At 38.0% G+C, this 72,089-nt stretch overlaps 5 protein-coding genes and 3 non-coding genes across 8 annotated transcripts; 5 read left to right on the top strand and 3 right to left on the bottom strand.

Moving 5' to 3' along the window:
- The first annotated feature begins 3,116 nt into the window (after positions 1–3,116).
- On the top strand, positions 3,117–5,164 carry LOC145103962 (uncharacterized). Its single transcript, XM_079041247.1, has 2 exons — positions 3,117–3,509; positions 4,236–5,164. Exons 1-2 carry the CDS (start codon positions 3,353–3,355, stop codon positions 5,054–5,056), a joined length of 978 nt encoding a protein of 325 aa, XP_078897373.1. The 5' UTR covers positions 3,117–3,352; the 3' UTR covers positions 5,057–5,164.
- Positions 5,165–40,434: 35,270 nt separating this feature from the next.
- LOC145158416 (Ubiquitin carboxyl-terminal hydrolase family protein) lies at positions 40,435–42,345 on the top strand. The gene has a single exon (XM_079077483.1). It carries the CDS (start codon positions 40,484–40,486, stop codon positions 42,200–42,202), a length of 1,719 nt encoding a protein of 572 aa, XP_078933609.1. The 5' UTR covers positions 40,435–40,483; the 3' UTR covers positions 42,203–42,345.
- Positions 42,346–43,257: 912 nt separating this feature from the next.
- On the top strand, positions 43,258–43,779 carry LOC145111913 (basic blue protein-like). The gene is made up of 2 exons (XM_079048148.1): positions 43,258–43,450; positions 43,580–43,779. Exons 1-2 carry the CDS (start codon positions 43,258–43,260, stop codon positions 43,777–43,779), a joined length of 393 nt encoding a protein of 130 aa, XP_078904274.1.
- A 143-nt stretch (positions 43,780–43,922) lies between these two features.
- Positions 43,923–44,007, top strand: TRNAY-GUA (transfer RNA tyrosine (anticodon GUA)). The gene is given in 2 exon segments: positions 43,923–43,959; positions 43,972–44,007. It is a non-coding gene; the product is annotated as a tRNA-Tyr (tRNA).
- Positions 44,008–44,695: 688 nt separating this feature from the next.
- LOC145111903 (uncharacterized) lies at positions 44,696–45,709 on the top strand. Its single transcript, XM_079048143.1, has one exon. The coding sequence runs from the start codon at positions 44,696–44,698 to the stop codon at positions 45,707–45,709; it is 1,014 nt and encodes a 337-aa protein (XP_078904269.1).
- Positions 45,710–46,360: 651 nt separating this feature from the next.
- PBG1 (20S proteasome beta subunit G1) lies at positions 46,361–49,482 on the bottom strand. Its single transcript, XM_079076987.1, has 8 exons — positions 49,379–49,482; positions 48,934–48,981; positions 47,780–47,826; positions 47,596–47,672; positions 47,339–47,468; positions 47,074–47,233; positions 46,798–46,983; positions 46,361–46,702 (listed from the first exon to the last, which is right to left on the bottom strand). The coding sequence occupies exons 3-8, from the start codon at positions 47,821–47,823 to the stop codon at positions 46,589–46,591; spliced, it is 711 nt and encodes a 236-aa protein (XP_078933113.1). The 5' UTR covers positions 47,824–47,826; positions 48,934–48,981; positions 49,379–49,482; the 3' UTR covers positions 46,361–46,588.
- A 15,063-nt stretch (positions 49,483–64,545) lies between these two features.
- Positions 64,546–64,652, bottom strand: LOC145151624 (small nucleolar RNA R71). The gene has a single exon (XR_013732189.1). It is a non-coding gene; the product is annotated as a small nucleolar RNA R71 (small nucleolar RNA).
- Positions 64,653–71,744: 7,092 nt separating this feature from the next.
- On the bottom strand, positions 71,745–71,851 carry LOC145151623 (small nucleolar RNA R71). The gene has a single exon (XR_013732188.1). It is a non-coding gene; the product is annotated as a small nucleolar RNA R71 (small nucleolar RNA).
- Positions 71,852–72,089: the final 238 nt, after the last annotated feature.

Below are 72,089 nucleotides of genomic sequence, written 5' to 3'. Positions count from 1 at the left end.
ATCCATGGTTTTTGTCGTCGTACTGGCGCGTCTTCTCAATCGCCGCCCCAACGTTGCACATTTCATCCGTACGTACTCTGTTCTCTCTTCTCGATCATCTCTATTTTCTGCTATGTCGATATCAGTTCTCGGTTTGCTGTTAAGTGATGTTTCTTTTGATGCTTGTTGTTGAATGGTGGGTTTATGTTTCTCTTAGACGTGGTTCAAACATAAGTTGTTTGATAATCTAGGGGGAATATGAGATGCTCAAATTGCTTAAAATTGGGGGCTAATTTAATTTTTTCGGGTATAACAACTCATTTACATTCTGATTATGTTGTATGGGAAAGAATGAAACAATGCTTCGCTGAAGGTTTTGTGAGATGCTCATATTGCAGTTTTATTTCTTCATTCTAACATCAGTTTAAGATGGAAGGGTAAAATAGTCAGATTCAGTTTAAGATGGAAGGTTTTGTGAGATGCTCAAATTGCAGTTTTACATTCTGATATGGAATTGACTGGCTTCACTTGTGGTAATAGTGTGATGAAGATACAAAAGAGGAAGAAGGCGAGGGCAAAGGAGGTCTCGGTGTGGATGAAGGTTTTCATTAGACCTAGTGGATGCATGGACGAGGTGTGGGGTCAGCCGCCTCAATGGAGCCATCGACCGTAGGTGGGCTGCTTGTTTCCAGCAGAATGCATACCGTAACTGAATCTTGAATTCCAATTCTATCAGAATGGAATCACGAATTCCATTTCTGTTGGAAGGGAATATTGATATTTTCTCACAGAAGCAGCTGATGCTTGAAGAATGGACCATGAAATTGATGTTAATTTTAGCAACATTAGTCTTTTAGAATGTATTAGTGTCTTTGTTAGATTTTGATGTTTTTTTTTCCGATTTGAAAGTTTTTTTAGTTTTATTCTTTAACAATAAATGTAATTCTTAGCAATTGTTACCCGTATTCTATAAGAATTAATGTAATGTTTGTTTTTATTATTCAATTGATGGTTCAAGAATTTATTATTCTCCAAGAAGTTTTTAAAATTATGATCAAGAAATAGGTTCAAAAATATTTCTATTATTTTATGGTTCAAGAATATTTTTATTTTTGATAAATATATTCTGTCAGAATATCCGAAAATTATCATCACTACAATCAGATTTTTAAAAGTAATAGAATTTATTATCCCTTAAAATATGCAATTTTCCTTTTTTTAAATTTATGTTAATTGACTAAAATACCCTTAAAATGGAATTAGATGGTATTTTCTAATTATCTTTAATTTAATAATATGTATTATTCACTTTCTTAAAATAAGTGAAATTGATTGGCCCATATTTATGCATACAATAACACAATAATTACTTTGAATAGAATAACCTAGGCGTATATATATATATATATATATATATATATATATATATATATATATATATACACACACACACATTGACATGAGACTTAGGTTTTTTCTTGTAGTATTTTGTGTATTACATGAAAATCTGAATGCAATTTTATATTTAAAAACTATAAAGTTAAATAGCAATGTATTAGCGACGACCATTTGTCCGAAATTAATCTGTCACTCAACCCAACCTACACTCGTACTAACTATTTCATATCCAATTTGTCTCAAAATATTTTCATCACTAACCAACCTTCGTCAATCCGTAGCAAATATGTTGTTACGGTTATTTAAACTTTGGCTTCGTTGTTCGTGGAAAAAAATGTTATGTATTATCAACGGAACAGAGTGCTTGCATTGTTGACTCGGAAGTGTCCGTTGATATTAGCTACCACAGCATACATGAAAACTTGTTGCCTATCGTTATTTTGTTCCAATTGGCTTCACCCACGTATTAGCGACGAATTTTCATGTGTGAAAGTCTATTTTATTGTAGTGATATATAGCAACGTCGGGTGGAGGTATTTACCTTTTCTATATTATCAATAATTCATGAGTTCAATAACAAATCCTAGGTTATAAACATTCTTTTAGATCTTTGAACTTGCCCATCCATAACACGATCGAGAGCATTTTCAAGATTTATTGAGGGATTGTCCGAAGACAAAGAATGTTGCAGATTCTTTCCTTAGACGGTGGCAAGCTACGGTTTTACCCATCCATAACACGATCGAGAGCCTGTTCCAGATTTCACCAAGTACCATTGTTGATTCGAACAGATGTAACATCATAAACGTTATCACTCTTTTCAGAATATGGGTGATTTGGAGCTACCGAAATGACGTTTTTACAAATAAGGTCAAGAGCACTCATTATTGCAATTGTGAGGTGCAATTTTTAGCTTTCTTTTGGTTGAAAAATAGGGCCATGAGATGTGATAGTTTATGTTGGTCTACATGGTGTAATGGCCCTACAGCTTGCTAACTTTTCATTTTATTGAATTTTTTTGTTTGTTGTTCAAAAATAAAAATAAATAAATATGTGAACTTGCATATCAATAAGTATATTGTAACAAGCTGATTCTATATCAGTGTGTTGTAACCAGTTGATTTTATATATATCGCCACCCAAAGTGTGGAGAGAAGGTAAACATCTCACTTTAAAAAGTGGACATGCAATTTATGTAGATCTTTACACATTTAATTCGATAAACTAACTATTCTACAGATTTCTCTTCTACTTACGTACGTTTATGTGTCGTCTGTTTAGTTATTATTTCTACATATTTATACACATGAATGTTTTTTTTTTTTGTATTTCTGCAAATTATCAGGTGATTTTTTTTCGCGCACTATACAATTATAAACTATGTTCACCTATTCAAAGTATTACTTTTACGTTTTTGAATTGACCATCGAGAAATCACAAACTTGTTTTGGTTTTAGATTCATATTTATAACCAAAAAGGTACAAATACGGAAATGTGTCTGTAGATCTCTTGACTTTAGAATACTCGATATCGACATAACATGTAACCATATTTTGGTTGCGGTATTCTTGCAATAAAGTTTAATAGTTGTAGTTGAGAAAGAGAATGAAAGATAGTTAGGAACTGAATTGATTGGAGAAATAGAAAGTAAAGACCGAAATAAAACAAGAGAGGGGTTAGTGTATACTTATATACGTAATTCTCTCTATATATGATCCCATAAAAACAGCTGAGAGACAGTGTCGTGCAAAACCAACAAAAGTGACTTCCCATCCACAACCCTAAACCAACCTACTTTATTTTCATCTTAACACTTCTCTTTTTTCCTCTTATAAAATCCTCATCTACATCTTCTTCAGTTTGCGTAAATATTGTTCATGGTGATTATTAAAAACCAGTAAAACTACCACTTCAATCCTTATTAGAGCTCAATTACAGTTTTTATCTTTTATCGAAGATTTTAGTTATTAATTTATGGAGGAAACTGGGGGTGGTGGCTGTAGCGATGATGCAAGGACGTGTCCTAGAGGACACTGGAGACCAGCCGAAGATGAAAAACTCCGGCAGCTTGTTGAACGGTATGGTCCACAGAACTGGAACTCGATTGCTGAGAAGCTTCAAGGACGATCAGGTGTTGTATAGATATATGTTTGTGGGAACATCTTCTTATTCTTCTTTCTTTATTTGTTTATCAATCAAAGAAGATCGGATATATATGTGATTGATTTCCAGGGAACTTCTGATCGATCAGCGGATTATGTTATTTCATTTTCAACAATTTATTTATAAATTAATTTTACAAGAATTGTAATTTTCTTGGGAGGGGATAGAAAGGTATTTTGGTAATAAAAATGAGTGTCTTTAATTAGTTAAAATTTGTTTTACTTTTAAGGTATTGATATTCACAAGGCATGATTTTTTTTGCATAGTTTTTTCAAAACCTAATTTATTTTTATCATTTCTATACTAGGTTATATATTTTAAAGAAGAGATGATCTATTTTATCGATTTCTTATCTGAATTCGCTTATGCAAAACTGATTCAATCCTTTCCCAAAGTACACGTATAAAATAGATGACCCATGATCAATCCACTAGAAATGGTCGTCTTCATACGAATTTTTTCTTATGACTACTATACAAACAAATTTTTATTTATCTAAATTAAAAAAAAAAAAAAAACAAAACAAAACAAGGGTTATATATATTCTGAACCGGATGAATATTACTATCAGTAACAATGTTTTCATTCAAGAGTAAATAAAGGAATCACCAATCATATATGCCAATTCATTTGTATACTTATCATGTCTGATTTTGAAATTAATCAATTTCATCTATATATTGGTGTTGTGTAGGAAAGAGTTGCAGACTAAGGTGGTTCAATCAACTTGACCCCAGAATTAACAGAAGGCCATTTACAGAAGAAGAAGAAGAAAGGCTTTTGGCAGCTCATCGTGTACATGGAAACCGATGGGCTCTCATATCAAGGTTATTTCCTGGGAGAACTGATAATGCTGTCAAGAATCATTGGCATGTTATCATGGCAAGAAAGCAAAGGGAAAAATCGAAAATTTGCGAAAAGGAAGGGTGCCACGATGATTTACATAGTCGTAATCTAAATACTACTGAGAAAGGAGTACATCAAAGAGACGCAAACTCGACAAAGTATTCTGCTTCGATCTCTTTCTCTACTAGCTATAGTCAGTTTAAGCAATTCCAGAATTTAAACAAAGAGAGGAATTCTTCATGGAGTTTTACGAGTCCTACGTCCACCATGATAGCCACCCATAATAGATCTTTGTCTTCAATAGATTTAAGTTTAACTGCACGACGAGAGGATACAGATTTTTGCAGTTCTAGATTACATCATCATAGCTTATCAGACCAGCATACTGCTTTCCAAAACTATTTATCATGTTCTAATGGAGGCCATAGGGACACTCGTGCATACGGGCAGCAATGTCACCATAGGGTTATATTTTCGAGTCCCTTTCAAAGCACTACTCATGATGCTGTGCTTAAGAGGGAGTTATTGGTAAGTTCCAAGAACAACATGCAGACACAGGTTAAGGCGATAACGACTTTGGAGAAACATAAAGAAGAAGACGAAACAACCGAATACAAGGATGATCATGTACCCTTCATAGATTTTCTTGGCGTGGGTATTTCGTCTTGATTATCAACATTTTTATAATTAATATATAGGGTTTCTTGTATATGTGCACCATATATATCTATATGTGTGTATATATAAATATATGGTTAGAACTTTCTTTTAACTTAATTGATGGTTTTCATTTCTATATATATCTTTGCTTTAATTACACTGCGCAGACTAAACTAATCTAAAAAGATCTTTCACCATAGCATGATCACAGTATGGTCCCTGGTAAGAAATCCCACAAAAATGAGTTATATATCGGATCTCCTTTCTTCATGATTGAGTGGTCAACAAGCCGATATATTAATGTTTCATAAATCATCGCTAATATGATTTTCCGAACAGTCCATTTATAGGTTCCTACCATACACTATTATTTGGATATCTCATATCATTATACCTAGATAGGTAGCTAGTTAGAATGTAACTGCCTTGAAGAGGACATCACTCTGAAAAATGTCAGTGGTACTTATTGTTTATTAAGGAAAATAAACTGTCATTGGCATGATGCTGAAAGTTGAACAGAACATGCTTTTATGAGATACATGGGAGTTCAATGCGCAAGTCAATAGGTTTAAACTAACCTTGAAAACCAACTAATTATGTTATCAATTATTTATTATTTATTTCGTAAGTAATCTCATCTAGCCTCTTGAAGTTTGATCTTTTTGCCGAAAGCTTTCTGATAGAAAGGCTCGTGAAACTGAACTTGAAGGGTAAAACGTCGGCCGTCCATTCATTGACACTTTCGCTGGATATGCGAAGAGCTGGATTTAATGAGCTCTAGATTACTATAAGCAAATGATGAGAAAGCATGACATCTGACCACTTTTTACCAATTTACCTAAGCAAATGAGTAGTAAATTTGTATCTCACTGCATCATCAAAATGGTATTTTGAACAAGTCTTACTCTTCTTTTATGGACAACTTTATTCATACCATTTTCATTCATATTTTACATGTGTTGATATATACTCACATGAGTAAATTACACAAATGTTCTATTTGGTTTGGGTAGTTAGCGTGTTTGCTTTCTAACTTTTTTTTTTAAAATCAAATGGTCTCTATGGTTTGGTTTTGTTTCAGTTGTAGTCCATACCAGACCTCTAATGAATGTTATACCCTTGTATTTTGTTTTTAACATTTCATTTAACATTTTTTAATATTATCATAATTATAAATCAAAATTAGGCCCACACTCACCCAACCCACCCCTTTCTCTCTCTAACTTACAACCTCAGATTAGCGAATTTCGAACCTAAATTATTGGCGTTAATCCAAACTGAGTCAAAATCACGTGATTGTCTTAGGGGTAGTTTATTCATTTTGTTTCTTTTAATTGATCAGGTCAAAACCATGTTGGTCGTAGGTTGCACGAGTTTAGGAGTTTTGTTACTTTCCCCTGTTTTCTTGGCTAGTTCTCCTTTATATGCTAGGTTTAGGAGTCGATTCTTGTGTGTGTAATTTCCATTTTCAAGCAGAGAATAAGATGTGAAAGTTGCACCATCTTCTTGTACCTTTTCTTTTCTGTTCTCCTTCCAGCAGATCATGCAACAAAGTGTTGCTTTACTTTGTTTGTTATATTCTTCTTTATGTAGTGGGTTTGTTCACAAAGGCTGGTTCCAACACTTGGTATCAGAACTAACCAGGGTGGTTCTCGGCTGTTGTGTTTCAGTTATGTTGTTACATTAATGGTTCACAGTGGTGTTGACAGATGAAGGTCTGAATGTGGTAGTTCGATGCCGAAGATGGCAACATACAACTGTTGAGGAAGAAAACAAGCAAGTAGGGTGAGAGGGAGAAAGCAAGCAGCAAGAATGAATGCAATTAGAAAGGTTGGTCACGTATGTTGATCAGAAGAAAGAAGCAGGAGCAGAAGGTTGTTCTATGTTAGCAATAAAGAAAGAAGAAGAAAGCAACAAGAGTGATCACTTTTGATCGAGGAAGAAAGAAAAGTAGCAAGAAGTAGTAGACAAATCAGCAAGATATCAAGCAAGTAGTATGTAGCAAGTAGTAGACAAGAAAGAAAGCAAGAAAAAAAGCAAGCAAGAAGGGTTATCAAGACCGAAGGAGAGTGTTGTATCAAAAGACCGACACAACAATAGAAGATCGAAGACCGAAGGAGGTAAACAAGATCGGTGGTTTGCGTGAGAAAGAGATACTGTAACATCCATAAAATCATGAAAAATTTAAACTTTCAAAAACCAACCCAAAATCATAAATTGTTTACAACATAGTTTTCAAAACATGTTCTATATAAGAGTTTCCCAAAATCATAAGTCCAAAACATGAGGATGTGTACGGTGACGCCTCCACCTTCCCGCGATCCTCTGAAGTACCTGAAACATAACCAAAAACTGTAAGCCAGTGCTTAGTGAGTTCCCCCAAAGTACCAACACAACACATAATCATAATAACAACATCAAACATACAGCATGTATACAGAGCCTTCAGTCTGAGTGGAATGCCCCGCCGGCCTACAGTCTCTCTGGTACGCTCACAGGACCTTCAGCATGACTGGTACGCCTCACCGGCCTTCCGCCTATCTAGAACGTCCTTCGGGCCTTAGGCCTGACCGATACGCCCCTCGGCTTGCAGTCCATCTGGGACGTCTTGAGTCTCTCGACCTTCAGCGCACAACAGGACCGCCTCAACCCAACACACCATCACATATCAACATATACCATATAAAACCCTAGCTAGCATATACAGACAATCATAAAGATCTAACAGATCACTAAGCATAGCATCATCCTATATACCAGGATACAGATCTAACAGATCACTACATCATACAATCATGCGATAAACCAGGATAATAATCCAAAGGGACCGGCATTGGTGCCTTCGACCCAAAAGTACAGTGAGGAGCACTCACCTTGTAAATCCGAATGGGTAGCAAAAAAAGAATATTGCTCCACGAGTCAACTCTACATGCGACCTATACACATGGAGAGACCCAGACCTTAGGCTTCATAATAAAAAGACCCAAAATGCCCCTAAGGTCAAACTAGGTCAAAAGTCAACGGTCAACTAAAAAGTCAACCCAGCTGAGTACGTCCAGCGTACTCAGCTCCTACGCCCCGCGTACTCAGTCCTTGACCAAAAAAGGGCAGTTGACCAACTACGCCCAGTGTACGCCATCGTACGCCCAACGTACGCAGCGGCCATGCAAAACTCCCATTAAATGCTTAATCCAACAAGTCCAAATGTCCAAATCCATATCCAAGCCTAAAAAGGTGTTCCAAACCATAAAGTTTCCCACTTTATGGTTATGCATGCCTTAATAAGTCCAAAAACCAAAACCCTAGTTTGTCTTAACCACTTAAGACTTCTATAACTTGCATGCAAGCACCAAATGAGTCAAGATAGCATTTTTATGACTTAATGCACCACAAATCTTCTGAAAGGACAACTCTTTTGGTCTTAGAGTAGCTCATACTCATTAAGTCTAGGAAAAGGGACTAAAAACTCATAAAACTTCACATGGCAATATCTTAAGGAAATACAAGTCGATATCAAAACTTTATACCTTCTGAAGTTTCCCAAGGAAGCAAAGATCCCAGATCTTCAAGCTTGCTTCCACACCATGGATCCTCAATGTATCTTCTTTCTTCCTCCAACACACCAAGAACATACACACTCAATGGATTAGGGTTTGCAAAAACATCACAAGGGGAGTGGAGGCTGGAGATGTGAGGGAAATGAGCTTATAAGGATGGTTATATAGGGGCTCAACCCTAAAATTTAGGGTTTCCAAACCTAAAGAGTACGCCCCGCGTACGCTGATGTACGCCCAACATACTAGGGCGCGCCCTATTACGCTAAGCGTACGCACGTACGCATGGCGTACTCCCATTCCTCCCAAATTACAGTTTTGCCACTAGGGCTTCCAATGGACACTTCCTTCTACTTAGGGACCAAAACGCAATATAATAAGATTATAGGATTGAATTTAGAAATACCTGAACACCAGGATGTTATAGATACCGAGAGAAAGAAAGAAGTTTGGCAGGAATAGTTTGGATTAAGGGGGAGAATGTTGGTGGTAATGCAAATTGAGTCAAAATAACGTGATTGTCTTAGGGGTAGTTTAGTCATTTTGTTTCTTTTAATTGGTCAGGTCAAAACCATGTTGGTTGTAAGTTGCACGAGTTTAGTATTCTTTGTTGCTTTCCCATGTTTTTTTGGCTAGTTCTCCCTTTATATGCTAGGTTTAGGAGTCGATTCTTGTATGTGTAATTTCCATTTTCAAGTAGAGAATAAGATGTGATGCACCATCTTCTTGTACCTTTTCTTTTCTGTTCTCCGTCCAGTAGATCACGCAACAAAGTGCAGCTTTAATTTGTTTGTTATATTCTTCTTTCTGTAGTGGGTTTGTTCACAAAGGCTGGTTCCAACATAAACTACCATCCTATCTTGTGTTCTAAACTCATACACAAAATTCACTTAAAAACCCACTAGTAAACCTATTATTGCCACCCAAAGTAGAACAATTCATATCAATTTTGTCACTATAAATTTGGTTGTGAAATCGGACATAAAAGACGATGGAAGACGGGTGATCAACGTCTATGTTGCCATATGCAATCAATAAAACTTGATGTGGCCCGTCCCCTCCAACTAGGTGCAATCAATGAAAACCTATGTTAAATCAGACATGGAAATCGGCCAACTAAAGCCATTTAAAAGAAACCCTTGTCTTCTTCAATTTGTTGTTTGTTAGTAGTGGTGGTGGTGAGGATGCCCTCATAGCAGCTATAGAGTTTGAATCAAGCGATGAAGGGGCAAATCATGAGGGCTGTGGTGATGGAGGGCTTATGTTGTTTCAAAACCCTTGTGTTATAGCAGCAAAGATCAAGGGGTGTAACGACGACATCAATATGAAGGTTGTGTATGGAGGGTTGTTGGACTGAAGAGAATAACGGGAGATGTAAAGGGGGTAAACTTTAGGTTTGACAAGAAATAAAGAAAGAAGTGAAAGTTGTACGAAGGGTTGAGAATGATATGGTGTTTCCTGATGAGAGTAGTTGGTGATGGTGCTTTTCGGTAAGAGAGAGAGAGAGAGAGAGAGAGAGAGAGAGAGAGAGTAAATAGAGAGAGATCGGGATATTAGGTCGAACGAGAGAGAGAGAGATAGAGAGAAAGAAAGAAAGAAAGAAAGATAAAGGTGGGACGTTGAAGACTAAATAGGGTCTAGTTTGGGCAACTAAGGGTAAATGAGATAAGCATTAAGGGGGTGGGTGGGACCCACATACTTTCTATTTTTTAATAAAATACAAAAAATATATATTAACGGTACGTAATTTTGACATTTTTAAGTCACCTAGGGACTAAACTCAAAACAAAATCAAATCATAGGGATGGTCTGAATTAAAAAGATAAGTTAGGGATAAAACACACAAACTATTCTAAACCATAGGGACCATTCATGTAATTTACTCCTAGAGTTTTAGAACCGTCATTCAACATGCTTTTGAACTAGGTAGGTGAGGTCAACAGAACGCAACAGAGCCATATTATACCCATACAATACAAGTGTTACTTATTCTAACAAAAAATTTGCATATTAAGAAACGTTTTTTTCAATATGATCGGCCTTATTGTCATTGCCACATCATCAAACCAAAAGACTTAACAAACATCCAAAATAAGATAGTTTTTCAAAAAACAATTATTTATGGATCCTATCGATAGCAATTAGTAAGTAGATGATTAAAATAATACTAAAAAATATGAATATATATATATATATATATATATATATATATATATATATATTAAGCTTGTATATTTACAAGCAATGTGAAAAAGATTTGGAACCAAAGTGCTTACATAATAGATTTATTTTGGCTATCCATAATTTATTTGGCTAACTTGTTGAGAAACGTTTTATAGTGGATGCTCTTATATCAAACTACATACACGATAGTGTAACATTCGGTTTTGAGAAGTTTCCTATTTCAGGAATTATGGACATTAAATGGATCAAGTTAGGGCCCTGGACTTCAAAGGGTTTGGGTTTTAGACCCAATTGGGTGTGGATTATATAGGTTATATGATCCAAGTTTTCGGTTTGTGTTTTGGAGTCCAAGGGTATAATGGTAAAAGTGATGCTTCAGACCTTTTCATGAATTCAGGATTCTAGTTCGGAAGGTTTTAAGTCAAAGGAGATTAGATAGGATAGTAGAGCTTTTCATTACCTTTCCGAGCATATGAAGAACGTCGAAAACGGAGTTGGGACGCTTAATTTTTTACCATTGGAAATTAGGGTGGGAATGAGTTTGGCTTGTATGTTGGGCGTACATGGCATGTACCTTGGGCGTACTTCGCTTAAGTTGGTCACGGTGATTCTCTCTAGTATGTTGGGCGTATTCGTGGCTGGGTCAAACCCTAATTTTTGGGTCTTGGATCCTATTTAAAGACCTTAACCTCTTGGAAACCCTTCTTATCTTAAGCCTTCATCCTCTAAAGTAGTTCCCTCGAAACCCTAGCCCCATTGTGAGATTATTGAGCCCTTTGAGTGTTTTGGAGTGTTCTTGGTGCATATTGGATAAGAAGGATCTCATTGGAGAAGTGTGGGTTGGCTTGGATCTTGAAAATCCAGACCTTGTTCATCTTGATCTTTCTTCTGGAGGTATAAAGCTTCAAACTTTATGGCTCTTTAGTGTATATGTAGTTTTAGGTTATGTTATGAGCATGTTTTGGTCTCATGGCTTGGATCTTGTGAGTAGAAGTTACTCTGGAACCTTTAAGCATCATTTCTAGCCATTCATGAGGTCATTAAGTCATAAAAATCGAATCTTGGTGGGTATATCTCTTCCATGCATGAGTTAGTGTTCCTTTGGTGAATATATGAATCTAGGGCTTTGGTTTAGACTCCATTAAGCCATGAAAAGTCATAAAGTCAGGAACTTTATGACTTAAGATGTCCCTTAGAATCAATTCTGGGAGTTGGACGTTAGGTCTTAAGGTTTCAGTTCGTTACCTTTTCTTCAAGCAAGCATTACGTTGGGCGTACCCTCCAAGTACGCTGTGCGTAACGGGTTTCAGTTCGTTACCTTTTCTTCAAGCAAGCATTACGTTGGGCGTAAAGGGGTTGTATGTGGTGCATACTCACCAGAAGTCTTTATGGGCCATTTATGGGCCTCGGGTAATTTTGGGTTTGGACCTTGATTAGTTGGGTCAAGTATGGGAAGGGTAAAATGGTCTTTTACCCTTAGTGTGATGGAATATGATTTAGACCTTTGATTATGGTTTATTATGTAACGTCCCAAAATTTAAGACTAAAACTTTCGATTTTTAAATTAATAAAACCATTATCCAAGACAACATCATCAAAACCATAGTGAATCAAAGTGTATCAATAACATCCAAATATATCAGAGTAATATAAAATGCGGAACGATGTGGTGTGTGCACTGCAATCATCCCGGGCTCTTCCCCTTCGAACCAGAAGTAGCTGAAACATAAACTGAGAACCGTAAGCACAATGCTTAGTGAGTTCCCCAAGATACCACATACCATACAAACATACAGCCAAACATATATGGGTGCTTACAATCCCCTTCGGTCTATTTCAACCGGATAATGTCATGTATATATGGGTGCTTGCAATCCCCTTCGGTCTATTTCAACCGGATACTGTTAAACATATATGGGTCCTTCCAATCCCCTTCGGTATATTTCAATTGGATATTGTCGAGCATATATGGGTGCTTGCAATCCCCTTAGGTCTATTTCAACCGGATACTAGGTCTATTTCACCCCTACCACTACAATATAGTATCATAACAAAGAATCACAGAGTCATCAAGCAAATACAGGCATAACTGACAGTTGTCACGAAGACAATCATCATACTACATCATGAACTAGTGGGCCGGCATTGGTGCCTTCGACCCACAGATATAGTGAAGGAAACTCACCTCGCTGACAAAATCCACAGCTAACAGCTCACACGGCCAACGAACGGGTGCCATACACCTCCTAACAAACCATACAAGGTAAACCCTTATTCCACCTTCTAAAACTAGCAATTTAACCAAAAGTCAACTCCACAAAAAGTTAACACTCAAAGTCAAAGTCAACAGTCAACATTTCCATCAGTTGACACTCACGTCGTGACCAGTCCTTGGTCACGTCGTGAGAACGCACTCGGCAGATTCCAACTCAACTCGCTTCAACTCGGTCTCGGATGACCCACTCAATAGACCTCACGACGTGAACCTTCCTTGGTCACGTCGTGAGCTCAGTCAGCCGAAACAATCGCGTAAAAACCACTCTCACGTCGTGACACTCCCTGTGTCACATCGTGAGCCACGTCTGATGCTAAATCCTAAAGTCTTGAGTCCTTAATCCGTTAAGTCATCCATTCCAACTTTCCAGAGGGATTTCTGTTGGATTAGGTGTCTAAGCCCATAACTATTTTTGGTGTGTACTTGACTTGATTATGAGCATGGTCCTTTCGGGTTGCCTTCACTCATGCAACTTGATAGGATGATAAGTGGAGAGAGAGAGAGAGTAGGACTTAAAATGTGAATAATAAATTGGTACTTAGAATGATTTTATTAATATATTATATGATTAATATATTATTTGGAAATCATATTATTAATTAGTAATTAATCAAAAATTAATCTAGTATTAATTTTGGGATTAAAGGAACTGATTAATAATTGAGGGACTGATTATGTAAATCAGTAATAATTATGGTTTGGACTAATGGACCATATTGATATGGGGTGGATGAAAATCTATGGGGAGCCCATAGAATTTCCGTCCAAGGGCCTGTCATATGGGGGTTCATGGACTGCTTAAGGCCTAAGCAATGAAATTAGGGTTTCCACCTGAAAACCCTAATGGCCCCAACTATATAAAGTCCCTTACCCTATGAATTTCGTCCCTATGCTTTAGAAAACCCGAGAGTGGTCGAAATTTCTTCTCTCTCCCAGTCTTCCTTTGCAAGAGTGTTTGTGACTCCGTTAGAGGTGCAACACTTGGGGCACTAAGCTTTCAAAGGTCAAGGAGTTTTTGTTATTGCTACATAACAAGTAAGGTAATGCTCTTAACCCTTTCATACACTTGAATTTCGAAATTATGTATGCTAGACTTAGGGTTTATGCTTTGGATGATTATTTGCATGTATAACTTGAGAAAAACCTAGATCCAAAGCATTAGGGTTGCATGTACACCATATGAATGTTGTAGTGCTCAAAAACACATCAGTGGTTTCGGAGCCTAGGTCATTTTTCTGTTGTATATGATGTCATGGTTAATTGTTCAAAGTTCAAAAAGTCAAAATCTGGATTCTGGCAGCAGGACTCGACGAGTCCATAAGCCTACTCGACGAGTCCACAGAGAACTCGACGAGTCCAAGCCTAACTCGACGAGTTTACGGGTCTGTTGGCAGATTTTTCGGATTTTTAGCCTAAATTAGATCTAGATAATTACCATAAACTATTTTGACTGATAAAATTCGATTTTTATATTATGGTAATGATTATCTTCATCTAATAAAAGGATAATTGTCAAATTTTAAGATAATTACTAGATTTTATGATAAATTAATTATTTGTATTATTTTATTTGAATTATCTTGCCATAAAAGTGGATTAGGTCAAATTATGTGATAAAGATAAATTATATGATTAATTTAATTGTTTTCAAATTTGATCTAAAAGGTTTTGAAAAAGTTTCAAAATTTGCCCTCAAGTTTTGGAATTTAAAATTTGATTAAAAGTTTTAATTTTGAAATATTAAATTCTTAAACCCTAGTAATTTGAAAAGTTTCAAAAGTGCACTTCATGGTTTTGTAATTTGAAATTTAATTAAAATAGCTTTAATTTTGAAATCCTAAATTTGGAACTTTGATATTTTGAATAGTTCAAATGACGCCCTTTTGGCTTTATTAAATTAATTAAGTGTTTAATTAAAAGAGAGAATTAATAAATCCATAATGACATGGTTTAAGTTTAATTAAATTAAAAGTCTAATTTATTAATAGATTAAACCACTTACTATTTTAAATGTTTAAAATACACCCTTATACTATATAAAATTAAAAGTCTAATATATTGTATATGTATAAGTAAAAGTCAGTCTTACCGTTAGTAGGCCTCATTCACGAAGCTGGTTTATAAGGGGTGTTTAAGGAAGCGGCCTATAAAATGACCGTCATTGGGTATCCACTCTTACCCACTGCACCCTTGACTAGTGGAGGGTCGTTAGCCGAACGGTTAGGATAGGACACAAACTTCCATTAAAAGTATAATAAAAATACAAAGTAACTAAACGCTTTTATAAAATTCCCAAATATTAGTTACTTTAGGGAAAATGTGAATTTTGTGCTAATCCATGAAATTGCACATCGCACCTTGTTGGTCGTTAGTGGAGCGTGTGTGGTTAACCGGCACACTAATATGGGACTAATGAAGGATGGAAATGGGTAGCTCGTAGATTATCATAGATTGATGGAGCGTGTGTGGTTAACCGGCACATTGATTAGGTGATAGATGTCTTCGAGAGTACCAAGCTAATTTGCATGGTTATTCACACCTTGTTTGTGATCCTCGGTATCCCAGTCACAAACTTAAAGGGAATAATCGAGATTAAACATGTCATTGAAAAGTTCAATGAATCTCAAAAGATCTAGGAGTTTCATTTAAAACCTAATTCGTTTAAAATTTCGTTTCCATGGTGGAATTGGTAAATCGTCATTTACCTACCGACAAATAATTTGCAATTGGATTACAGCATCCCTCTTCCGAATTGTGAATTATTGTGTTGGGTCCTAGCCTTGATATTTAATTTGGGTGTTATATTAATGATTGAATCAATTGACTTGAATTTCTCCCTTTTGTAGATGTCTAGTTCTGACAACTATGGTCTTCCCAAATCTTTTGGAAAAAGCTTTCCTGATGAAGATGATTTTCCACGAATTAATCAAGGAACTAGAAACCATGCTTCACTTCCTCCACCTCCTCCAATAGTTCTCCCTAACCCACGTGTTCGAAGACTTGAAAAGTTCAAGGTCATTGAAGCCCTATTTGCTAGCAAACACGAAGATGGAAAGTCTGTATGTGCTCACGTCTTGGAGATGAAGTTGCATATTGACGGGCTGGGAATGTTGGGTGTCGAAGTCTCGAGGAAGATGGATGTTGACTTGGTTCTTCAATCACTTCCTGAGTCATATAGTGGGTTCATTAAGGACTACTATATGGGAGACAACGACGTGACCCTCATTGATCTAACCTATTTGATTATTGTTGCTGAATGAGCAATGATTTGGCGCACTGGTAAAGCAAATGTGATTGGAAGATCTACTTCCCAAACTTCCATGGACATTGATCGGATGGTAAAGAGAAAGGCTAAATCTGAGATAGCCACATGTGTCATTCCGAAAGAATTTTTTTGTTTCTATTGCCAAGAGAAGGGGCATTGGATGCGAAGCTGCGTATCTACCTGAAGGATCGCAAGGATGGTAATGTCAAAATGTATGACTCTACTTCAGGTAAGTCCACTATCTAACTCTATTAAGTTCCTATTTATAGATTCTTAATACATGATGTGATAATATTGCATTCTGATGTTTTGTAGGATCAAAGAAAAGAAAGGAAGCTTAAAGGAAGAGTAAGCTGAGTCTGATCGCGAAGAGATGGATTTCGATCGCATGGTTCGATGATCGGATTTTTGAGTTGCTGCTAGGAGTTATGATAGATTGCTTAGGAATATTTAGTAACATAGTTTTCATTTGGATACGCATTGTAAGGACAAGTTTTCCGCAATTATATAAATAAAGAAAAATTTGATTTTATATTATTTTATGTTTCCTTGCAATGGCATTTGTGTAAATTGTTGTTCATATGTTTCTATAAATAGCAATATTGAAAATGATTGATTCTTGGTTATGTCAATTGTGGTAGTGTCGTAATTTTCTAAGTAATGAAAGATTCTCATCGCCCAAGTTTCAATTGGACAGAAACTTGGAATCATATGATTTGAATCATGTGATGTATGAAAATATTGGTACTTGGGAAATTAAGACTAATTCCTTGTTTACATATGTATGTAAGTCAAGTGAAAGATGAAAGGATCTAGTACACATTGATGTGCACTGGTCAGATCCACCACAAAAGAACGATAAGACTATTCGTCATGATTTACTAAAAGTTTAGTAAATATGGTTATGCTTACAAGATTAAGTGTAATTCTGAATCATTGGAAAAGTTTCAATGGATAGCAGAACGAATAAGAAGAATCAATTAGGCAGAAAGATAAAAGTTTCTCAAATATGAAAGGAAAGGAGAGTACTTTAGTATCGTGTTTTATGATCATCGTAGTGATTATAAAACCATATCACAATTGATCCTCTAAGGACACCTTGGTGCATTTGTATGGCTAAGAAGAGGAATCGGGAATTGTTGAAATGGTTAAATCAAAAAGGTGAGTCATACTTCGTTCCAAAATCGAGTCTTATAGTCATAATCCAAGATTGCGCCTTGAGTGATATATCTTAAGTAGGTTTATAACACCTCATGAAATGTGGAGTAGAAATGTTTCTTACTCTTGCACATTTGAAATTGGTAGTTGTGATGTTTTTGATAAAACAAAGAGCAACTAAGACCAATTATATGAAGTGTTTTTTCTTGATAAGAATCTGCAATAACTTTTGAATATTTGTTTGTCAAGAAATGTTCCTTGACAGAGAATCTTATATGTCAAGAGGTCGGTGGGAGTCTTAAAGATCTTGAAAAGATTCAAGAATTGATCAAGAATAAACCTATTGTTTATCACTAGCACACGACTTGAGGTTTACAACCTATCGTGTTGACATATTCTTGTTTCTGTGCTCATTCCAGTTAAGTTAATTGTGCATATGAGTTCTATGAGTTCTCATTTGTTTGCATAAGGCAAAGCACCTTGATTAATGAAATTTCATTGATCTGTAAGGGTGAGCTGCTGAACAATCTGGAAGCAATGGTAGGCCCTTGTGCTACTAAATGGCAGGAAATTAAGATTGAACAAATTCAGTCCATATGAGTTTGTTTTTTGTCACAAACCTTGTCTTTTGATAGTGGTTGGAAATGACAAAACTCAAATGGATAGGAACACATACACCATAAAATCTAAGTGGCAAAGGTTTCTTTCCGTTTCATGAAAATGATTGTGAGGAAACGCTTTCACTAAGTATATTTTAAAGAGTTAGCAGTTGTGTTAATTGCGTTCTCAAAATTCGAGTATGATTACGGTATCCCTCTTCATAGTTCGAATTGTGAGAAATGGAAAATAGTTTAAACATTCGGGACTTATTGTTGTAAGTTCTTGAGTAGTTTAGACACACATATGAGCTTTCTAAAAGGTGCATGAGATTAGATAAAGGCTTATCGAAGCATCTCATGTCAGAAATATGAACTTTGGAAAGAAAGTCAATAAGTATTGATTTCTAGAAGTCCAACTAATTTTTGGGTACATGTCAAAGCTAGTGGGAGCATAAGTGTTATGCTAGTAAAAATGTAATTATTATGCTAGTGGGAGCATAATTATTACGTTAAGTGTTACGAGTTAGCAATACTAATTATAGGAAACAAGGTTACGATTTTCCAAAGTTTTATAGTTTGAAAAGTTGTTTCGCTATAATTAAATCTAAGGGAGAGGATACTTATACTTTATTTCGAATCTATAAGTTTAGATTGAAGTATTAATCATACTTAGTCATGGACATATATGATTACCATGTGGAAATGTTTCAACATTGGAAATTCTATATATGGAAATATTATAGCGAGAGACTGGTAAAGTATCATGTCTTTATGTAAGACATTATGAATCGTATCCCATATGCTTCAGATATAGGATTGATTGCATATGCTGTAATATTTACTTGTTCTGAATTTTCCGAAGGCCAAGGGCATTAAGAGGGAAATAGGACCAGAACAAGATATGACTAAAGTTGTTAAACAACTGTTAGAGGACAATCTAAGGTTCGCTAAGGATTGGTTCGTGTGGGCAGTTGGAAGTATAATAATGGATGGACCATATTGACATAATTATGAATAGATAGGATTCTATTAAGAATAAATTGTCATATGGCAAATATGGAAATGTTTCAGTAATGGGAGTTGGATATTAAGAATTTATGTGTAGGTTAGAAACTTTTATGCAAGAAGGATGTTCAAAGGAATGTACTTTGAATATGATACTTCATTTCTAAGGAATTGTCTTGTAACAAACTCCAAAGGAATGCTTTGTAATATCATTGGCAAAGTCTCTGTGACTATGGTGTCTTGACGTTACAAAAATGATCATTGCATGATAGTTTAGAATCTAACACATTCTAATATTGGCAAGAATTTGGTATTCTTACACTTGTGATAGGGATTTGGAATTGTGAAATGAGCATCATTGGAAATGTTTTCAACAGATCTATTTCACAAAGAAAGGACCATAGGTAAACATAGTGTGCATGCTTGGAGCATAGGATGACTATTGTTTTAATTCAAGTGTTAAGTTGATTAGTCGAAACATTATACAATGAATAATGTGTAATCAATATGATGATTAAATAAAAAGTGTTTTATTTATATTCAGAAGTTTTAAGACCATATTGGATTCGATTATTCTTGTGTTTCATTTCGCATGTTTTACTTCCCGAATAACTAGGTTATTCAAACATCCACAGTTGTCATGAATCTGACTGTAGATTGTCTAAGTGCTTAGACATAGCACAAGTTTGCTGTAATGTTCATGAGTACTCCTGAAATAAGATTTGAGTATTGGATTAAATCCACGCTCATCTGAATCACTTCATGGATTTTATCACGAGTGATTGTGAGACGATAATATCTTATATTCTTGAAACAGAGACATATGAGTTGTAGTTTACAAGTCGGTTGCACTTTGATAATATCTAAACGCACTAGTAACTTGGTGTTATAAAACGTATTGTTGTGTGTGATTTGATGAGTAAATTGATCTAGCATATGAGTCGAAGTTTATCCGTTCCTTTTACCCTAAGAGGGATAAAAGCAATATCTGTGGGCCCCTAGATGATTTAGTGATGACACCCTAAGCGCTTGGCCAAGCCTAGACTAAGTTGATGTGTTCAATTGTAGTCTATAGTCAGTCGTCATAAATCGAAAATCGGGAAACAACACATGAACAGAGAGAATAATTATAATCCATGTCTCAGTTCATACGATATCTTGTAGAATGGAGGAATATATGATCCCTTATCTAAAGGACGCGTTACTGATAAGATCAGAGTTCGACAACGGATTTTGAATGCTACGATTGCTAATCAGATTCTGAAGTCATACTTGCAATAATAGTTATTAGACTTATACAAGTGGGATATTGTTGGATTAGTTGTCTAAGCCCATAACTATTTTTTGTGTACTTGACTTGACTATGAGCATGGTCCTTTTAGGTTGCCTTCACTCATGCAACTTGATAGGATGACAAGTGGAGAGAGAGAGAGAGTAGGATTTATTATGTGAATAATAAATTGGTACTCAGAATCATTTTGTTAATATATTATATGATTAATATATTATTTGGAAATCATATTATTAATTAGTAATTAATCAGAAATTAATATATTGGTATGCCTCCCTTCGAGTTGTTGTATGGGAGGAGGTGTCGGACTCCTATTTGCTGGGGAGAGGTAGGACAGCGCGTGATGGGCAGCACTGAGATAGTGCTTCAGACGACCGAGCAGATACAGCAGGTTAGACAGAGGTTGTTGACAGCTCAGAGCCGCCAGAAGAGTTATGCGGATAGACGACGATCCGAGCTGGAGTTCCAGGTGGGAGACTTCGTACTCCTGAAGGTGTCTCCTTGGAAAGGAGTGATTCGATTCAGGAAGAGGGGCAAGCTGGGGCCCCGGTACATTGGGTCGTTCAGGGTGACCGCGAGGGTGGGCAAGGTAGCGTATCGGTTGGAGCTACCTGCGGAGTTGAGCCAGATTCATGATACCTTCCACGTGTCTCGGTTGAGGAAGTGTATAGCCGACAAGTCGGCGGTGGTGCCGCTGGAGGATATTCAGGTGGATGCGAGCCTGAATTATGCTGAGAGGCCAATCGCGATCCGGGATCGAAAGATCAAGGTTCTGAGGAACAAGGAGGTGTCCCTGGTTCAGGTTCAGTGGCAACATCGGAAAGGGTCCGAGCTGACCTGGGAGCCGGAGTTGGAGATGCGGGAGCAGCATCCAGGGTTGTTTGAGGAGCAAGACTTCGAGGGCGAAGTCTGATTATAGTAGGGGAGAATTGTAACATCCGGATTTCCAGGTATTATGTTTGATCATTTATTTTGAGTATAAGAGAGGGACTCGACGAGTTGAGGCGTGAACTCGTCGAGTAGGACCGCGAATGCTGACTGGATTAATGAACGGACTCGACGAGTCGGAAGGGGTGGACTCGACGAGTCCGCGATGTGGGTTGAAACCCTAAATCCCCGGGCATGTGCCCTATTTAAAGGACCTTATGGCCCTTAATTGCGGCTACCTTTGTCCTTGAGAGTACCAGAGCATCTGTGAGCCTTGTGAGTGAGAAAGGAGGCCATTGTTCACCATTTCTTGTGGATTTTAGCAAGAAGGAAAGAGGAAGGTCAAGCTAGGCGAGTTGGGGAGCTTGAATCTACTTCCATTTGATCAAAGGAAGCTGTTGGAGGTATCAATCTATGCTTATTCTCGTATTTTTGTTGATTTGGTTGAACCTAGGGTTTCTTTATGCCTTATCTAGCTTAAATCTGGAAAGTGTGAGGTCCCAAGGTGAAATGGTTATTAGATCTGGACCTTAAGGGGTCCAGAGAGTCCCTATCATTATGCTTTATGCCACCCCTTTGGAGTGATGAGCCTAAGAAGCCATTTTAGTAGTTATTTCACCAAAAGAAGCATTGGGTGCCTTGCATGTGGGTCAAGTTTCGACCTTTACGTGGTTATTGATCTTGGGGAGGTCAGATCTATAGTTTAGAAAAGCAGATCTGACCTCAGAAGGTCATTTGAGAGATGTTATGGGAGCAACTCGCCGAGTCCATAAGGGGGCTCGACGAGTCGAGTCGGGGTTGCCCCGCGATTCGTGACAGGAGGAACCCGTCGAGTGGAAGGATGACTCGACGAGCCAAGAGAGGCCAGAAGGAGTCAGAGAACCCGCATGAACTCGCCGAGTCGCCCATGTGCACTCGACGAGTCGGGTCAAAGTTTGACCGTTGACTTTCGTTGACTTTTAGGGTTTTGGTCAACATTTGGACTTTTGGGTCAAAGAGGGGTAAAATGGTCTTTTACCCTTCTGAGGGATTGTAGAAGGGGATTTAATCTAGCCTTTGAGAGCCATTATTTATTTGAGGATATTATGTATGCGATTAGGTGGGGGCTAGATCAGTATATTCGTGTGAGAGATCATCTGAGATACCCGAGGTGAGTCTTCTCACTATACATTACCTAGAGTGGTATTTATGTGTAGACCGGAGGGTCTTGTATGCTATGTGTATATATGATATTATGTGCATTGTGTTATATGTATGCTAAGTGTTGTATAGACCGGACCGGAGGGTCCAACGATACAGACCGGACCGAAGGGTCCAACGATACAGACCAGGCCGAAGGGTCCAACGAGCTACGGGACTGGAGGGTTCCGCTGAGACACATCGACCGGAGGGTCGTACTGTAGCCTCGAGTGGCGTATGTGTTGTTTGTGGTATTTTGGGGAACTCACTAAGCATTTGTGTTTACCGTGTTGTGTGTTATGTGTTTCAGGTACCAGTGAGGATCGCGGGAAGGCGACGGCATGATCAGTACACACTCATAGAGATTATGTTGAGATTCTGGGAATTGTTTTGTGATGATGACATTAAATACATTATGTTTTGATGTTGTTTTATGATTAAAAGTACGATTTAAAAATGAAAAATTGTTTTGGAAATTTACGTTGTTACAAGTTGGTATCAGAGCCTTGGTTTGCGGGATTCGGACGCACCTTCGGGCGTATCTGAACCCAAACTGAGGATTTGAGGAATTTTTCGCAATAAAACCACTTTTCTAAAAAGAGTAAAAGGTTTTGAGACGAGCAGAACAGAGCAGTGTGTACGGTCAGCCAGCGCCCGAACGGTGATTTACCAAATACCCTTACATTATGTGTTATGAGATATGATATGATATGTTATGCAAGCTAGAATAGGCTAGGTATTCATATTAGGACTAGAGTGGCCTGATCTGTGATGCCTTAGCCTAGGAGATTACTGCTACTATGAGATGCTTGAGAGTGAGTAGGTAGCAGCGAGGAGCTGATAAGGGGTCTACCGAATGGTAGCCTATGCTAGCGAGATGTAGAGTACTTGAGATCTGGGATCCAAGGAGGAGGACTTGGAGTGAATACTGATGCGGTGTGGACGATAGTATAGGGCCCGTACTACTGAAAACATCGGATCAGTGCGCAGTCCAAGTAAGAATCTTTTGGGTACTAGGGAACAAGTAGGGTTGAGTTATCGAGTGCGAGTATACTCGAGCGGGTCTCTGATATTTTATGTTGTATTTCAGAGAGACATCATGGTTGGGACACGCCAGACACCTGAGAGCAGCAGTGCCAGTGATGAGGAGATCCGCCGATTAATTCATGAGGGGGTGGCTGCGGCCATCCGAGCTGAGATACCGGAGATGTTCGGGTCTATCAAGACCACGTTGATCGAGACTTTTGATGAGCGGTACGCCGCTCTTACTGATGCTGCTGTTGCTGCGGCCACCGCAGCCGTCGCTGCTGCCAGGCCACAGGGAGGTGACTCGTTGCTGTACCGAGAGTTCAGCAACACGAAGCCACCAGAGTTTGATGGGACGCAGGATCTGATCGCTGCGATGAGATGGATTGCTGATATTGAGGGGTGTTTCTATACCTGCTCGTGTCCAGAGCATTTGAGAGTACGGTTCGCGCTGAACCAGCTTCGCTTGGGGGCGAAGGACTGGTGGAAGTTTGTATCGGTAGATTTCACCCCCGCTGAGCTTACTGCGGTGACCTGGGAGAGGTTCACCACTATGTTTCGTGATGAGTACGTTCCCCCTGTGGAGAGGGAACGACTGGCTCATGAGTTTTTGACCCTCAAGCAGGGTACTGATTATGTTACTGTGGTTACCAGGAAGTTTCATGAGAGGGTGATGTTCTGCCCTGAGCAGGTGTCTACCGAGCAGGCACGCATGAGCCGGTATTTTAGCATTTTGAGGAGGGATATTCGGGAGTTCGTGTCGAACTCGACTTACCGGACCTTTGCTGAGCTCCAGGCAAATGCTCGGAAGAGGGAGATCGAGCTAGAGACTCAGGCCAGGGAGGAGACGGAGTCGCAGGGGAGGGATCGGCGGCCGGCACAGTCTCAGCCGGCAGCCAAGCGGGCAAAGCCCGCTGATTCGAGATCTGGGGGTCCGAAGGGCCGCACTTGTGGGAAGTGCGGCAAGGGCCACGAGGGAGTGTGCAGAGCTGGGGTGTGTTACAAGTGCGGGAAGGAGGGGCATTATGCGAGGGATTGCCCCAAGGGGTTCACGGTTTGCTTTCATTGCAACCAGACCGGCCATCGGAAGGCCGAGTGCCCACAGCTACTGCAATGATCAGCACAGGGATCTGCACCTACTACTCGAGCTACTGAGATCCGGCCAGCGAAGGCCGAGGCACCAAAGGCTCGCGGGAGAGCCTTCCAGTTGACAGCGGAGGAGGTCCGCGCAGCGCCCGATGTTGTGGCTGGTATGTATTCTTTCATTTATTTATGCTGAGTATGAGATATTGTGCTTATATTATGATATGTGTAGGTACTTTTCTAGTGAGTTCTTTACCTGCTTTGGTGTTATTTGACTCGGGTGCGAGTCGGTCATTTGTGTCGTTAGCGTTTAGTCAGCACCTCAGTAACCAGCGAGAGGCGTTGAGTCGACCTCTATGAGTTTCCATAGCTGACGAGAGAGCGGTGTATGCCACTGATGTGATTCGAGGATGTGTACTCGAGATCTTTGGCGTTGAGTTTCCGATTGATTTTGTCCCGATTGCGATGGGAGAGGTGTGTGTCATAGTGGGCATGGATTGGTTGAGCCGTTTTGGGGCTGTTATAGACTGCGAGCGACAGTTGGTGACGATACGAGACCCTAGTAGGGGAATTCTTACGGTGTACGGTGAGGGTACCCGTTCAGGGTCAGCATTCTGTTCGGTTGCTAGAGCGAGGCAGAGTCTACGCAGGGCTGTAGTGGGTTTGTGGCCTACGTGATGGACACACGAGTAGCAGCGGAGAGGCCTAGTTCTGTTGATGATGAGCCGATAGTGCGAGAGTTCCCGGACGTTTTCCCTGAGGAGTTGTCGGGTGTGCCTCCCGAGAGGCAGGTGGAGTTTTGCATCGATTTGGTTCCGGGAGCGGCGCCTATCGCCAAGGCGCCCTATCGCCTTGCGCCACCAGAGATGCAGGAGTTATCCTCACAGCTTCAGGAGCTGTTGGGGAAAGGATTTATCAGACCGAGTAGCTCACCTTGGGGAGCGCCGATCCTTTTTGTGAAGAAAAAGGATGGTTCACACCGAATGTGTATTGATTACCGGGAGTTGAACAAGCTAACGGTTAAGAACCGTTACCCCTTACCGAGGATCGATGATTTGTTCGATCAGTTGCAGGGAGCGTCTTGGTTTTCCAAGATTGATCTGAGGTCGGGATATCATCAGATGAGAGTGCGGGATGAGGATATCCAGAAGACGGCGTTCAGGACTCGTTATGGGCATTATGAGTTCGTGGTGATGCCTTTCGGGCTCACCAATGCATCGGCGGCGTTCATGGATCTCATGAACAGGGTGTGCAGACCGATGTTGGATCGTTCGGTGATCGTGTTCATTGATGATATATTGGTGTATTCGAGATCCAGAGAGCAGCATGAGATTTGAGGGAGGTCCTCGGAGTTCTGAGATCGGAGAGGCTTTACGCCAAATTCTCCAAGTGTGATTTCTGGTTACGAGAGGTCCAGTTCCTGGGGCATCTCGTTAACCAGAATGGGATATTGGTCGATCCGGCCAAGATTGAGGCAGTGATGAGCTGGGAGGTGCCGAGGTCCCCCACCGAGATCATGAGTTTTCTGGGGTTGGCCGGCTATTATAGGAGATTTATTAAAGATTTCTCCAAGATTGCTGTTCCTCTCACCAGGTTGACTCGGAAGGGCGTGGCTTTCAGTTGGGGCCCGGAGCAGCAGGCCTCATTCGAGACACTTCGCCAGAGATTATGCGAAGCCCCGGTGTTAGCCCTTCCGGAGGGGATGGAGGATTTTGTGGTGTATTGTGACGCATCGATATCGGGGTTGGGTGCAGTACTTATGCAAAGGGGTCATGTGATAGCATATGCATCGAGGCAGCTGAAGCCTCATGAGACGAGGTATCCCACCCACGATCTAGAGTTGGGGGCGGTAGTATTCGCCCTCAAGATCTGGCGTCACTATCTGTATGGGGTTCGGTGTACCATATACACGAACCACAAGAGCTTGAAGTATTTGATGGATCAGCCCAACCTGAATATGCGCCAGAGGAGATGGTTGGATGTGGTAAAGGATTACGATTGTGAGATCTTGTACCACCAGGGCAAAGATAATGTTGTAGCTGATGCTCTGAGCCGTAGGGCGGAGAGTGCCCCGATTCGAGACATTTGTATGCGGTTGACGGTGATGACTCCGGTGTTGGACACCATTCGGGAGGCCCAGGAAGAGGCTGTGAGACCGGACAACCGCAAGAGAGAGCGGGTGATTGGGCAGGTATCTGAGTTCGTCACCGATAGCCGAGGGCTTATGACCTTTTAGGGTCAGATTTGGGTGCCATATGCAGGCGGGACACGTACCACCTTGATGGAGGAGGCGCACAGATCGAGGTTCTCGATTCATCCCGGGGCCACTAAGATGTATTTGGACCTGAAGAAAGATTATTGGTGGCCCTGTATGAAGAGGGATGTTGCATGGTTTGTTGAGAGGTGCTTGACCTGTCGCAGGGTTAAGGCCGAGCACCAGTGTCCGCACGGCAAGTTGCAGCCACTTGAGGTTCCCCAGTGGAAGTGTGAACATATTTCCATGGATTTTATCACCAAGTTGCCAAGGACCGCAAGAGGTGTCGATGCTATTTGGGTGATTGTCGACCGGCTGACGAAGAGCGTGCATTTTCTTGCTATCAGTGAGAGCTCTTCTGCTGAGAGGCTGGCAGAGTTGTATGTGAGGGAGGTGGTATCGCGGCATGGAGTGTCGATCTCGATTGTGTCAGATCGGGATGTACGTTTCACTTCCAGATTCTGGAAGAAGTTCCATGAGGAGTTAGGCACGAGGCTGCATTTCAGTACCGCTTACCACCCACAGACGGACGGACAGAGTGAGCGGACGATTCAGACGCTCGAGGACATGCTTCGAGCATGTGTGTTGGACTTCGGAGGAAGCTGGGACACATACCTACCATTGGCTGAGTTTTCCTATAACAACAGCCACCATTCGAGTATTGGTATGCCTCCCTTCGAGTTGTTGTATGGGAGGAGGTGTCGGACTCCCATTTGCTGGGGAGAGGTAGGACAGCGCGTGATGGGCAGCACTGAGATAGTGCTTCAGACGACCGAGCAGATACAGCAGGTTAGACAGAGGTTGTTGACAGCTCAGAGCCGCCAGAAGAGTTATGCGGATAGACGACGATCCGAGCTGGAGTTCCAGGTGGGAGACTTCGTACTCCTGAAGGTGTCTCCTTGGAAAGGAGTGATTCGATTCAGGAAGAGGGGCAAGCTGGGGCCCCGGTACATTGGGTCGTTCAGGGTGACCGCGAGGGTGGGCAGGGTAGCGTATCGGTTGGAGCTACCTGCGGAGTTGAGCCAGATTCATGATACCTTCCACGTGTCTCAGTTGAGGAAGTGTATAGCCGACAAGTCGGCGGTGGTGCCGCTGGAGGATATTCAGGTGGATGCGAGCCTGAATTATGCTGAGAGGCCAATCGCGATCCGGGATCGAAAGATCAAGGTTCTGAGGAACAAGGAGGTGTCCCTGGTTCAGGTCCAGTGGCAACATCGGAAAGGGTCCGAGCTGACCTGGGAGCCGGAGTTGGAGATGCGGGAGCAGCATCCAGGGTTGTTTGAGGAGCAAGACTTCGAGGGCGAAGTCTGATTCTAGTGGGGGAGAATTGTAACATCCGGATTTCCAGGTATTATGTTTGATCATTTATTTTGAGTATAAGAGAGGGACTCGACGAGTTGAGGCGTGAACTCGTCGAGTAGGACCGCGAATGCTGACTGGATTAATGAACGGACTCGACGAGTCGGAAGGGGTGGACTCGACGAGTCCGCGCTGTGGGTTGAAACCCTAAATCCCCGGGCCTGTGCCCTATTTAAAGGACCTTATGGCCCTTAATTGCGGCTACCTTTGTCCTTGAGAGTACCAGAGCATCTGTGAGCCTTGTGAGTGAGAAAGGAGGCCATTGTTCACCATTTCTTGTGGATTTTAGCAAGAAGGAAAGAGGAAGGTCAAGCTAGGCGAGTTGGGGAGCTTGAATCTACTTCCATTTGATCAGAGGAAGCTGTTGGAGGTATCAATCTATGCTTATTCTCGTATTTTTGTTGATTTGGTTGAACCTAGGGTTTCTTTATGCCTTATCTAGCTTAAATCTGGAAAGTGTGAGGTCCCAAGGTGAAATGGTTATTAGATCTGGACCTTAAGGGGTCCAGAGAGTCCCTATCATTATGCTTTATGCCACCCCTTTGGAGTGATGAGCCTAAGAAGCCATTTTAGTAGTTATTTCACCAAAAGAAGCATTGGGTGCCTTGCATGTGGGTCAAGTTTCGACCTTTACGTGGTTATTGATCTTGGGGAGGTCAGATCTATAGTTTAGAAAAGCATATCTGACCTCAGAAGGTCATTTGAGAGATGTTATGGGAGCAACTCGCCGAGTCCATAAGGGGGCTCGACGAGTCGAGTCGGGGTTGCCCCGCGATTCGTGACAGGAGGAACCCGTCGAGTGGAAGGATGACTCGACGAGCCAAGAGAGGCCAGAAGGAGTCAGAGAACCCGCATGAACTCGCCGAGTCGCCCATGTGCACTCGACGAGTCGGGTCAAAGTTTGACTGTTGACTTTCGTTGACTTTTAGGGTTTTGGTCAACATTTGGACTTTTGGGTCAAAGAAGGGTAAAATGGTCTTTTACCCTTCTGAGGGATTGTAGAAGGGGATTTAATCTAGCATTTGAAAGCCATTATTTATTTGAGGATATTATGTATGTGATTAGGCGGGGGCTAGATCAGTATATTCGTGTGAGAGATCATCTGAGATACCCGAGGTGAGTCTTCTCACTATACATTACCTAGAGTGGTATTTATGTGTAGATCGGAGGGTCTTGTATGCTATGTGTATATATGAGATTATGTGCATTGTGTTATATGTATGCTAAGTGTTGTATAGACCGGACCGGAGGGTCCAACGATACAGACCGGACCGAAGGGTCCAACGATACAGATCGGACCGAAGGGTCCAACGATACAGACCGGGCCGAAGGGTCCAACGAGCTACGGGACTGGAGGGTTCCGCTGAGACACATCGACCGGAGGGTCGTACTGTAGCCTCGAGTGGCGTATGTGTTGTTTGTGGTATTTTGGGGAACTCACTAAGCATTTGTGCTTACCGTGTTGTGTGTTATGTGTTTCAGGTACCAGTGAGGATCGCGGGAAGGCGCCGGCATGATCAGTACACACTCATAGAGATTATGTTGAGATTCTGGGAATTGTTTTGTGATGATGACATTGGATACATTATGTTTTGATGTTGTTTTATGATTAAAAGTACGATTTAAAAATGAAAATTTGTTTTGGAAATTTACGTTGTTACATAAAGTCCCTTACCCTATGAATTTCGTCCCTATGCTTTAGAAAACCCGAGAGTGGTCGAAATTTCTTCTCTCTCCAAGTCTTCCTTTGCCAGAGTGTTTGTGACGCCGTTAGAGGTGCAACACTTGGGGAACTAAGCTTTCAAAGGTCAAGGAATTTTTCTTATTGCTACATAACAAGTAAGGTAATATTCTAAACCCTTTCATAAACTTGAATTTTGAAATTATGTATGCTAGACTTAGGTTTTATGCTTTGGATGATTATTTGCATGTATAACTTGAGAAAAATCTAGATCCAAAACATTAGGGTTGCATGTACACCATAGGAATGTTGTATTGCTCAAAAACCCATCAATTTCATACACCAAAAGCAACAGAAAAATATTTGCTTTATGGACATGAATGTCTAATGCATGTCTTGAACTTGATTAGGTCAAAATGGTGAAAATGAGATCCAAATCTCATGTTTGGGACCATAACTCAACCAAACTATAGATCTAGCACACCAAACCTCAAAGGGACCTCATGGATTGCAAACATTATGGAATCCAACCACTCAAACCACCTCCAACATGAAGAAAAAGGCATAAAAGTCTAGATCTAGAAGAATAACACATAAAGGTTGCAACTTGAGGACTAACCATGGTCCAAGGTATGATCTTTAAGGTGGTGAGGGAACTTGCTTGCTGGATCTAAGCACCAAGAACATCTTCTTCTTCTTCAAAGCACCAAAATCTTCATAAATGGATGGAAGAGGAGATGGGAGGCTCAAAATGATGAAAGGGAGGCTAGGTTTTCTCTCAAGATGATCTAGATATGATGGAGGCTCATAAAATCCCCTAAAAACACGGAACCAACCCTTATATATGTTGAAAACCCTAAAACTCATGGGATTGGGCTGCACGGTTCTCATGTCGTGAGCTCCTAATGCTCACGTCGTGAGCCCAATTTAAATCAGCATTTCCTGTTTAATCGCTTCTCACGTCGTGAGCTCAGTTTTCCTCCAAATCTTTTCCAACTTCGAACAGTCATAACTTCTTCGTTTCAACTCTGAATTCGGCGTTCTTTATATCCACGGAAAGGTCTTGAAGATCTCTAAACTTCTATATTGATATTTTTGGCTCACCACATGTCCAACTTAAAACCTTAACCCTCGTAAGCGGCCTGAAACATAACTTTCCCCAGTCCATCCTCAGTTCTAAATACACGATTCATAGGCCTTGATCGTATTACCAACAATAACATCTTTCAATAAAGCACAAACCTTACTTACTTAAAATCCCCAAAGCCTATATATAACTGAATTGCGGCCCACGATCTTGAATCACAGAACAATCCAAAATAGGGCGTTACATATTACCCTTGTTATTAATTAGGATTGATCTTGTATATGTTAAGTGTGAGAAGTCGTGGTAGCAGCAGCTCGAGCGTGTGATTTGTTGTCATCAGATTGAGGTGAGTCTCCCCAATATTCATACATGTGTGGTAGGATATATGTGTTGACCAGCTGGGTCTATTTACTGTTACTATCATATGTGTTACTGTGTGTGTTGAGACTTCGAGTAGTCTCCGGGGTTGCTGATAACCCACAGGCGTGTTGTTTGCCCACTGAGACTTCGGGTAGTCTCCAGGGATGCTGATAACTCATAGTTGTTTATTTTGTGTTGTGTTGTATGTGGTATTTCGGGGAACTCGCTAAGCTTCGTGCTTACAGTTGTTGATTAAATGTGTTTTAGGTACTTCTGATGATCGCGGGAAGGATAAGGCTTGATTGTACACATTCGCCTGCAATTTCTGATTTCGGGTATTTGTGGGACACTCTGATATTATGATGGTTAATTGTATTTGATATTTGTGATTTTCTTGAGATGGGTTTTTATGAACAATGTTTTTAGTTAATTGAAAATTAAAAATTTAGTTTGAAAATTTGGATGTTACAAACTGGTATCAGAGCCCTGGTTTGAGGGATTTGGATGAACACTTGTGGGATTCCAAACTCAAACTAAGGATCTGAGGATTTTCATAAAAAAATCTCAAAAAGAAATAAAGAATTTCAAAGGAGAAATAACGGATGAAGTAGTGTGTACAATCAGCCAGAGCTCGAGCGATGGTTTCCCAAAATATCTCTACTTATTTTATACGTAGTGTTGAGTTGTTATCTTATGAATTGATAGAATTGCATCGTAGTTGATAGGCTAAGGATCCCTCAGGAAGTGTGTGATAGGGTTGCCTGATTTGTGATGCCTTGTAGCCTAGGGGGAATTGGATGTTATGTTAGATTTGGAATCTATATTGGATTGGAGTGTTACTGCACGAATGTTGCTTGATTTGTTCTTTGTGGGACTCTTATTGATGTGAGTTAACTATTAAGTGAATACATTAAGTCACATGTTGCAAAGGTTAAATAATTTCATAGTGGTGGATTTGGCCCTATTGTGCGGCTCTTATTTGAGTCTATCCGTCGTAGGGTTGAGTCTTTTAGTCAAAGGTTAATTTCCTAGCATTCTAGCTAGCTAGGAAATTCTGTACTCTTGTAAACATTATCTACTGTAAACTCGTAAACCCTAATTCATGTTATGCTTGAAGTTCAACCTATGGAAGCACATTCAAACCTAGATTCATCAAGTAAAGTTGAAAACCCTAGAAATCCCGGTTTAAGTCCATTATGGACTAGGATTTCCTTATTGGACCTAATAGCCAATAAACTTCCAATGTGACTATTTTGGGCTTAGAACTCGTAATTGGGCTCTAATTCAACCCACTTTCATGAAACTTAACTTTTTGGGCCCTAATGGGCCTAAAATGGATTGGTTTACCTTAATGGGCCTTGTTGGGCCATAACAAATCCAATAAGCCCTAATGGGCCATAAAACTCATTCTTTTATGCAATTTGGGTCGTAAACTACCCTAAGGGTCCAATGGGCCGAAAACCATCAATTTGGGCTTCATATTATGGATTCTAGCACAAAAGGCCCAAGCCTTTCTTTCCCTTCTCTCTCTCTCGGCCCAACTACAAAAAAAAGGGAGAAGAGTTGACTTTTAAGGTTGCCACCTCACTATTACACTTCATACTCCCATGCAAAACCCAACATGTATCCAAGCTAGTCATTCACCACTCTCTCTCCCCTATCTTCTTCTACTCTCGGCCGAAGGTAGACACACACACACATAATTCATTTCAAACTCTTTCCAAATTCCCTCAAGAACACTTTCGTTCCTCCATCAAGATTTCGAGATCTAGGGCATTTCAAGGAGGTTCTTCCATAAGAAATCATTATCCTTGGCAAGTTGTACTTAGATCCATGGTTTAGTTTCTTGATTCTTTCATAAATCTCCTTCTAACTCATGAAAGTTCATGATCATGCTTCTTAGAACCTATCTAAGCCAAAGTCTTCTCAAGAAGCTTTCTAGGGCCGAAGATAACATCAAACTCTTCCATTTTTTCTTCAAATCGAAAACAACAAGCAAAGGTGAGTTCATACCCCTCTATTTTCGGTTTTCATATGATTTATGGGGGAGAATACAAGTAAAATGTGAAGATCTATATGTATTTGTATGTTATGTGTGATTTCTTGTGTTTTTGTGGTAAATATGTGCTAAAAATGAAAGTTATTTCGAGATCTATAGTTCAAGAAGGAAAAATATGTGATCTAGGTCATATTTCACTTAACATGTCAAGATAAACTACTATACAAGCTTTAAAATAACACACTACAACATAAAAACTCATTATTGGACTATTTTTGTCAAATAAACAAAAGTTTGGGAAAAAGTTGTCATTTACGGTTTTTACAAGGCTCAAAATGTCAAAACAGTTAAAATGGAAGTTTCTATGAACATTATGTTTTTCAAAGGACTAAAAATGAAATTTGTAGCTTATTGGGCTAAAATTTTGGGCTTTTCGACCCATAGGCCCAAAGTTGCGAAAAATATGGTTTAAGGGGGCTGAAATGGTAAATTTCTCAAAACAGTGGGTAGAAAAATAAATGAATCTATTTCTGGGGTTAAAATGACCTTATTTGCTAAAAAGGATTGAAAATGCAAAGATTTTGGATTTTGGGTAAAAAGTGTAAAAATTGCGAAAAATGTGGATTAAAATACAAGTCTTTTAACCAAAGGGTTGAAACTTTCCGAAAATTTACTTTTGGGCTTAAAACATTATTTAAATAAGTGTTTGGGTCAAAAATGTCAAGAAAAATAGTTTAAGAACCTAATATGTCGTTTTTTTAAAAAAGGACTAACATTGCCAACTTTACAAAATAAGGGGTTGAGTAGGTCAAACTAATGTTTTTGGTCAATTATGTTAATAATAATAATAATTGGGTCAAAATATACAAAACTTTATAACTTATGGGTTTTAAATAGAAAAATAACTATTTTTATAAATCTATGAATCGTTATAAAACAAATTCGTGATTTTTACGACATATCGATTAAACAACTCGTAACAGTAATACTATACAAAACAAGTAAACATTCAAATGGTTGGGCTTGAGAGATTCTAATCATGCTTAATGGGCCTTCGTGACTCATTAACATGACTTTTGGGCCCAACATAAATAATACATGTTATTGGGCCTCTTGTGACCCAATTACATGCTTAAGGGACCCTCAATGGTTTTTACATGCTATTGGGCCTCAGTAGCCCATTTGCATTACTAGTAAGGTCCAAATAAACCTTATGCGAAACGGGCCAACGCGCCTTTCGTATACTCGTCAGCCTTAAATAACATACGAAATTAGTAGGGCCTAGTAGTCCTCTTCTCCTCGTTTGTTAGGCTTACCTTCTCTTCAAGTAAACTAAAATCAGGTCATTAATCAAGGTTAATCAAATTCATGTGGATTAAGTGAGTAATAACGAGTGACACCAATAAGTGTCGGTCGTAGTCTGTAGTTGTAATCAAAGTCTCCTGGAGGGAGAGCGAGAGTTTGTGTATAGATCTATACGAGGGTGACTCCCCCACACTTAAGCTGTTCGCTACAGTTAGACTCGGCCAGTCTAGGGTGACAAAATCTTAAGATCAAATTTCGGTGTTCATTAGAATGCCAAGACAGACGAACTAGTCATTATCATGCATGGTTATAACGACTCACGTAGAAATCCGATATCATTTAAGTAATCAAGGGAAATCATATTCATTCGATGTGACGATACAATATTGTAAAACCATCATAACTTTTTATCGGAAAACATCGGGTTTTCCGGGGAAACCAATCTTGCTCATTTGTACTTTCAAAAACTATAATGCAAAACTTCTCAGTTATTCATGTTTTGAAATCATTCACGCATATACTTACAGGATCATCACAACATTTTCAAGAAAAGTCTTAATACAGAAAATATCGGATTTTCTGGGTTTTACGAACGACATAAACTATTTTACATCAAACACACTTATGAACTCACCAGCATTATATATGTTGACTGTTTTCAAAATAACTTGTATTCTCAGGTAATCGTTAGACAAGGAAGCATCCAGTGTGTTGAAAGTTTCTTTTGTAGTTGCTAATCACCAAACACTTTATATTTTGGAATCATGTAATGTAAACCTTGTACTTGATGTAAACAATGCCAGTTGTACTATGTAATGTTTGGTGATGAATGTGTTATGTTTCATGTATATTCATTGTGATGATATTTCAATTTAAGTCACGCGAGCCCTCGGACGTTTCCGCCGTCCGGTTCAGGGGTGTGACAGTTTAGATCTTACCTCTCTTATTATGTAGTAATAACAAGTTTAATCCTTCTTGATCTTGACTTCTGAAAGCCTAGTGCCCCAAGTGTTGCACCTCTAATGGAGTCACAAACACTCAATGCAAGAAGATGACTTAGGAGAGGAGAGGAAATCGGCCAGGGAAACTCCAAGAAGCATAGGCCAATTTCTACATGTTAAGGGGTCTATTTATAGTTGAGGATATTAGGGTTTTAAGGTGGAAACCCTAACTTCCTTGCTTAGACCTTAAGCAATCCATGGAGCCCAACTAGAAAGCCCTTGGATGAAATCTTCTTGGACTCTCCATAGATTTCGTCTAATACCTTTCTATTAGGAATCCATAGCCCAACTAGCAACTATCAGATAATTGCAATATCAGTCTCCTTTATTTAATCAGACTCTTTTAATCACCAAAATAATTTCCGATCAATACTAATTAAATAATATGATTTCCAAATAATATATTAATCTTGTAATATATTAATAAAACCATTTTGAGTACGAATTTATTATTCATATAGTAAATTCTACTCTCTATCCTCTTGTCATCCTATCAAGTTGCATGAGTGAAGGCAACCCAAAAGGACCATGCTCATAATCGGGTCAAGTACATACCAAAATAGTTATGGGCTTAGACACCTAATCCAACAATGTTGAGGGATGACATCAGGGAGTTTATGAGTTTGTTAATGTGTAAGACCCTAAATGATATGATTGCTAGGGCCCGAGAGCGGGAGACTGATTTGGAGCACCTCAGGAAGAGGAAGTCAGAGCAGATTCAGACCATAGTGGGCCAGGCAAAGAGGTCCGGGACTCAGGATTCGCGACTGGGAGGCCATCAGGGTCGGGGTCGTTGTGCCAATTGTGGAAGGACCCACGAGGGGAGTTGTCGTGAGAAGGGAAGTGGTTGATTTACTTGTGGTTAGATTGGTCATTTTAGCAGGGATTGTCCTCGAGGCTCGATTTCGATGTGTTTTCACTGCAATCAGGTGGGCCACAAGAAGAGCGACTGTCCGAGGTTGATGGGGTAGATCTGGGAGGGCACCTGCTCCAGTTACATTGAGGATCACTAATAGTCGTGAAGGCAGGGCAGAGGCCTCATCAGTGAGGAGTCGAGCATTGCAACTGCAGGCAGGGGAGACTAGAGTTCCATCATATGCTATCGCGGGTATGTTTCCTTTTGTTTTCCTCATGCCTTGTTTTTATAGATGTGCCTTTGGATCATGTGTTTGTATGTGTAAGACATTATTTTCGGTTACTTTCTCTATAATTGTCTAGTTAGTATCATCAAGGGTCGACATATGCCATTTTGCATGCCATGAGTCATGAGTGGGGATCATCTTGTTGGGATAGATTTAGGTTGCCAGCCATCTTTGTGTGGGCCCTTGGAGTACTTCTTGGAGGATCAGCAGTCGGATCGACGTGTTAGTTCATGACAATGGGTCAAAGGAAGTTGTAGTGCAAGTTGGTTTGCTTATTGGAACTCATGATAGTTGTAGGGTGTAAGGGATTTGTTAGAATTTGAATGCAAAAGAGTTGCTACCAGGTTGATGTTTTCAGGATTGTGAGGGTAGTCCTCGCATCAGAAGCTTTAAGGAAAGGATCTCATGGGAGTTGGTTGTCCCTTCCGGGACAACGAATTTAGAGTTCATAGGTGCTTGTGTTGCTCAGGATCGATGACAATTGAATGTTGATAGACTATTTGATCTGATCGTTGCCACCAATAGGGTAAGATCGGTAGTGAGTGGGTGAAGATTTTGGTCGCATGGGTTTGTTCAGGCGCAAGGTTTATCAAAGGAATTTATATTTTATCTGTTGAATATGGTTGGAGTACATCAATCTTCTGGAAAGTGGGTTGTTGGATTGGTGATATGTCCATTCCGGTAAAAGGGTTTATCATTCGTTGTCTTTAGCAAGGTCGACAGGGTGCGGTTAAATCCAAGTGGTGGAGAACCGTTTGGAATTTTGGGATTAGTTTCAGGTAGGAAACAAAGAGGAGTTCCATAACCTAGTCAAGTGGAAAGTTGGTTCAAGTGGTTGTCTGGATAGATGTTTGCACAAGGTTGGGGATTCGGAACCTTTCGTCGAATGGGTGGCGCATCAATCGTGGCACATGACAGTTATGTGAATAGAATCAGGTTAAGGGTTATGTTAGATCCTCTCTGTTTGTTGTTATCTAATAAAGGTCTTAGGGTTCGAAGCATGACCCGAACACCTGATTGAGTTTAGTCGAATACGATTTCGACTCATGATTAATTATGGTTTGGTTTGGTAGATGGAGGGCAAGACTATGGGTTGGGCCCATGGCTGTTATGGGAGTGTTATGGGATAGTCGTAGCATTCACAAGGCTGATATGTTGTCGAGGAAGTGTTGTATGTGACAACCGAGAGGATTCCGTCACTGATCACCGTTAGGAAAGAGTAGAAAAAAATAGATGTAATAGTTTAATATTGTAATATTTGATTTTGAGATACTAAAAATCAAATGTGCCTTTACATTTATTGTTAAAACGACTGTTAAGCGTCCAAAAATTTGTACCGTATTTAAGCTGGTTAACATACTTGCAAAGTACTCGTTAACGTGGTCCCAAGGATATAAGACTTGTAAAAATCTGACTCCAAAGGAAAGAGATATGGATTTTATAAAAATGAAAATCAACCGCGTAATTAAAATTAATTACGTCAAAACGGTACTTAGAGATTGGTTGATTTTTAACTAAAAGTGCAAAAAAGAGATTCGTACTCGTAACCCAAGCTCAAATAAGGAAATGAAATTTTTGTCTCAAACTCATTTCAGAATACAAAGTTTCTACATCACATGGGTTGGGTTAATTTATCAGAAGAACTCAATAACCCAAGCTCTCCTTCCTCGTTCTGAAACATGCAACTCAACCCCCCCCCCCCCCTCTTCAACATTTCATTTTAAACCATTGGTAATATTTAAATACCAAATTAAACTAAATTATCAGTCGAAAAAAACACAGACACACATACGAATCGATTACAGTTCATCAGATTTCAGTTTTGGAGTTTATCTTGAACCTCACCGGAGTTCATTCTTTCCGCCATCGCCATTAATTTGGAGATGTTTAGATATGTTTCTGGTTTGATTTCAGCAAAATGATTGACCACTATCCTAGAGAGAGAATACATGGGGTGGGAGGAGGAAACAGGTTTGTGATTACAGATTCGTGATTCACTGTCAAATTTGTATAAACAAACAATTGTGTGTTTGTGTGTTTGTCACCCTCCATTGAAAGAAATATGCATTTCCTTTACGGTGAACAACATATATATATTTCCTTTGGAGAGTTTGCTTGATGAATTACATGGAAAATCGAGTACAGTGAAGGTTTGGGGTATAATGGTGGTGGTAGCGGTGGTGATAGGTGGTGGAGAGAGAGAGAGAGAGAGAGAGAGAGAGATGGCGGAACCCTTTTATATTAAACTAGGCGAATACCCGCTCGTTGCGCAGAATACAACAATATATTTGAAATATTTATAAATATATTAATGACGTTGTTGTTTGCTCTTATATAATAAATCTTATAATTAGTTGGTATAAACATTGTTTATTTTGAATTATATGATAATATAGACATCTTTTAAAATTCTATAATCTAAGTTGTGTCAATGGCCTCTACATGCGGGTTATTCGTGAATAAAATTAAATATAATATATGGTTTAATGATATTTATAGTTGTTGTTATGACTAATTAATTTTAAAAAGTTTATTTGCTTGTCATTTTAATTTATATCATTGTATTTATTTAAAACATCAAACATTGTTTTTGTTTCTAAATGTAACAATATAATTTTTGTATATAATGTTACTTTTAACTATTATTGTTGTAAGTTATTTTAAATAACGTCTTAATTATTTTAATTTGGTTTCAGAAATTTAACATTTTTAAAATTTATTTGATGAATATTGTTAGTTTCTTTGATTGTAATTATTTAAAACAACAAACAATGTTTTTGTTTTTAAATATAACGTTATAATTTTATATATAATATTACTTTTATCTATTCTTATTGTAAGTTATATTTAAACTACTTGTTTAAAATTTTTTAATGATTATAAAAAATAGTTTCGTGGCTTTTTTTTTGTTAATTTAGGATTGCAATTTAGGTTTAACATTATAATTTATAACTTTTAGCTATTCATAGAATAGTCTCTCAATTTTTTTTTGAAGTTTAACTGGAATTTTGATTTAAGTTAACCATTTAACATTATATTGAAATTAATAATTTAACTATTTTGCATAAAATCATAAATTATACAAACGTTGTGACTTTAAAATGATAATTGCTCACATACAACAACATATCTAAACTAATAAGTTAAGTATAATATTTTAAAAAGTTAAAGTCGTAATTTTTAGAAATATAAGTAAAATATGATATTTTAATATTGTAGTTTAGTTAATTTATTATTAGAATTTAGTTTTTGCATTAATTTAACATTATTAACCAATTTATAATAATTATTAGAAAAGAAATTGAAAAGTTATAGAGGTTTCGAATACATGTGGTGCAGGTAAAAATTATATATATAGATAGATATAGATATAAATAATTATATTTTTTTTATATAATTAGTCAAAGCTGGTTCATGAGGTAGTGAAATGACAAAAATATTTTTCACTTAAGCGATAGAAAGCTGACAAAGTTAGACATAACGACAATAACGATCTATAACGTTTTTTATATTTAGAGACTAAACTTCAGATTTCGGAATACTACTAAGATTATTTATGAAGTTTTGTCCAAAATTAAAATGGAAAACAGAAAATGAAGATGAACTAAAAAAAATGATTGGTTTTGCTTTTTTAAATCTTGTAAAACCCTTGAAAAAACAGAAGCCCTCCTGCCAAAAATCCAAAACCCTCAAAAATCCCATATGCAGCAGCGTTTCATACTCTCCTATCTCCCACGACCTAGCCGTCGAGGCAACCACCACTGCCGCCGTTACCATAGTTTCCATGAAGCCACCACCACTGCATCCTCCGTGGTTGCGTCCATCAACTGGGTTCGCGACCGAGGACTCGATCACGCCGTGGAGAAGGAAAGAGACCTCAAACCCATGATTGAAGTCAAGAACCTCATAAATTCCGAGCCTTCAAAGTCTCTCCCTCTCTCCATCATCTCCGACAAAAGAGCTTCACTAGGTATACCCATCCGTTCTATTGATTTTATTCGAAAATATCCATCTGTATTCGAAGAGTTTCTCCCAGGTGGTATTGGAATCCACCCTCACATCAAATTAACCCCTGAAATCCTCACCCTTGATACCGAAGAACAACTCCTTTTCGAAAGTGAGATTCATAAGCAAGATGTAGCGGATCGACTTCTGAAGCTACTCATGATAGCCAGAATCAACAAAATCCCTCTTTCTGTCATCGATCGCTTGAAATGGGATCTGGGTTTGCCTAACGATTACACCCAAACCATCGTTCCTCAATTTCCTGATTACTTTCAAGTTACAAGCACTGGAAATGAACTCGAATTGGTTTGTTGGAGTGATAAACTAGCATCGTCTGTCATGGAGAAGAACTCAACGAGCTCATTCCCTTTGCAATATTCTCGTGGGTTCGAGGTGGACAAGAAATTTAAGAAATGGGTTGATGATTGGCAGAAGCTGCCATACATTTCACCTTACGAAAATGCATTTCATTTACAGGCGAAAAGTGATGAATCTGATAAATGGACTGTTGCTATATTGCATGAAGTTCTTCATCTTTTAGTACCAAAGAAAACTGACAAGGATAATCTACTTTTTCTTGGTGAATATTTGGGTCTTCGATCAAGGTTCAAGAAGGCATTGCTTCAACACCCTGGGATCTTCTATGTTTCAAGTAAACTGCACACACATACAGTCGTTTTGAGAGAAGCTTATAAGAGGGATTTGCTTATTTCGAAGCCACAACATCCATTGATGACGTTAAGGTCTAATTATATTCATTTGATGTACACTGTCAAGGAGCAAAGCAAATCAAAGAATCAAGAAACTGGAACTAAAAAGCAAAAAGCCAGACAAGTTTCTAACGAAGAAGAAGAAGATGATGATGATGATGAAGATGACGAAGAGGATGATACTGAAAGTGAACATGAAGAAGATGATGAAACCGAGTCTTTGTTGTCAGATTCAGAATCTGAAGGGGCGACTAATATTGATTCAGGTAATGATCGAACACCCACCAAAAAAACAAAGTTTGAAGGGCAGGTCCATTTGAAAGATAACAAGAGGCATGGAAACATGGCTGCTGCTGCTGCTGATGATGATGATGATGATGATGATGGTGAAGAGAAGGATACAAAGATTCGAGGAAGAACATGTAGGACAATAAAGTTTAACAATGAGAGTTCATCTAGAAGAAACACTCCAAATTCAAGGAGTAGTGAGAACGATGGTAGGAGGAGAGGTAGAGGAAGAAGTAGGAAGAATGTGTTTGATGAAAAAAAGACTGATTCAGGAAGCTTTCAGATGTCTGATAGAAGAGGAAGCACAAGGGAAACGAGTACAAGATTTCTGAGAACAGAGTCTCCAGGTGCTCGAAAATCTCATGCCAGATCATCACCAAGATCCAGTGTTTCAAGAACAAGAGAGAAGAGAATCTAATTAATCATCATCAATCGTTTGGCATCATACGGAATAAGTTCTTGTTTTGTTTAGCTACTAGATTGGCTGTGTATTATTATTCCTTTTTGCTAAATTTTGTCATCAAGATTTATATATTTTGAAGTTAATACGCTTCTAGCAAACACCATCTGTTACCATTTTTTATTGTGGACTAAGAAAACTTCTTATAAAAAATTATTTATTTTTTGTTTAAGTATATATATGGTTCTAGACATTAATCACATAAACATGACATCATGCTTTCCACAAATGGAATTACCAGTATTCAGATATAGAAAATAATAAATAGTAATTTACATTTTTAGTCTCGTATAGCTTTTTTATCAAATTTGGTCACATCAATTTTTTTTCTTGCATTTTTAGTCCTTATTGCGGCTTTGTGATGTTTTTTGTACCTCTTCTAAGTAAAATGTCTATTTTTTGGAACAAATTTGAAAAATTAAGCTATACCCATTACGAAGAGACCAGAAAAGTTATTTTATTTGGGACGAGTACAAAAAATATTACAAAAATCTAGTATAAGGACCAAAATTTCAAATGAATTTTTTTGGGGCCAAATATGCAAAAATGAGCTACCCTTAAGGACCCAAAAATGTAATTTAGTCAATAATAAAATTGGAACATGAGGTATTATGTCTTGGATCAAGGATTTGCAAAACATTTTACTTGATTCAAATATATAAAATACTAAATTTATAGATTATAAACTTCAAGGAACAAAGATGAAATACAAAATATAGTAATAAACAAATAAATGAAAGGTGGTTGAAAGTTACAATACACTGACCTAGTGGATGATTATGTTTCCCTCAAAGATGTAAAAAGTTGGAAAAGGCCAAAAAGTGATCCTATCCTGGTGCTCGCTCAATCGATAAAGTTACAAGAAGTTTATAACATATATTTATAAATAAATAAATAAATAAATAAATAAACATTATGTGTTTTAATACCCTCTACATGTTTTGGATCCTAAAAGTTTTAACTCGCTCACCCATAAGTTTTGTGTGAACAACTTTCTCTCGAGTGAAGGAAAAATGGCCCAAGGTGAGGGAAGAGGCAGTGCGAGTCGAACCACCATGATCCTTTTGGTGACAATGGTGTGGCTCATGGTTCAATCCATTGGACCAGTGGATGGTGCGGTTTATACGGTTGGAGACTCTAATGGTTGGTCCTTTGGCTCCAATACTTGGACCAAAGGAAAGCGGCTCAAAGCAGGTGATACCCTCGGTAAGTTTCCCCCATCATGAAACCATGAAAAAGTTTCTTTTAAAGTACAATTTTATTCACCACAAATAATTTTATATGTATATGTATGTTATATATTGGAACATAAATATAACTTGATAAATAATGCAGTATTTAACTATGATTCAACGATCCATAACGTGGTGGTGGTGAACAAAGGAGGTTATGATGGTTGCACAGCCTCGGCAGGTGCGAAAGTGTACAACAGTGGAAAGGACCGTCTGAAGCTCTCTAAAGGCGTAAATTTCTTCATATGTAGCATTGCTGGTCATTGTCAGTCTGGGATGAATATCGCCGTAAACGCTGCTTAATGTAATCTCTTCAGTTTATTAATAAATAAAAGTTGTTATTGTGTGTTAACCATGGAATGATATTAATTTGTTTTGACGGAAAGTGTTATTATGCGTGTAAAACTTATTAAATAATAAATATTTTGATGACTATGTAAATGTATCCGACCTTAGCTCAGTTGGTAGAGCGGAGGGCTGTAGTTGTACGCTGTTATCCTTAGGTCGCTGGTTTGAATCCGGCAGGTCGAATTTTTTATCTTTTTTTTTTTTTTGCTGTTGATATTCAAATTTGATGGGAAGAAACGGTGCTTTATTAAAACTAAAAGTGATTATTATTCTTTCCCTCAAAACGAGACCTTTGTGTTCAAATGGCTTCCTTGAACGTGCGGAGATAAGAAAATTTCATGTTGTTTGTGACTTTGTGTGTATATCCGGTGTGCGTATTTGATATTTTACATTTTTAGAATGGATTTGATATTTTGTACGTAAAACTCCATAAAAAATATATGCTTGAAAAACAAAAACATAACATGCATGATTACAAATGTTCAGTTTTCTGAAATTACAAGACGTTTTTTTTTTACTTCTTTTTACTACAATAGTTTTTTAATTAATACAAAAATATTAAATATTCTAGTAACAAAGTTAGCAAACGGTAAATTCACTCTTGTAGCCGTGCAGGCATGCATATATATATTCCCTTCGATAATAGATACGTTTAATAAAATAAAAAAAAAACATGGCTTTCCAACACCATTACCTAAGATACAAACATAGTTTTTATAAAACAAACAAAAATATTATCACATAGTCTCTATAATTAAATAAGCAAAACAAGTCTGAAAATAATCATACATATCCCTTACATTTGAAACCAAACTCCTCTCGATCCATCTCCACTTTCTCATTCAAGAAATCTATAGCCAACTTAATTAACATGGATAAACCACAAGAAGAAATGCAGTTCTTAGGTCTCTTAGGCATCTACAAAGAAACCATTAAAACCATCGTCTCATGGAGAAAAATCTTCACTCAAATCACCCTAACCTTCATCCTCCCCTTAGCCTTTATCTTTCTAGCTCACATGGAAGTCTCTAATATAATTTCAAGAAAAATAATCCACACAGATTTCCAAAAACACATAACCCGACCCGGAACCCTAAGGTACAATAAACTTTCTGACGCACTAAGATCTGAATGGATCACATACTGGCTACTTAAAGCCACCTACTTCACCTTTCTCATCGTCTTTTCACTCCTCTCAACTTCAGCAGTCGTCTACACAACTGCTTCCATTTACACTACACGTAATTATAATCTCACATTCACCACTGTCACTAGCGTTGTCCCAAAGGTTTGGAAGAGACTTGTTGTCACTTTCTTATGTGCGTTTGTGGTTTTCTTTGTTTATAACATGCTTGCTATTCTGATACTAGTTTTCTACATGGTTCATTTCCCTGATAACACATTTGGTGTGGTGTTGTTTCATGTTATGTTGGTTTTATACTTTGTGGGGTTTGCTTACATGAGCATTATTTGGCAAATGGCGTGTGTTGTTTCGGTTTTGGAAAGTTGTTATGGGGTTAGAGCTATGATGAAAAGCATGGACTTGATTAAAGGGAAACGATGGGTGGCGATTATTGTTGTTTCAAAGTTGGTTTTATCTTTTTTTGCAATGCAAATTGTGTTTGAAGTATTTGTTGTGAATGGTGGAGAGTTGGGAGTTTGGAGAAGATTAGGATTTGGGGTTTTGTGTTTGCTGGTGGTTTTGATGTTGTTTCTTTTTGGGCTTGTTGTTCAGACGATTCTTTATCTTGTCTGTAAGTCTTATCACCATGAGAATATTGATAAATCAAGCTTGGATGATTTCCTTCAAGGCTATCTTGGTGATTATGAGGCTTTGAATGGAGACGACAATGTTCAAGTTCAACTAGAACAGGCAAATGTTTGATTGGATAAATCAACGTTTTTATTATTATATATATATAAATATAATTGGAAAAGTATTGTTTTTCCCCTTCTGAGTTACAACATTCTTTATTTCTTTCTGTAATTCATCATATTGAGGTAGTTGATGTCTATACAGTATTGGATGGAACTTGCTTGGTGGAATTCTACAAGGATGCTATTATATATACCCCTCTCATATAAATTATCAAATCATAGGATACACACATTCACCTGCTCATAGAGAAGGTTCACAAAGCAATTGAGGGAATACATATAAAATTAACCTTCTACAAATGTTATCAACTTGTTGAAAGTTAATGAAAAGCTAAAATTTAGTTTGATTCATTTATAAAATATAAGTTATAAAAAAAATTAGAGAATTTATAAAAAAGAAAACCATTGTATTAGTTACTTTTCGATTTGATCGTTCAGAATTACACTATAATTCAAAATGTTATGGTTACCTGTTAAACTTATATACCATGTAGGATTGTATTTTGAAAAAGAAATGCAAAGTTTTGTCTTTAAGTTATAAATATGAGTTGTTAAAACTGATAAAGTGAGAAACTATAATAATTGTTTTTATATAATTTGCCAATTAAGTTTTAGCCAATCAAATATCTTTGGACAGACATCATTTATCTAGATAGCATTTAATGCAAACAGGTAATCAGAGATCCAAACAGATTAAAACTAAAGTTAAACACAAGGATCAAGTCCATCTACCGGAACTTGAAAATCTAAAACCGGTAAACACAGAAGTTTAATAGTATCACATAACAATATTTGAGAACATTTAATTAAAAAAAAAAAACATCCATCAAGCCAAGGTAACATATATGTTTTTTGGGTAGTAGTTGGAATTTGAAAATTCAAATGCCTACCATGACCCCTCAGCTCCAACAGTAGGATTCTCAAAAGCAGCAAAATTCCAGAAAGTCTTCAAAGAGTAGGGCTGGGAGATGGTCATTCCTTCATCCGTAATCTTTGCTATCTGTGTTTTCAAATATCAACTCCCATTCAGAGAGAAACCATTTTTTTCTACTTACAAACTTATTTATGAAAAAAAAAAAAAAAAAAAAAAAAGACCTGCAGCTTGTTGACAGCAGATCTGTCACGATATAGAAGATTACGCATGCATTTCTCCAACAATTTAACACCCTCCTCAAAAGTCAAATCCTCCCTCCATTCCTCACGAAGAATTGGACGCGCCAGGTGATTCCCAAATCCAGTTGCAACATGATCATCCTCAAAATGTACACCAATCATGCTCACCTAACAACATATAAATAATAAATACTTTTATGGATTTATATCGATAAAGATTTTATTTAAAAAAAAATGTTGCAAAAAGGTATAATATACCGATCCTAGATATTTATGGCCGTTTTTGACTCCACCGATTATAAGGGAATTCCATAAAGGGTCAAACTTGTTGCGGCGATTGTACATGACCCGAGTTAGATAATTGTGGACCTCTTTAGGTCCAAGTGAGTTCCCATCATCCCACATCTTGTCATTCAATCTGTAATGTAATGCATTATTATGTATTACATCTTATCTTATCTTATCTTATCTTACTAATAATATTCAAAACAGACCCTTTTGTTTTAAGGATTGTTCTACTTACATGAGATCATCAAGGTATTTTAGAATTTCCTGGAAATCACTGATTTCTCCACTTGCACCAAGAAGAGAATGTTTGCCAATTTGCTTTATTCGCTCCACACTCTTATAGCGAATGGTGGATCCATATGACCCTGTCAAATGTATATTATATGTAAGTATTACCAATGTACTTTCCACTCAATTGTTATATTACATGTATTCAATATTAACATCACTTAAAATTTTAAAAATAGTCAAAGGTCAGAGAAATCATCTAACCTCCCATGTCAGCAGCCATGAGAACACCATCCTTGTATTTGATTCCAATCACAGATGTACCTGTTACGTATGGGTACCTGTTTCAAAAACAAACAATCAACAATTGGTTAACTAACTTTGGATCTAAAATCCTACTACATGTTACACCACATATTTTAGATGATAAAGCTAAAAGACTGCATACTGTGTCCTCTGTGAATCTCCTTCAGAGCTCAATAAAGAATCCATCACCTGCACAAGCACAAATCGGAGAAAAATAATCAGATAAAGTAATACAAGACAGATGGAGATTACTGTCAATTTTTTTGTTATTGATTATGAGTTGTTGATAGTTTAATCATTTTGAATACTTAGATCCTGTTAGTTTGGAAATTTAATCTGTATGTACATCTCATTTTATGATGTGGGAAGAAACATAGATGTAACTGTGTATACTACTTATTTGATGTGATGGTGATTGATCCCACAAGGAGAATGTAGAATGGTAGAAAATGATACTCTCTCTACTCAATGATAGTGGCAACACTTTCCTTTTTGGATGTCTCATGAAACTGCAACATTTCCTTTATGTAAAGTTTTTGTGTTAAGATCACCTACAGTACCTTTTCCACCAATACAAATTAAATGATTCTAGTGATTTGGGTTCATGAGATTTCCCTATTGTGTCTTTGTTGAATGATGTGTAGATACATTGACAAATAACCAAACCATGTCAGTTAAGCTTACATGTAAGTCAAATGTTGCAATTGTGATGGGAAGAAGATTTAATGAACAAGAACTTATCTTTGCAGCAAAATGTAACAATAGGATTTAAGCTTTGATACACTAAAATATCATGAAAAATGTTGATGACAACATTTTAGGAAGTGATGAAGAAATGACTAGAAGGCAGAACATTAAAGATTACATATAACTAAGAGGAGTCGAGCACATTCTCCCCAAAATCATAATCCCATCTTGGAGTTGACCCATATGACATGCTTACATTTAGCTAAAAAAAACTTATATTTACCACACCCAAACCGACTGATTCATAGTGTGATGGGTAGAAATTGCCACCTCTAATCTTATACTTAAGATGAGATACTTGAACAGCAAGATATCCAGACTCATTGCAGCAAGTTCTAATACTACACTCATCTACAGTTCTCTCGTTTATAAGCATGTTGTAACTATCACACAAGGTATAATTTCAGAACAGAGAGTATTAGAGGAATGCTCAAGTTTCAAGAGATTAAATGTATCCTGAAGAGATCTAAACATAGCAAAACTCATAAACATGAGATCCGATATATTTAGATGATATTGAAGTATGGAAATCAAGTCCAAAAGATATACCTAAAATTGATTAACCTGAAACACGTTCTTCTGCTCTTTATCTTCTTCCTGTTAAAACAAATGAAATTAGAAATTCGGGGATACAAATAAGAAAGGAATTAAGAAACAGTTAAAAGCAATCAACCAAAGACAGAGAATCATTAAATCAAGTGTATACGGCACTCGATTTTTGCTTCTATTTGATGAAAGAAGATCATGAACCCAAGATCAAACGGAAACGTTCATGGAAAACAATAACAATATTGATCAAAAACAAAGGTTTATAGGAGAAAAGAGAAATTTTGAAGGCGACGTACTGAAGAAGAATTTAATAATTAGGGATCTTCAAGTGTTAGAGGCCGTGTATCAGTGAAAAGAAAAAGATAAAAGGAAAAAAAAAAAAAAAAAAGAAGAGTGAGAGCTACGAAGAAGTACAAAGCACGAGAGAGGAAGAATGTCTCCATACCTGCAATGTCGACTCCAAACAACTGCTCCAATGAAGATGAAAACCCAGCCGGGTGTTTAGGTATTCTTCAATTGAAGAGGATGCTCAAATGTATCGTTCTCTCCAAGAAAAGAAGAACTGCAAAATAGCCCCCAAAGTTTATAAGTTTGCACTCGGTGCTTTCAACAAACTTTTTCTTCTAAAAACGTCCCATTTAGTGTTAACAAACTATTTTATAAGGGTTAGTTATAGTCTTTTTAGTTTTTATCTATAAGTTATAAGCCTTTTTTAAAGTCTGGAAAATATGATTTTTTGAGAGTCGTAACAAGCTATATTCAAAAAGTTCTTGCTAGCTTATGTTTTAGGTTATAAAATGGAAAATCTTCATATATTGAAAGTTTCCATTATGTAGGATAAAAAGAATGATTGAAACTTTTTTCTTGGATTGACCCATCATTTGTCCAACAAGCGGTATAAAGGCAATATATTAGAAATGTATAATCATGAAATGGGCTAAGGTCCTTACATCAAGGTTGATAGGGATCTTGGTCTAGGGTCACTTAAAGCCTAAAATGGAGCGATGCTTCTGAAATGGTGGTGGCGTCTCAAATTGAAAAAATCACCACTTGATGTCGGGTTATTAAAGGAATTCATAATATGGACAAGAAACCTTTATTGTATTTTGGCGAAAAGTCAATCTCATGAATGTAGAGTAGCATAGCAAAAGTGTCGAGTGATCTTGACAAAATAGGGATCAATAATGGCTTTTTTCTCTCATGTAGTAGGTATTTGAGATAATACTCTTTTCTAGAAGGACGATTTGATTGGCATATGCAAGTTAAAATCTCGTTTCCAAATGGTATATGCCCTCGAAAAGACAAAAACAACCTCATTGTTGATCGCTTTTGAGTGACATGTCGTTTATGGCCTTAGAAAAGAACTCTTGTAATACGTCAGAAATCATTGAGCTGGCCTAGCTCTCGGTTGTTCTTGATTTGGTAAGCATCGGCCCTCGTCAAGATCGCCACCATTTTAATCTTTCAGCTGATAGTCGTTACACATTGGACTTGATGCGGAGATTAACCAATTCCTAAGTCAAAAATACGGGTGGTGATCTTAAATGGATCAAATATGTTCCATTAAAAGTTTCGTGTTTCATATAAAAAGCGATAATTAGAAGAATATCATCAGCGGTTGACCAAGAGACGGAGGAATATATATTTCTTCAACTAATTGTTGAATGTGCTCCATTGGAATTGACTTTGTGGACCATATCCTTGTCACTTGTCCTTTTGTAAACAAGGATCAGGAACAAATATTCAAGTGGTTTGACATCCCTCATGAATTTATCTAATGTGAACGATATACTTAACTTCACGAAAAATTGGGGAACCATCTAAAAAAATAATGGGAAAAATCATGAAATAACCAAAAAAACGGGGTGTGTTTGAAAAATATAACCAAGGAAATTGAAGTTTCACAAATGAAAAAGCTTTCCTGAGAGAGGGTCTCCGAGGAAATCTTTTTGGCTTTGTGGAACCCAAACTTCTTTGAGGAATTTGGCACATGTGCAAAAAGACAAAAACTGACTTCTGAAGTGACTGTTCTGCAGAGACAGTCTCTGCAAAATTGGTACGTCTTCTGCGGAAATGTGTCTCCCTCTGCAAAATTGAAAAAACATTAATTGATCTAGAAATTGGAAAAAACATTTTTTGGATTTTTTTTTTTTTTAAAAACACCACATTTCCGCAGAGGCACTGTGGATCCATAGAGCAACCATCTGCGGATCTGTTCTACCCTCTGAGGAATTGATTTTCGCTGAAAATCTTTGTTTTTTGATGGATTTTGTCATAAAACACTTCAAATTACTTGTTCAATAGCCATATGTTAAAACATTGATTCAATTTAACCACTAAAAAAAAAAAAAAAACCTACTACGACATAAAACCTTTTTAAACCTAGGGTTCCATAGCCATCTGCTAAAACATCTTCATTTAGTTGATGTTGCTGTCGAGATCTCCTCACCATTTCGATATTCTCTCATCCTCACTATCGAGTGTCGACCCAGGATTTCGTAGTAGGTGTTGTCGATGGCACATTTTTCCTTTTACGTAGTGGCACAAAAGTAGAAAAACGAAAAATTCGAAATTTTTTACACTGTATCCGAAAAAATAAGGGGTTGCCGGTGCCACTATGGGCACCATAGTGGAACCGTCCCTATGTCGACCGTTTCCAATTCTGATCGATCGTCCGTCTTTCTTCCGCAGCCAACGAACTTGTTTTCCGCAGCAAAGGCTTTCCTAATCTGCAATGATTTTTTTTTTTGATATTTTATTTAGGGAAATCTCCAAAAAAGTCCTAAAATTTTACCCTAATTTACGAAAAAGTCTCAAACTAAATTTTGTTTACGAAAAAGCATGAATTACCGGTAAAAATGGTGATTTGACCCTTTTTCCGGTTTACCGGTTTTATTACTTACCTGTTTCACTAAAGTCTCATTATTTTACCCTAATTTGCGAATAAGTCCCAAAATAAAATTTACTGATGATTTGGCAATTTTCTCTATGTAACATACATATTACCGGTTTCATTGTTGATCCGGACGCCTAGTCATTAAATGAGATGATGAGATGGATATGTTGAGTTATATAATGTTATGTTTAGCATAAAACTTGATATTCTAATGTATTGTGTATTTTTTTGGAACATAAAATGCATCCAACGAAGACTACAATAATTTCATAAACTAACAACAACTGCGTTATTTTTTACGTTTATAAGAAATATCAAATTGTTTATCTAATCTTATGTAACCCAATATATCCATCTCATCAAACATCAACTCATTTTCTACCCTTTTTTCTTTAAAACAAACATTTTATTGGTTTCATTGCTGACGTAGATACATAGTCATAAATGAGCCGATGAGATGGATATCAAATTTTACAGTAAATGTAGCATTATATAATTCATCGTATCCATCTTATCAACTAATTTAATGACTAGGTGACTAAGTCATCAATGAAACCGATAAAATGTATATTACATGAGGAAAATGGTCAAATCATCAGTAAATTTTATTTTGGGACTTATTCGCAAATTAGGGTAAAATAATGAGATTTTAGTTAAACAAGTAAGTAATAAAACCGGTAAACCGGAAAAAGGGGGTCAAATCGCGATTTTTACCGGTAATTCATGCTTTTTCGTAAACAAAATTTAGTTTGGGACTTTTTCGTAAATTAGGGTAAAATTTTAGGACTTTTCTGGATATTTCCCTTTTATTTATGTGTTTTTATGATTTTTACCCCTGCCACGTCAGTTCCTCAGAGCTTATACGCTTCCGTAGAGCCAAAAAAGATTTCCTCAGAGAGGGTCTATGAGGAAAGTTTGGTCATTTTGTGAAACTTCAATTTCCTTGGTCATATTTTTTAAACACATCCCATTTTTTGGTTATTTCATGAATTTTCCCAAAATAATTCTTCTTCTAGCAATATCCTACGGTGTAAAGGTTGCGGATAATGTAATTTTCTTGGTGTTTATATGGTTTAAATTTGGGAGGGGAGTGTAATTGGGCAAGTTGTTGTTTCTCATACCCTCAGTAGCTCCATATACTTCTTGTGTTTGCATTTAGTTCCTTATTAAGCATGATGGCTTTTTTTTTTTTTTTAAATAAATCATGTCTCTCCGGTTTAACAAATAATATCAACCATTGTTCTAACGGAATATCTAAACCGAGCTAGATATGAACTTTACAAAAATTTCATGACAATATTCAAGTCGAATGGCCACTTTCACCATTTCAAGCTCTTTGAATTGTGAACTATTTTAATCTTTTTGATAACTTTCAGTTGTCATGTAAAACAGTAAAAGTCGGTTTTCAAGGATAAGATGATAAAAGTATTTTTAGTCAAATTAGCCTCAAGTATAAAATAGAAGCTACACTTTATCGTTTTCTAAATATCAATCATTCTCAAAGCTTGATCTTCTTCTCTTTTTGCAATATATGACACCTATTGTACTTTGAAACTAGGTAACGTCATGTACTTATTTATTTAAACATTTGAATAAAATATTATCAATCAAATAATTATATTTTAGTTTTATGTCTAGTGTAATAAATTTAAATAACTTGAATGCCTTACTTTAGACAAACAAAAGTAAAGAAGAATAAATTGATGGGACTCGATCGTTATTAGAGGCAGATCCATATATTTCACCATATGGGCCTATGGGGCACTAGTGATGAACTTATAATCGGGTCAAGTCAACATGATCGGGTCGGTTTGGGTAAGAATGGTTTGCTTTTTTCACTCCAATATATCTACCCAAAATGTTATTGTCATTTGTCATTTCTCTCATTCAATTGGTCACATGTCATTTTTTCATAATTTTGACATACATTTATTTTCCACTTGTCATTTACTTCATTATTCATTTCCAATATATCATTAATTTAGTTTCCATAAATTAAACTTACCATAGTGACTATTAATTTCAAATTTCAAATTTGAAATTTCAATTTCAATTTCAAATAAATTTACACTTTAAACCTTTGTATTTAACATTTTGTTATAATAACTCGTTTAGTACATCGGTCGGACAATTAAACACGTAATTTTAATTAATTTATTTGTTGCATGTTTTTTTTTCCAATAATTTTCACTTATTTCATATTTTAAATTCAAATAAACTTCTCATTTAATCGTTCCTATTTAACAAAATATTTTAATCAACCCGTATAATATACGGGTCTCACAACTAGTAAGTCCAATATAAAGGGAAAAAAATCACAAGTAATCTATAAGCAACAAAAAAAATGTTCGATTACATGTTAATTGTCGTTTCACAGACTTAGACTGTGTTTGGCACGTCACAGCTAGCTGATAAGCTAGCTTATTTTTCGAGCTTTTTTATGTTGTCGTATTTGGCTAGCCAAAAAGTAGCTTATAAGCTAGCTTTTTGAAAAGCTATTTAGACTAGCTTTTTAGGAACTTTTTTTAAATTTTCCAAATACACCCCTTAATTAATTATAGAAACACATACTCATACATGTCCTTTTATGTAATTTTATATATTTCAGCTAGCTTTTCAGCTAGTTTTACCAAACGTTATTTTTTATCAGCTAGCTTTTCAGCTATCAGCTAGCTTTTTATTTAACAGCTACCTTTTCAGTTATCAGCTAGCTTTTCAGCTAGTACGCCAAACATAGCCTTAACAAAATCGCATAATCTACTATTTCATATAACCTACCGCCTTAATAGTTCATAATTTGTTAGAATTTATAAATTTAAGAAAATTAAATAAGTGATTGACTTCAAAGTTAATTACATATCAAAGTTTAAAGTTTTAAACAATCTACTATATAAATATAAATCCAAAATAAATAAGTAATTTATGATTTCTTTTTAAATTAGAAATTTAGATATTAAAATTTTAAACAATTAACTGCCAACTTTAACACATGTATATATACCTTATACTTTTTTTTATGTTTAAAAAAGTTCATATATTAATATTTACCATCAAATAAAAACAAATTCCATTTTAAAAGAAAAATGATTGGCTAAAAATATAATATGGCATATATTTTTGTTTTTTAATATGACATGGATATTAATCGGCTATAATCAATTAGTTAAAGAAAGGAAATCATTTTTAGAGTTTTATGAATAGAATACAAACAGAGCAAAAGTAAAATAGATAGATGTATGATTTGACATGTTTTTTACACACAATATAATAAATGAAATGATATGTTTATATCATATTTTTAGTCGATCATTTATTAAAAAAAATGCAATTTTGTTTTATATCATCCTCCCCAACTTCTATTTTCTTTCCATCTTTAGTGACATCGACGCCTTCACCATCCCTTCTTTTTTCGGTCCTTCAACTCCGGCGAACCAACACCACAACCGAACAGCCCTTATTTTTGTGATGCATTGGGTCGTGGTGGTTGAAAATTTGATGAAGAGACAGTGGGTTGTGGTGTTAGTTTGCCGGAGTTGAAGGACCGAAAAAAGAATGAATGATGAAGACGTCGATGTCACTAAATATAGAAAGAAAATAGAAGTTAGATAGGATGAGAGATGGGATGGTGACTGGTGGGACCCAGATTAAATTTCTCAAATGTGGTTTCAAATTTAGGGTGAGTAGATACAAATATGTGAGATCTATTTTTTTTTAATATATAAAAAATAAATACATAAATAAGAAAATTAATTAAAAATAAATTAATAATGACACAATAGTCTTTTTAGGTAAGACATGGACCAAGCGCGCAATAAAAATAAACAGTAATGACCATCTGAGTTTAAAAAAAATAAGTTAGGGACCAAACGCACAAATTCCCCAAACCACAGGGACCATTCGTGTAATTTACTCTTACTTTTTGTTTTGTTCAGATTTGGGTAACTATTTTTTTGTACACATCTAGGTAACGAACTTGTTAAAAGTGTTCACATATGACCATTATGATCGGATGTAACCTGCTACAGCAGGTCATAATGGTCGTATGTGAACACTTCCAAAAAGTTCGTTACCTAGATGTGTACAAAAAAATAGTTACCCAGATGTTTAAAGTTCGTCTTCTTCATAATGGAAGATCGAGTTGGCTTTTAGTGTCTTGGGAATGTTGTTTCGCGCGTAGAATCATCGTTTGCGTTCCGCAGATCAGTTGTTGGGGAGATGGGTGTTAGTAAGGAGAGACTTCGAGGACGAAGTCTAATTTAAGTAGGGGAGAGTTGTAACACCCTGTTCTGAAAATGTTTGTTTATGGATTTCAGAGGCCTAGGCTAGGGTCGTTTCGGTCTTTTATGGGTCTTGAAGTTTTATTTCGAGAGGTTTAGGGTCGGGGTGTGTGGCTAGAAGCGTAGGGCTTCTCGCCACCTTTTCGTGGATATAAAGTTTGTTGGAAACGGACCTCGGATAAGGAAGATATGACACTTGGAAGTTATTGGCATTAATGGTCCCTAATGGAAAAGGTTGACAAGGAAGGACCATGCATGCAAAGTGGAAGGCGCGTGGGTACGCCCAACGTAAGCTGGGTTACGCCCAACGTATAAATGGATATGGTCGCGGGTGTTTTTGGCGTACGTCCAGTGTCCAGAAACCCTAATTTTAGGGCCAACCACTATATAAAGAACATAATGGCTCAAACCCTAGCCTCCTTATCAGCCTCCCCAACCTCAGAGAAACCATAGAACGCCTCATCTCTTCATCCTTGGGTGATTTTGACTTCAAGAAGCTCATTTTGGTGGTGTAAGCTTGGAAGAAGAAAAGAAGAAGTTGGCAAGGAAGAACTTGGGAAGTTAGAGCTCATAGATCTGGAATAGCATCATCATTTGGAACTCTTTGGAGGAATAAAGTTCATAACTTTACTTAAGGGTGCTTAGATCTAGTGAGATTTAGTGTTGAAGTAATTTTGGTCCAAAAGGTGGAAGCTTTATAGCCCAAATTTGATTTCCAGGCCAAGGGTTGCCACCCTTGGGGATAAATGATTCTCTAGGTCAGAAAGTTGACACCTTGATGGTCTTAATGGATTCATGCAAGAGATAAGACCATCTTCATGGAAGTAATACATCATTTTTGGAGTTTGAGCTTGTTTGGGCCAAGTAAAGTCACCAAGTCAGTGACTTTATGGATTAAGACGTGGAAAAGGACCAGGATCTGTGATTGTAACTTCTGAAGTGGAGTATTAAGCACTTAATGGGAAAAGGACTTATCAGGAGGTTTACGTTGAGCATACATGCAGGTACGCCCAGCGTACGCGCCACTTAGCTGGTACGCTTAGCGTACGTGAATGTACGCCCCGCGTACTCTGTCAATTTGGGCTTTGCATTATTGGGCCTCGGTTTGGGCCATGCTTTGGGTCTTTGGGCCTTAGTGGGCCATCAGAAGTCAGATAATATGGGCCAAGGAAATGTTTGGGCTTAGGGTAAGGCACATTAAAGGGATTGGGCCAATTTAGAAAATTAGGCCACTAGTGGGCTTGGGAAGCTCACCTAGTGTTGGGCCTTTTTCATTATGGTTTGGGCCTTAGTTATGGACCAAGTTGGTCTAGGGGTAGAATGGTCATTCTACCCTATGAAGGGTTATTGAATTGGACTAAGTGATATTTTGGTATTGATAGCTCGGGGAGTTGAAGGGTCAGCAGTTCAGGAAGTTCCAGTTAGCAGCCAGAGGAGTTTTCAGCAGGGTTCAGCAGTGCGAGGTGAGTCTCCTCACTGTGTGAATGGGTCTACGACCACAATGCCGACCCATTTAGTTTACGTATGGTAGGAAGACCCGGGGGTTAGCCCTAGGCACTGTATGATAGTATGTTTCCGGACCACGGTCCGATGTCGGGCAAGGCCCGAGGAAAGTTTATATGTATGTTATTCTGGACCAAGGTCCGATGCCAGGGAAAGCCCGAGGAATGTTAGTATGTTAGTTATACTTGTTGTCAGTGTGATACTTGTATGTGCATGGTAGGGAGGTGAGTGTGGACGAGGTCCCGCATCTCATCACTAGCTGAGTATGGACGGGGTTCCGTATCTCATTAGTAGCAGAGTAGGGGCGGGGCCCGAGATAGGAGAGAAGTGAGTGTGGGCAAGGGCCCGTATCTCACTATCAGCAGGAGTGTGGACGGGGTTCCATGACTCATCAGTAGCAGGACATGGGCGAGGCCCAAGTTAGGCGAGGCCTTAGGATAGGAATACAGTAGAGTATGTTTGCTTATGTGTTAGCATGTTTATATGATTGTATGTGTATAGCGGGCGAGGCCCAGAGACAGGCGGGGCCTAAGAGAGACAAATTTGTATACCGAGCGGGGCTCGATGCCAGGCGGGGCCTGATGTCGGGCAAGGCCCGATGCAGCGGGCGGGGGCCCAGTATGTGGTTATGTGTCTGTGGTTATGCGTATGTGGTAGGTTGGGGAACTCACTAAGCTTCGTGCTTACGGTTTGCAGTTTTGGTTTCAGGTACTTCCGGTAGCGGAGGGAAGAGCTCGGGATGATCACATGGCACACACCATTGGTTTTAGCCTGGGATGTTTTACTCTGATATGATATGTTTAGACATGATACTCTGATTAAATATGTTTTGAACGAATGGTTTGACAACCATGCTCTTATTATGGTTTTAAAATGAAATTTTTGGACATGATTTTTGGGACGTTACAGTAATAATCCTACAACCAATTCGGCCTTCCTCAAGAAAATATCGGTTATAATATATATACCCGGTTTTATCATCTATTTCGGAAATTCAGTTGCAATATTATCCTCCAGGATGTCGTAATTTCAAGAAATGCAAAACCTAGAATCTGAAGAATCTAATGACGAACTCGCTCCCGTCCAAATAAATTGAGTGGGTTTTGAGGGATGAGAGGGGTGTTGAAAATAGTGTTCAAAGTCATTAACTATTTTAATAATATTTCTAATAATAGCATGGTCCTTTGGGGTTTTCCTAATAACCCAAATAACTATAAGGAAATGGAGAAAATAAGTTATTAATTTATTAAGTAATTAATAAATGAATTAGAAATTATTTTCGAAATAAATTAAATTGTTTTAATTAATTAAAGAGCTTGAATTAATTAATTTTTAGAGATCAATTAGAATATTCCAGAAGCTCCTGGAGACCTGATATGGATGATTTTGAGAAGCCCTAGATAAGGATAAGGTAAGTTTTTAATCATATAAGGATTATCCTGAAGAGTTTGGGTCTCTTGGGGATTTATATGTTTCCTATAAATAGACTGTTAGGGGTCAAACCCTAGCTCCTGATTCCCTCTTATATTTTAATTTATCTCTCTCCCCCTCCCTTAGAAGTTGAAAATCATAACCTCTCTCCTAGGGTTAGTGATTTTCGATTAAGCCTCTCCAAAGGGTTTTCCTTGTTAGCTTTTAGTGTTTGGGTATGACTATATTAGAGGGATTCTACTTTGGGTCATTCATCCACTGAAAGTTCTGGAATTCAGAAGGTCCCAATCGAAAATCAACAATAGGTTAGTATTCTTACTTAGTTCGTTTTGAAAGTTCGTTGCTATAACTAGTAAAACCTATATTTTAGGGTGCGTGTACACTTAAGTAATTTTGATTGTTCCCGTTGCCATGATTAAGTGTATTGATGCTAATAAATTCCAATTGTGGTATTAGAGAGAATAGGTTTTAGTTCTTTGCACAACATTCTAAAAAAATTGAAAACCTGGAAATCTTAATTTTCGACGAACGTGGCGCATCGGGTCAAGTTTTTAGGATTTTGGGGTTTTTATCTTTCGAAAAACCTAGGGACAAGCATCTTGATTAAAATATTATTTTAATTGTTTAAATTTGAATAGTCAAATCATATATTAACTTGAAATATTATTTAATAAAAATTTAAATATGAATATTTAATTAATTAAATTTGAATTTTATTTAAACTTGATTTTAAAAAATTGTATATTTATCCTTGAATATTACTTAATAAGAGAAAAAAAATGATTTACGCTTTTAAAAATCATAACATCTTTATTTGCGGAAAATCTCAGTACATTAAAATATGTTGAGTATAAATGATTGTCTTCAAAATAATAAAACTCTAGGATGTCATAATCGATACACAACATATGTTACATCGTAAAGACCTACCGGTCTTGAGCACTATTGCAAGTCTTTTTCTTCAATCATTCAACATCTTATTTAAATCTTCAGCAGTCTTAACACCGCTACTTGTGATGCATAAAAATTGAGTGAGTCAGGTTGGGAAACCTAGTGAGATACATAAGGTTTCAATCCCACAATGTTTTAATGATAATAAATCATATATCTCAAATCTGAAAAAAAACCAATTATTATATATTCAAATGTGTAAAGTCTCAAAACTCATAGTAAATATTTTTTGATTTTCAAAACCATTTTCATAAAAACCTTAAGTCAATAAAATATTGTTTTCCGAAACATCAAACAATCATGGTATCAGTACATCTCTCAATAAATCAAAATCGATGGAATGATGTGCACGATCATGCATCCGCCTTTCCACAAGCCTCTAAAGTACCTGAAACATTGAAATCAACAACTATAAGCCAAAGCTTAGTGAGTTCCCCAAAATACCACACACAACCAAATACCAATACAATACATGCAAGTATGAGCCTTCAGTCTGCCTGGACCGCCTCACAGGTTAGACAGATATTGTTGACGACCATATTTGTTGGGGAGAGGTCGACCAGAGATTCATGGGGATCACTCAGATAGTGCTCAAGACGACCGATTTTATCCAGAAGGTTAGACAGAAATTTCTGACGACCCATAACCGCAAGAAGAGTTATGTGGATCGACGACGCTCTGAGCTAGAGTTTCGGGTTTGAGATTTGGTGCTTCTAAAGGTATCACCCTGGAAGGGTGTTATCCGCTTCAGGAAGCGGGGCAAGCTGGGCCCCTGTAGCACCCAATTCCTGGTACGTATTTAAATTCAAGAATTTCATGTATTTCCTCTGGGACTCGACGAGTTGGTGGCCCAACTCGTCGAGTAGAGTCGTGATTCGCGGGAAGTTTAAGTGGCCTACTCGACGAGTCAGGAGACCGACTCGGCGAGTAGGAGCTGTTTGAGTGAAACCCTAAATTTGAGGGTTTGCACCCTATTTAAACAACTTATCTCATCCTCCATCGTCCCTATAACTCCCAGAAAGCATTATCTCGAAACCCTAGCCGATATTAGTGTGTTTGTGAGCCTTGAGGTGTTACTTTGGGTGTTTGACGCTTGAAAAGAAGGAGGAGGCTTGTGAGATCAAGGGGGAATCAGGAAGATCCAAAGCTTTGGGGCACATTTCCAGCTTATTGGAGGTATAAAGCTGAACCTTATCTATTATTTTTGTAGATCTTGATTTTGGTCCATTTTCCTCCATTTTCTAAGCCCTAGTGAGGATGTATTCGGGATTTAGTGTAAGGAATGAGTTTGTGCTTCAGATCTAGGGCTATTGAGGGTTTTTATGGCATAAAGGTGCCCACCTTGTTGCCATAAACACCCCATGCACCTTGTAGACCACCTTTTATGGATTTTTGAGCCAATGACCCCATGCATGCGCACCAAGTTTGGAACTTTATGTGTAAAATGGACATTAGGAGGCCAGATCTATGATTTTGGTGTGTTAAAACCCATTTAAATCGACTGTATAGTAATGGTCAAAGATGTACTCGGCGAATCGTTCTTGGGAATCGGCGAGCTAGGGTGTACTGACCACCAAATCCTTTCTTTTGATGGACCAGAAGATAGTGTGGAAGGTCCCTCGGTTGTTTAGGCCCTTAAGGGACCTGGGAATCATGGGACTCGACGAGTGGTTGAGCAAACTCGGCGAGTCCAAGGCAATCTCCCAACTCATGAAGATGAACTCGACGAGTTGTTCATACAACTCGGCGAGTCATAGACTGAACACGTTCGTATGAGGGAGATGCACTCGACGAGTTCAAAGGGAACTCGACGAGTCGATTGAAGATGGCCCCGATATTATGGTTGAAGAAGGACCCGTCGATTTCTTGCTAGACTCGACGAGTAGAGTCGGGGGTTGTATCATTTTGAAAGGATAGGGACTCGACGAGTTGGTGGACCAACTCGACGAGTCAAGTCAACTAGATGTTGACTTTGACCAGGGTTTAACCTTGACTTTGACTTGGATTTGGATTGACCCTTGTAAGGGTTATGAGTATGCAATAGTAATCGGAAAAGGTTGTTGTGTAGGGATTGGGGAGTAGAGACGAGTCGATTTCCATGTCGAGGACAGTGCAGATACTACACGACATCGAGGCGAGTTACCTTCCAGTAGTTGTGGGTCTACGGCCACAATGCCGGCCCACCAATAGGAGTTGTATGTTAGATGATTGCCTTTGTGATATTCATCTAGGTTTGCTACTACTTGATATGTTTATGTGCTAGCATGATATGATATATGTGATAGTGGTAGTAAGGGGAGAATAGTCCCCCAAGTTCGGTCGTTAGGACCGAAGGGTAGGTCGGGCACCCCAGAATTGCCTGACAATATGTTTATGCTATGATATTATGTGGTAGTAGTAGGAGGTGGCATAGTCCTCGGATGCCGGTCGTAAGGACTGAAGGGTAAGTCAAGCAACCCAGAATGGCTTGACCTGGGTAGTCAGGCACCCCAGAATTGTCTGGAAGTAATGTGTGTACGTGGTAGTGGTAGGGGTGAAATAGTCCCTGGTAGTCGGGCGAAATAGACCGACGGGTAAGTCAAGCACCCCAGAATGGCTTGACCTGGGTAGTCAGACACCCCAGAATTGTCTGACGGTATGTTATTGCATGGTGTGTGGTATGATGGGGGAACTCACTAAGCTTCGTGCTTACAGTTTTCAGTTTTGTTTTAGGTACCTCTTCAGCGAAGGGGAGGGAGCCGACGCGGTAGTGGCACATCACACTCACGCATGATTTCCGCATTGAGTTTTCTGGGATTGTACTCTGATTATTATTATTATCTGATGATATGATTTTAAGACACGACATAATGGTTTTATGAATTAATGAAATACTAGCAATGTTTTATGAATGATTTCACATGTTACCTAATTAAAAATGGAATTTTTAGCCTTGAAAATTGGGATGTTACAGCCCCAGGTTTATTGGCCCTGTCAGAGTGTTGGGCAAGGTGGCTTACCGGTTGGAGGTACCTGAGGAGTTGAGTCAGATTCATGATACCTTCCATGTTTCCCAGTTGAGGAAGTGTATAGCCGATGAGACGATTTTGATTCCTTTGGAGAACATTCATATTGATGATCGTCTGAATTACATCGAGAGGCTAGTGACGATTCTCTATAGGAGAGTGAATACCTTAAGGAATGATATTGCCAAATTCATACATAGTTTTAGGCAATATTGATCTACATTTTATTTAATATTTTGGTTATTTGCATAGAATTATGGTACTTATGAGGATAAAATGTTATTTGCAGCCAAATAGAAGTATTTTCAAAGAAAGGGACCAGAAGTGACAATACTTGGAACTTTGGGGGACTTGAAGAAAAGAAGAACGAAAAAACACCCAAAAGACGTGCTCACGACGTGAACAGTTGATGGTTCACGACGTGAGTAGAAAGAGTTAGAAGATAAGCATCCGGGTGAAGGAATCCTTGCCGAATACGATTATCTCGAGTTCACGACGTGAGACTTAAATTCTCACGACGTGAACGGTAAATTTAAAGATATTATAAATACCTTTGCCCATTACGATTTGGGAGACTTTTGGCTAAAGGAAGAGGTTCCAGGAGGCGATTTACAGCAGAAACAAGGTCATGGAAAAGGGTTTTCAACACCAAAAGAGTAAAAGTTCATAATTAAGTTATTTGTTTGATCCTTATAGACATGTTTTCTTATTTGAGTTGTGTTTATATGTTAGTTGCTACTATGAGCAGCTGAATCTAGCTACTCTTATCTAGCTAGATGAAGCTTCAAACTTATGAATAGCATAATTTTATATGGATTTATTTAGTTGGTGAATTGCTCGTGTTTGATTTATTGTTACCTAGCATGCTTATGTTGTTGCTTTAGTTGCTTAAATTCATGTCATGTGTAGCTTAGTGACCATTAACTGCATGAACTTGATAACCTAGTAATTTAGTGAACATTGAATTGCTAGAGCTAGGATCAACCAAAATCTTAGTTAGTAATTGAAGTAATTAACTTTGTTGTGCTAGAGAACATAGATTATGACCATAATTGTGTTTGCATGATAAATCTTACATAGCATATTCATAAACATAATTGGTTCTGTGTCTAATTGTGTGTGACCATACATAGTTTTACATGAATTAATTAACTATTGGTAAGTTTAGACCTAAATTACTAATATAATAATAACCAATTTAATAATCCATAATTATTAGCTAGCCATAAGGACGAAGTGGATTCGAACTAGATAAGAGTGTCTTTTAATTATTGATTGAATTTGAGTTAAGTTAGTCTGATCTTGCAAAATCAGATAAGAACCCTTTTTAGCTTGTTAATAATTAGATTAATTTAGTAGTAAATAGATTAATTAATAACACCGTTCCCTGTGATCGACACCCGACTTACCTAAGCTATACTGTAATCTGACTAGGTACACTGCCTACAAGTGCATAGTTAGTCTAAGTTTGTTAGGTTATAAATATTAAAATTAGTGGGTACTTCCGTGCACATCAAGGAACAAGGTAGTGAACTTGGTCAAAATCTCTAAACTCAAGAAGGCGATTGCCAACTTTGAGCAAAACCCGGGGGAGTCATTATACGAGGCATGGGAGCGCTACAAGGGGTTGTAAAGGAATTGTCCTCAACATGACCTAAATCTTCAGCAAGAAATGTCGATATTTTATGATGGGGTGAATGTCATGACTAGACAACTCCTTGATTCACAAGGACCACTAACAAAGAAGAACCCAATTCAGGCCAAGGAGCTGGTTGAAGAATTTTCAAAGCAATCTCGTGAGTATCACAACCCAGGACGCGATGGAATGAAAGGCAGTGGAGGTACAAACTGAAGAGATGGCTGCTGTGATGGCAATGCTTAGCACTATGGATAGGAGATTGACTCAAATGGACCAATCAATTCATGCAATTCGAGTTGGTTGTTAGAGATGTAGTGGTCCACACTTGACAGAGGATTGCAATATGGATGAATATGGAAACAAGAAAGCTCAAGTATGTTACTCGAGTGGGGACAAATATGAAGAAGATTGGAGAAAACCAAAGAAGGAGTGGCTGCCTTACGAAGAATACAAGAAGCAAAAAGAAGAGAAATTTAGGCAAACTAGCCGGTGCTTCTACCAAAGAGAGCAACCACTAGCTGAGAAGAAATCAGAATTAGAGACCATGTTGATGAAATTCATGGAAGCTTCAAAAAAAAGACATGATGCTACTGACGCTGCAATGGAAGAACAAAGAAATATAATGAAGAATCATCATGCCATGATGATAGATCAGCAAGCATTGATAAAGAATCAGCGAGCCTCCATCAATAACCTTGAAGTACAACTTGGTCAACTTACCGCTTTGGTTAATGAGAAGATGTTCCCGAAAAATCCTGAAAACAAAATCCAATCTCACGTAATGGCCATAGATATTGAAGAAGAGGCGATTTCTGAGTTCCTAGAAGCCTTAGAAGTGGAGCCACAGCAGCCCGATCCAAAGCCTAAGAAGCCGAAGCTCGAAAGTGAAGAATCTGCTGGAATACCCAGTTCACGTCGTGAGCCCGTAAAGCTCACGTCGTGGGCTCGGTCTGAACAGAAAAAATCAGTTTCTGTTCCAGCTTATAAACCACCTTTTCCATTCCCATCTAGAGCTAATCTCAGTCCACTAGAGAGAGAACATCTGGAGTTTATCAAGCAATTAAAGGGTATTCCAATCAATACTCCTTTTATTGGTTCACTTGCAAAAGTTCCAGAATATGCTAAGTTCTTACAAGACTTGCTCGTCAGCAATTAAAGGAGAATTCTAAGGTGATTCTAAGTGAGCAAAGCTCAAAAGCTGTGTTGGGAGAAGTACCTAAGAAGATGGGGGATCCTGGACGACTCACTCTCCCATGTGAGTTTGGGAATAATATGAAGATTTATGCTTTAGCCGATTCTGGGGATAGCATAAATTTGATGCCTTATTCGTTTTATCAAAAATTAAATATTCAGAAGTTGAAGGCTACAAAAATGACTATTCACATGGCGAACCGTTCAGTGACGCAACCCCGGGGCATTGTGGAAGATATTTTAGTAAAAATTAGGAAATTCGTTTTTCCAATAGACTTTGTGGTATTGGATATGAAAGAAGATCCAAATGTACTGATTATTCTTGGTCGCCCGCTACTACACACTGTTGGAGCTCTTGTTGATATTCGGGAGTCTAAGCTCACATTGAGGGTTGGTGATGAAAAGGAAATTTTTGGGATAGAAGATGGCTTCCAAGGGAATCATGCTCAAGAAGAGGTTTTCAACATTGATGAATAAAAGGAACTTGAAGAATTAGAGAAGCTCATGGAAGAAGAAATCAAAACAATTCAACAAGTTAAAAGAACAAAACCGAGAGCATCTGTTCCATTTTTAGTTGAAGTCATTGCCTATATGAATCCAACTTCTTGGGTGAGCAAGGAAGATGATGAGATGACGAGTGATGAAGAGGAAGTTACATCAAAAATAACAAGTCCAGTGGTAAAGGAAGAAAAGGATACTATGGAGTGTAAGTATGAAGACAAGATAGAGACTAAAGGGACCAAACGCAAGCTTGATGGAGACGAGGTCAAGGCTAAGAAGGAAATTTCGAAAAAGGCGTATAAAAGACGAGTTCAAGCTTACAAGAGGCGTTTCAAGGAACAAAAGATCCTAGTGGTGGACTCTTCAGATGACTCAACGTAGGAGGCAAGGAGTCCAGCTCAAGACTCCTCAAAAAGAAGCGCTTCTCGGGAGGCAACCCGAGTTTGGTTTGCATTTTCTTTCTTTTTCTTTTTAGTTTTTAGCGTATTTTTAGTTCTTAGGAAGTCGATCATGTTATCCGAATTATTATCTGCATAAGGAGCCATTAGAATCAAGTAGTAACACTTATTGAATATCTTACAAAAATTAAAATTTGAGAAATTAATAAATTTCATGATCAGACAGGACTCACGACGTGAACCATTTCGGGTTCACGACGTGAATTCAGATGAGATACGGGCATGGTTATTCTATATGATAACTATATTTTTTTAAGCCTGCCCACTTTCAGTAATGACCCAATATATGCCTTAGCCCACTTCCAATTTAATTGGCCCAATTTTAGAGTCCAGACAGAACTCACGACGTGAACCATTATGGATTCACGACGTGAGTGGTAAACCACTCGGGACCACAGATTAAAAGATAAAGTATCAGTTTGACCAAACCACTTTCCCAACCTCACGAAGTGAAGATCGTTCTCTGGTCCCCCACCCGATTTTGGCATAGTTTTACTTAATTTAATCTTTTTGCTTACGTAATCTTCATCAAAAAGAAATGGGTCCTAGAAGGGAGGCACCTCTTGGAGTTGCGGGTTTACACCTGTTTTACAATTTTCCCACAACAATGTCCCGCGACATCTTGACTCGATGGAACAACAAATTAGGGTGGCTCTACAACCGAGAGATTGCAGTTGCTCCTACAATTAATTGGACGCGGTTAAGGGAAGTCGGGCTCGTGGAAAGGCTTTCCCCATTTTTAACAAAAATATTTATTGGAGATGGGTATTCCTTCACTTGCTCGGGTTGGCTCAACCTATTTCGGATCCAAGAACGGGTGTATAAGGAATTCTGTGTTGAGTTTTTCTCAACAGTGACATTCCAGGAGACTGTCCAAGACCCACATTGGCCGCAAGCTTTGGTATTCCGGTTAGGGGGTGAGTATCGGGAGTTCAACCTCGTTGAATTCGCTTGGAGGGTTGGTCTATATGATCGACGAGAGGCAATGACTCTCGAATTTGGTATGTTCTTGAGCGAGGCAGCTAGAGGATACACGGAGGGTGTCACTGGATATGCTTTCTGGCATAATATTGCATCCGGGATTTTTAATTCCGGAGTGTCTCCCGAGAGTAGTATTCGGTCCCCTATCCACCGCTTACTCCACCGTTTCATCACATTCTCCATCAATCATAGGAGGCATGGAGACAAAGTAACAAAGCAAAATCTATTCTTCTTATGGTGTATCTTGCAGCCCGGAGTGTGTTGCAACATTCCTTATTTTCTGGCACGTTTTCTGGCTGGGTCTGCAGCTAGTTCTCGCCCGGGGAGCCCTATTTGTGGAGGGCAATTTATTACGCGTTTGGCCAGCTTGTATCATTTGGTTGTCCCTAATATTATTCGTTCCATGACTTGTGTGGATGAGCATGAGTTTGGCATGGGGTATTTGGAGACCATGCGGGTTGTCATAAATTTTGGGTCGCATTGGGGAATAGTACCTTCAGATGATGAGGGTAATGAGGGTGATGAGCAGCCTGATACACAACCAGAACAACAACCACAGCCACGACCGAGGAGAAAGAACGTGAGAGGAAGAGGAGAGAGAGGACAGCCAATGCATCCACCCGCACCCATGGTAGGAGCACCTTTTGGGAATGATATGGCTGGGTATTTTGACCAGTTATCTTTGAGTGTCAACTGGATTGGGGGTACCATGGAGAACGTGGTTCAACACCTTGGGGTGGAGCAGCCGCCTCATTTGGGGTATCATTACCCAATTTGCCCGAGGTGGACGGAGTATCGAGGACATGGAGGCGACAGGGCGGGCACTAGTGGAGCAAACGAGGAGGATGAAGATGATTGACCAATTAGTTTTATTTTGTTTATTTTAGACTTGTTTGGTTTGTTTTTCTTTTGTTTTTAAATTTGTTTGGATTGTAAGACTTTAATATATTATGTTACTTTGCTCTTCTTTGGTTGTTAACTTTCAGTTTGCTAAGGAGTCTTGGGGAAAGAGTAAGGTCAAGTCAAGAGTCGTGTTCGTTTAAGCGAGTGTCGTTCAAGTTTAGAAGTTGGAAGTCGAAACCCACAATTGGAAATAAGTGTGGGGTGGGTCGAGAGAGAGGTTATAGTTAGAAGAGTCGTCAAAATACACTGCATTTAGAAGGGTCTTAATTCGTTAAGATGTTGAGTAGAGCATATATATTTACAAGGAAGAAGGCAGTTTTAATTCTGGCTTACCCAGGATTCACGTCGTGACCCCATATTTCTCACGTCGTGAGTAAGGTTTCAAGGAAAATCAAAATGTGCGCTTCAGCGATTTCACGTCGTGAGCCTGTACTCATTCACGTCGTGAGTTGTGAATTTCCACCATATTCATTTTGTTCCACGGAATTACTACCATTCCTTATGACACTTTTGTGACGATTCGATGGGCTGTTTTCTCTAATATACAATGTGGCGTGTGCTTTCCCGCATTGTCTACATGATTTGGAGGCTTGCACCATTCTTTTTGAAGATTGAAGTTTTGATTGATGGCTGGTTTCGCAAATTCAAGTCCGAGTTCTTATTTTAAAGAGGTCTATATTCGAGATGCGCGTTTTTCCACACTTTTGGAGATGCTCACGCCACTATCCCAGGGGAGTCTGTTCCTTTTTCTCCCTTCTCTTAATTTTTATATTATTTTAAGCATACAATGAGGGCATTGTATGAAATAAGTGTGGGGTAGGGGGTAGAAAAAGTAAATTGCTAGATAATTTGGTAAATTTTAAATTTTTATTAATTGGATCTAGTAGTAATAATTTGAACTGTACTTGCTAGTGGAATGTTCCGATAAGAGCTCAAATGTTTAGTTGAGCCGATATACGTTATAATGCATTTGTGGCCTCCCTTATTTTAGTGAAATCATGGAACAAAAACATAACCCTGCTTAGTTTGAGGAATGCAACATGTTTAGCAGCCTAAACCTGAAATGTATCCAGGAAAGATATGTCTTAACCAATAAAGGTTGAAGTTAAGCGCCCCTGCTTAAGCATGTAGGTTTTTGAGTGATATAAAAAAGTGAGTTATACATGTAAAAAAAAAGAAAAAAAAAGAGAGAAATTACCAAAAAGTAAAAATTCTTGAAGAATTTTGGAGCTATCAAAGTATGAAAATCAAAGATCAAAGATCTAAAGGATCAAAAGTCAAAGATGCCAAAAATCATGAAAGAAGGGAATTCAATGAAGTGAAAGATCAAACATTAAAGAAAAGAAGAATTCAAGAGCTCCAAGTTGTGGTATCTTCTAAAAAGTTGTAATTCTCTAGTTTATGTATGTTTGGGTAGCTTTACAAAAATATCTGGAGGTTAGAAAGCTCTCTGAGGATGGATTCGGAGGGTTGCATAAAATGTGCATTGTTTGAAAGAAGTGGGCGAGTGTTTATGAAGATTGTGAGTATTTAAAGTATGGGGGGTCATTTAGGAAAAATTTAGACACAAATGAATGCGTTGAGGTCTTGGCATAATGGCTGAGCTGGAATTGGATTTTTCTATGTAATGCTAGTGATGAAGGTTTAAGTTTAAATAAGTGGATTTGCTTGAGGGCAAGCAAAGCCTAAGTGTCGGGTATTTTGATATTGCCAAATTCATACATAGTTTTAGGCAATATTGATCTACATTTTATATAATATTTTGGTTATTTGCATAGAATTATGGTACTTATGAGGATAAAATGTTATTTGCAGCCAAATAGAAGTATTTTCAAAGAAAGGGACCAGAAGTGACAATACTTGGAACTTTGGGGGACTTGAAGAAAAGAAGAACGAAAAAACACCCAAAAGACGTGCTCACGACGTGAACATCTGATGGTTCACGACGTGAGTAGAAAGAGTTAGAAGATAAGCATCCGGGTGAAGGAATCCTTGCCGAATACGGTTATCTCGAGTTCACGACGTGAGACTTAAATTCTCACGACGTGAACGGTAAATTTAAAGATATTATAAATACCTTTTCCCATTACGATTTGGGAGACTTTTGGCTAAAGGAAGAGGTTCCAGGAGGCGAGTTATAGCAGAAGCAAGGTCCTGGAAAAGGGTTTTCAACACCAAAAGAGTAAAAGTTCATAATTAAGTTATTTGTTTGATCCTTATAGACATGTTTTCTTATTTGAGTTGTGTTTATATGTTAGTTGCTACTATGAGCAGCTGAATCTAGCTACTCTTATCTAGCTAGATGAAGCTTCAAACTTATGAATAGCATAATTTTATATGGATTTATTTAGTTGGTGAATTGCTCGTGTTTGATTTATTGTTACCTAGCATGCTTATGTTGTTGCTTTAGTTGCTTAAATTCATGTTATGTGTAGCTTAGTGACCATTAACTGCATGAACTTGACAACCTAGTAATTTAGTGAACATTAAATTGCTAGAGCTAGGATCAACCAAAATCTTAGTTAGTAATTGAAGTAATTAACTTTGCTGTGCTAGAGAACATAGATTATTACCATAATTGTGTTTGCATGATAAATCTTACATAGCATATTCATAAACATAATTGGTTCTGTGTCTAATTGTGTGTGACCATACATAGTTTTACATGAATTAATTAACTATTGGTAAATTTAGACCTAAATTACTAATATAATAATAACCAATTTAATAATCCATAATTATTAGCTAGCCATAAGGACGAAGTGGATTCGAACTAGATAAGAGTGTCTTTTAATTATTGATTGAATTTGAGTTAAGTTAGTCTGATCTTGCAAAATCAGATAAGAACCCCTTTTAGCTTGTTAATAATTAGATTAATTTAGTAGTAAATAGATTAATTAATAACACCGTTCCCTGTGATCGACACCCGACTTACCTAAGCTATACTGTAATCTGACTAGGTACACTGCCTACAAGTGCATAGTTAGTCTAAGTTTGTTAGGTTATAAATATTAAAATTAGTGGGTACTTCCGTGCACATCAAGGAACAAGGTAGTGAACTTGGTCAAAATCTCTAAACTCAAGAAGGCGATTGCCAACTTTGAGCAAAACCCGGGGGAGTCATTATACGAGGCATGGGAGCGCTACAAGGGGTTGTAAAGGAATTGTCCTCAACATGACCTAAATCTTCAGCAAGAAATGTCGATATTTTATGATGGGGTGAATGTCATGACTAGACAATTCCTTGATTCACAAGGACCACTAACAAAGAAGAACCCAATTCAGGCCAAGGAGCTGGTTGAAGAATTTTCAAAGCACTCTCGTGAGTATCACAACCCAGGACGCGATGGAATGAAAGGCAGTGGAGGTACACAAACTGAAGAGATGGCTGTTGTGATGGCAATGCTTAGCACTATGGAT

The sequence above is a fragment of the Lactuca virosa genome, chromosome 1, assembly GCF_052849685.1.
Source record: "Lactuca virosa cultivar CGN04683 chromosome 1, Lactuca_virosa_CGN04683_v6, whole genome shotgun sequence".
Taxonomy (NCBI): Eukaryota; Viridiplantae; Streptophyta; class Magnoliopsida; order Asterales; family Asteraceae; genus Lactuca; species Lactuca virosa.
This window is presented reverse-complemented; position numbering and strand designations above follow the sequence as displayed.

Coding starts and splice junctions, on each gene's coding strand:
- PBG1 (XM_079076987.1), bottom strand. CDS start 47,823: ATGGATTCTTTATTGAGCTCTGAAGGAGATTCACAGAGGACACA. Junction 47,469..47,595: donor CATGGCTGCTGACATGGGAG/GTTAGATGATTT, acceptor TACATTTGACAG/GGTCATATGGATCCACCATT. Junction 47,234..47,338: donor AAATACCTTGATGATCTCAT/GTAAGTAGAACA, acceptor ATTACATTACAG/ATTGAATGACAAGATGTGGG.
- LOC145103962 (XM_079041247.1), top strand. CDS start 3,353: ATGGAGGAAACTGGGGGTGGTGGCTGTAGCGATGATGCAAGGACGTGT. Junction 3,510..4,235: donor GAAGCTTCAAGGACGATCAG/GTGTTGTATAGA, acceptor GGTGTTGTGTAG/GAAAGAGTTGCAGACTAAGG.
- LOC145111913 (XM_079048148.1), top strand. CDS start 43,258: ATGGCCCAAGGTGAGGGAAGAGGCAGTGCGAGTCGAACCACCATGATC. Junction 43,451..43,579: donor CAAAGCAGGTGATACCCTCG/GTAAGTTTCCCC, acceptor TAAATAATGCAG/TATTTAACTATGATTCAACG.
- LOC145111903 (XM_079048143.1), top strand. CDS start 44,696: ATGGATAAACCACAAGAAGAAATGCAGTTCTTAGGTCTCTTAGGCATC.
- LOC145158416 (XM_079077483.1), top strand. CDS start 40,484: ATGCAGCAGCGTTTCATACTCTCCTATCTCCCACGACCTAGCCGTCGA.